The 72,089-nt window shown below is 44.9% G+C and overlaps 1 protein-coding gene across 1 annotated transcript; it reads right to left on the bottom strand.

Moving 5' to 3' along the window:
- Positions 1-16,010: 16,010 nt before the first annotated feature.
- SLC1A2 (solute carrier family 1 member 2) lies at positions 16,011-65,370 on the bottom strand. The gene is made up of 10 exons (XM_049648246.1): positions 65,177-65,370; positions 63,577-63,729; positions 60,872-61,122; positions 55,864-56,032; positions 51,440-51,566; positions 42,840-43,073; positions 37,813-38,007; positions 33,114-33,248; positions 20,111-20,342; positions 16,011-16,146 (listed from the first exon to the last, which is right to left on the bottom strand). The coding sequence occupies exons 1-10, from the start codon at positions 65,304-65,306 to the stop codon at positions 16,075-16,077; spliced, it is 1,698 nt and encodes a 565-aa protein (XP_049504203.1). The 5' UTR covers positions 65,307-65,370; the 3' UTR covers positions 16,011-16,074.
- Between the last annotated feature and the right edge of the window lie 6,719 nt (positions 65,371-72,089).

The following is a 72,089-nucleotide window of genomic DNA, read 5'->3' as shown; positions in this document are numbered from 1 at the left end:
GTCCGATCAATGAGTTGTAAGCTGAGGTGACATTTGACTGCTTGTGTGGAGGACCTCCCTAGAGCTCTCTTTCCCTACGGCATGGCAACCAACCTGTTTAAGGTAGTAGCTGCTTTAGCATCTCGGGTTCCTGGGGAGGTACAATGAGCAGAATGACCACTGCAGACCAGGGGTAGAACTATGCTATAAGCCGACTATGCTATGAGCCACTGAGAGTGCCTCACTCTTGACTGATCAGCCTTGACGCTCGAGATGACACCCATTGTCCTGCTGACTTAGCAAATATTTTAAGGGAGAGAGTAATCTGTTCTGACTAGCTGGGCCAACTATTATAGGTGCATTTTGGGGGCTCCAGGTATCCATGGAGATCTTCTCTTTACCAAACATGGTTTTCATGACTCCGAAGGGCACCTAAGTAGGTGATACAGGACCATATGGGATGACAAGCATGACCAATTTTGATTGAATGCCCTGAAGTCTCATGCATGATTAGGCTTCGGGATTAGACATCAAGGAGTATTATACCAAGCATAAGGGTTCAAATGCCGTTAAACTTTGATAACATAGCAATATATTCTGCTGGGTTATTCGGGAAAACAGAGCCAGTATATTACAAAGACCTCCAGACCAGCTTTTCCTTTGGTGTATGTGTTTCTGAATATGAATTGCATTATCTGCAAAATTAAGGAAGGGGGCGTAGTGGTGATAATACCTACCTCACAGAATTCTCGTGAGTACAATACGACCTCATGTACATAAGAGCCTGCCACATGGTAGGCATGTGTGGAACAAAAGCTTCAGTTGTTGCTGTTGGTTCTTTGCCTAGATCCCCTTCTTGGGTTGGCACATCTATCCCCTAACTGTGCTCTTGACAACTAAGAACTCACAGCTGCCCTCCTTCTCTAGAGAATCGTTCTCGGTAGATGGGAGCTGCCTTATCCTGGAGATTATAACTCTCTCCCGTCAGTAGCCTACAACCAAAGACTGACAGGTGTGGGTGCTCAAAGACAGGTTTCCTTTCTTCAAGGATAACTCACGCTCAGAGTTTCTCTGAGACTACCTTCTTGCTCAGCTTTCTCTTCCCTATCCTCTTTCCCTCAATTCTTTATAAGGTTTTGTAATAAGCACTTCACTCAAAAAAAAAATCATGTGAACTCGGATCCTGTCTCAGGTTCTGCTTCTAGGGATCCCACCTAAGACTGTAGCTACTATTAGTCATAAATAGAAGGCTCCTAAGATTATGGCTATGTCCCAAAGTTGCTGAAAAGTGTAGGAAAAGTGTAGGAGGGCGCCATTTTGAGATGATTCGAGCTCCCGAAACCATGAAGCTCCAAAAAGTTTCTCCCAAGTTCTATTCTTGAAACTGTTGAGGGAGAGAACAAATGTCATTTGTGAAAGAAGACAAGGCAAAGGAGAAAGGGATGATGGGAAGGAAAGCTGCTGAGAATAGACCAGCCAAGGGAGTTCTGTAGGGTTGGGCACATTCCACAGAAATGGCCTTTCTCATGACACTAAGCTCTACTAGTATATGCAATTCTGTGAGCTAGGGACTCCCCAAGGGGCTTCTCCAGTGAAGAAAGAAATGATTTGTTCCTGGATGTCCTGTTTCCCATTTGGAAGAGCCAACTGGGCCTCCCATCCTGGTGAGAGGCCACTTTAGCCAGGCTGAGACTCACTTCCTTTCCCTGAAGAAATCTAGTGTGTTTCCCCATGGCCAAGAATCACAGCTTTGGTAAGTAATAGAAGAAAGTATTAGAGGGCCATCTGGAATGTAAGATAGGACAGGCTCGTGATGTCCACAAAGCTTCTCTAGGAGTAAATAGAGAATAATCTCTTGCATTTGTCAAACAGGGTGCACCAAATATTGGATGAGCAGAGACGTGGACTATGGTAATTTACTAGCACACATGCTTCTGGATCTCGTCCATCCTGAGAAAGGAAGTGGGATTGCATTTCGTTCTCCCTTGAAGCCGCAGGGGGACCACGTGGCTACTTCGGATCAATGAGTTGCAAGCTGAGGTGACATTGGACTGCTGGTGTGGAGGACCTCCCTAGAGCTCTCTTTCCCTCTGGCAGAAAAGGCTGAAGAAAGGAGTAACGGCTGGGGTCAGAGAGGACATGGTCTATGAAAAAAGCTCAGATTTGTGGAAGACCAGCTCTGAGTTCTGGGTTATACGCTTATGTCCATATGATATGGTTGGGAAAGAGGCCAGAGTGGGAAAGAGGAAGCATGAACTTTGAATAGCTTAGTCACTAGGAAGTTGTTATTGATAATGTTAAGGGTGGCCATCCTCATGATGATGATGATGGTGAGTGATAGTGATAGCTTTCATTGACTGAACCCTTACAATCCATTGGTCCATAGCTAGAAGAGATATAGAACCAGGGTTTAACTTCGGTTTGCCATTGTGTTACCCCTAGTTCATTTTCCGTTAGGGTGGCATTTCCCTCATCTGCAAAAAGGCAGGACTATACTTCCAATAGTCCCCCTCCGAGGACCTTTCTGGCCTTATAGTCTGGCACGATCTCTATCCTCTTTGCCAAGATGAGAGGAAGGTTTGGGATGAGCAGAGGAGCAACCGGAGAAGGGACACTGTGTTCCAGCCGAACTTTTCACTCAGATGAAGGCAGTGTGGAAATTCTGGGGCCCCTTCCTCTGTGAGCAGTATGTTACCCAGGCCTGGAACACGTCTGAGAAGTGACAGAGGCCGTTGGAGAATTCCGGGAGAACCAGGTCGTGCAACAAAAAGAGTCTACCACAGACAACTGCAGTTCTGTATTTGCCCTTTTTTCCCTTAACTGGAGGCCCCTAGATTTTTCCAGACAATATTTGGAAGGCTAACATCTGATTACCCCAAGTCACCAACAAAAATAGATTTCAGGGTTTTGTGTATTCATTCTGACCTGATAAAGAGGGAGGGGGGGGGGGGGGGAAGGTCACAATAATGATTTATATGTCTGATTTCTGGAATTCGTAAGCATTTAAAGTCGTTGCTTTTCAATGTTTGAGAGCAAGAACAGTATTCACATTGGATGATTTTCCTCTCTTTATACGGTTTTTGGACAAGTGGTGTGGACCCAACCAATGCTCCTGAATTTAAGGCTGACTCCCAGATTCAGTCTTTCTTACAAGGACACGGGACTTAAATATGGCCTCTCACTGCCTCAGCGGGTGGGCGAATGAACTGAACTTTAAAAACTACCAGGAAGAAAAGTATGAAGCTACAAAATTTGCATTTTTTCCAGGGGCTCCACATTCTTCTATTCTTGCACAGCCCATGTCAAATGTGTGGGCATCTCCACCCATGCCTTCCTGTCCTCATGAAAGCTTCCCTGGAGGTGCTTGAACCCTCTGTCACCTGTGAATCTTTGAAACACAGGGTCCTGGCTTCCTGTTTATGTCTCTGTGCCTGGAAGAAGAGGTGCCCCGGGGGTTCGGTGCCTCAGGTGACGGCCACACAGCTCATCCTTTTCAGAGCCACTGCCCTTTACGGTACTGTAATCCTCCTTTAGTAGCTAAAGGGGCTGCTAGTGGTTCTGGGAGTAGGTGGAGAGTTTTCTTGTGACTTCCTGGAACGTCTTTTGTCAGACAACTGTCCGCATCATAGCACACGGCCTGCTGGGTGGAGGGAGAGGGGCCTAGAGCCTTATGCATCAGGAAGAGACAAGACTCAGTGGGTCCTGTCTGGCTGCCATCGGAGCCGTGTTCAGAGGCCGTGTGGTGTGAGTCTGAGGAAAGAACGCCTCAGCTTTCAATTGAAATTCCCTTCCGAAAAATGCTCCGGTTTCATTTGCCTCAGTCTTCCCGCTAGAGAGATTGGCTTCATTAAACAGCCAGCGGTGTGCGGGTTATCAGGGGTTTCAGTAGTGGTCCACATGAGGGCCCACTGAAGGAGCCATGGACAAAGAAAAGATACGAATAGGTACTTTCCAATCACACGCACACACACACACACACACACACTTTTTTTTTTATTGTATCTAGGAGCATATATGTCAAAATGTCAGGGGTGCCTGGGTGGTTTAGTTGGTTAAACAGCCAACTTCAGCTCAGGTCGTGATCTCACAGTGCGTGGGTTCGAGCCCCGCATCGGGCTCTGTGCTGGCAGCTCAGAGCCTGGAGCCTGCTTCAGATTCTGTGTCTCCCTCTCTCTCTGCTCCTCCCCTGCTCATACTCTGCCTCTCTCTTTCAAAAATAAATAAACGTTAAAAATTTTTTTTAAACGTCAAAGCCTCCTAGGTTATGCACCCAGGAGACATATACAAGAATGTTCATAGCAGCCCTGTTTGACACAGAAACAAAACTGGAAATGAGGCAAATGTCCACTGGCAGGAAAGTGAATAAACCAAAATGTGGCGTATTTTACATACTGTATTGTTCTACAGCAGTGACGATGAATGAACCATTAGAAATACATTAGGTAACAAAGAGACATGTTCAAAAAGCCTACGTGTAGTCCTTTTTATAAAGTTCAAAATAAGCAAAGCTTGCTTAGGCACGCATACCTGTGAGATAAAACCATTTTCTAAAAGCAGGGGAATGATAAACAAAATTCCTAGGAGCATTTCCTCCGGGAAGCAAAGCGGATGACTGGGGTAAGAAGGAGCACCAAGGCCAAGGGCAATTATTGGTGATGTTCTTGCACGGGGTAATGGCTTTGTGTGTTTCGATGCAGGTGGCATTATAACTCCGGTATAAGTTACAAACATGATGACTTACCTGGATGATAGGTAAATTTCAGAGTTCAGAAGTTTAGAAATTGCCTAATCCAACGCCCTAATTTTACATATGCCAAAATTACTTCCAAACTGCAAAGGGACTTGGCCACATCTAATCAACACTTTAGTGACTATATGGAGATCAGAACTCATGTCTTGTAACCCTCAGTCCATAATTCCTCCTTTCATTCTTACCCCTAAAAGAATAATAGCTATTATTATTGTAATTATAATAATGATTAATTATAATTACATATAATATGTGATTTGTACATAATATATGATAATTATATATGGGGTTTTTTTTGTTTTTTGTTTTTTGTTTTTTTTTTTGCCATGGTAAGTAAAAGCAACTGGCTTTCACAATGTCAATGGATGGATTAAACACCTCTGCTCCAGAAGAAAGGGTAAGAAATCAGAACATGGGGATCATACTACCTGAATAAGCAAAGTCAAGTTTCTCTCTGGCTGTGCCCTTTTTTTGAAGGACCAACCGAATTGTATCCATACTAAAGTGTTACGTGTACTTCAGCTGTGTTTTGTGGCTGTTTGCTATCTTACAACAAAATGGCAGCCCAGAAATTTACTGACCAGCATACATTCTGGAAATAAGATTTTAATACAATTTTGAATATGGATGTGATGTGATATATACTTGACTCCCAGGGAAGAAGGAAAAGTGTATGTTGAAATGTCCATTTTTACCAGGTGTTTAAACAAACTGCTGACATTCATAAAAAGAATTGTGGTGTATCAATATCTATTTTACTTATTCAAAATAAAATATTTGCTTCCTTTCATCCCCAAAAAGAATGAGAGAGGGTAATTCATCTAAGCCATTTTATTCAGTATGTGGGTGCCCTGGGGTGTCAAAAGAGAACCTGCCATTCTGTTGGTGGGTCTCCATTCCTGTACACATACCTTTTCCTGGGTGAGAATCTCATCACGCTGAGTGTGATCCTACTTTTGAAGACCATACATTTAATTTCTACAGTCGGACTGTCAAAAGCTTGCTACTTACCTCCATAGCAATGGTTTTTCCAATGCTAGAGAAAAACTTGCAGTGTTGACTTATTGAAAGACTGTATGCTTGTATACTATCCTTTCTGCATGATGTAAGGATTCTTTATGGCTATTCACCAAGCATTTCCAGTTTTCTTCCTGGGCGCCTGGTAAGGCTGCACTTCCCTGCCCCCTTGAAGTTAGGCAGAGCCATATGACTTGCTCGGGCCTTTGAAATATGAACAGAAGTGAGGTACATAACATTTGGGAAGAAGCTTTAAGACTCAGTGTAACATCGGCCATGTTCCCTTTCTCCTGCGTTGGCAACTGCAGAAGCCTGGAGATCAAGTCTTTCTCAGACTCCCTCAGTGAAGATGGTGCACGGCAGAGTCCTCTAGACAACTTGTGATGGGCATTCTACATGACTAAGAAATAAACCTTGTTTTAAGCCCTGAGACGTGGGAAATAGCCCATATTGACTAATTCACTGGGAAAACTTGGATTATATACCATTGCTGTCCAACTCACTACCTCAGGTAAGACGTGACTCCGCTGTATAGCTCGGCTTCCTGGAAAGTATTCATTTGGACACTTTAGTTTTGAATCCACAACTTCTCCAAAAGGAACACTGGAACAATTTCTCCAAAAGGAACCCTTCCTATGTAACCAATACGAGTTTAAAATGGGAAGTGAAGGAGAGGCAACAAGCAAGAGAAATTGGAATCCACATTTATTGATGAGAGATATATACACAAAAGTTAAAACACTTAGTGAAATATTGGATTCACAGATCATTTCCAGTATATAAAGAATATCCAGTTATTTTACACATGAAATGTTACAGTAATCAGTCCACGTTGTAAGAAAGCTTAGAGAGCTAGAGGTGAAAACAAAATATCTCAGCTACCCAAAATGTGCTTTGCCAACAAGGCATCTCCTAGTACCACATTTAAGAAACAACCCCAAAATTAGTTGACATTTTTATCTTTTTTCATTCATTAGTCCTTAAACTCTACGTGCTATTGACGCTCTATGCTACATGACTTTAGACCAATGGGGATTGTGAATGTGAGGGAAACAATTATCTTTCATTCTGGACACACAAGCATCTCCGGAGGAAATCCTGCCTAAAGGCCAGCTTTCCTTCAGCAAGGCTTCCAACCTAAATCTGACGAGGAGTTGAAGAAGCCACATGTTCAAGGAAAAACGTGCCTGTTCCACCATATGTGTGTGTGTGTATATATATATATATGTATATGTATATATATATATACATATATATATGTATATGTATATACATATATATATATGTATATATATATATCTCCCCTTCCTCCAATCATTGGAGAAGCCACTGAAAATTCATGTGCTTGGTGCCCTCCTGGGATTGCTTAGGCTTCACTCCTTTTGTGAAAAGAGAGGGACACCCAGTGTCCCCAACTGCACATGGCCATTTTTCTCTGTCCTTGCAGAGAAGAAAGGGGTTATAGGAACTGTCGACTCCAGAGCATTCCATTTGGTGGTAATTAGACAGAATGTGTGTTTTAGGAGGCAAGTGTATATTTGTATTAGTTAATCTCCATCACTGAAAACATGCACACAGAGCCTATTAGGTAGAGGTCACACTCCCGTCACATATGTGGGATCTGTGCTTCATCAGTTGCCTGTCTGCAACCTCAAAGCTGTGCCCTGACCGCTTCTGTGCCTCTGGCGCTCTTTCAACGGACAACTGTGCAGTTTGCTACCGGGACTGTGCTTTTGTGGGGTTTCACCTGCATGGAAGTTAGCCAGTGAATGCCCTTTCCGTAACCCTGACTCCAGAAACCAAGGGGGACAAGGCTCTCCAGAACCTTTAAGTCATGAGCATCATGATCAGTATTTGGCAACCAGGGAGGCAGACCTTTACCTAAGGACATGACGTTAGCATGCACATACGCAGACTAACCTTTTGTCTCTCTGAGCCCAATCCGCCAAGCAAAGGAGGGCTATAGCTAAGTGTCCTTCTAAACCTACCTAAGCCTAGATAATCCGAAGTTCCACAGCTGCATTCACCATGCATTATACAGAAGTCAGATGACCTTTCACTAAGAATCATGGCACACCTCCAGCCCTCCCTTGCTCCGAATAGCGTATTTACAAAGATGCTGGACCCCCAGACTTTCAAACAATCATTGGTACAAAAGATTCACAGCTAAGCTCTTCACTGATACATATCCCTAAATCACATTTAAAAAGAGGAGAAGTGATTCACTAGGCATCTAAGAAGGAAAAGAAGGGTTTTCAAAACACCAGTCCACATGTCTACTGCATTCAGATGAAGAGCCAAAAATAACATTTACATTAAATTAAAATACATCTATACACCATTTCACTGAAATTACACATGGAGACCTACATTATAGCTACACAAAGTGCAGAGGCACTGATTTTCATGCGCGAACCAAGTGTTACTGTATACACACAAGAACTTCATGCTTTGAATGGCTATCCGTACTTGAAAATCACAGGTACAATCGTTGCCATTTGAGGGCACATCTAATCTGTTTGCTTAATGAGGAACCGTTTTAAATACATACCAGTACACTTTCTATGTAACTATTTTGTTTTTTAAACGTGGCAAAAATACTAGCCCTACAAACGTATCAGAAGGTGTGTTTGGCAGAAGGAAGACCCCCTTGTCTTTGCAGTGGCTACTGATTTGCCTTTTGGGGAAATTACATATTCACCTGAGGACAGAATCTACCTGGGCTGCTTCTCAACAATTTCAGTATGACCCTAAGCCCCCACCTCCAGCCCCAGCGGTAAGAGTTATTATTGCTTTGTAGTTGGTACTGACAACTTTTTTTCTGAAAACGTTGTGCTCAATTCACATAACCATGTGACATTTACTTCCGATTTGCTTGGCAAGAAGGAACTGCAACACATCTCTCTCGATTTGCTTCCGAGCACTTGCCCTCAAGCTCTGCTGTTCGAGGGTTTCCGAAGCCAATGCACATGAATAATTGGGAAGGCAGGGGAGGTTCTGATATAGAAATGGTCCCACTGTTATCGCCTTGTTTTTCATCTTCTTGCTGTTGCAAAATTTGAACGCTTAGCCGGAAAACTGAGGTCTGGTGTCAAAAATGAGTTAGCACCATTCCTCAAGTTAAAAAGACTAATTGTGTGAATGCATATCTTCACCAGCTCACAGACTTAAGTGATTCCCTGTCCTTTACGGTCATTTTGCTCCTCGCATCGCGAAGGATTGGATTCTTAAATTTTTCAAATGCGGCTCTATGCTCAGGAAACAAGCGATAGCTCTAAATTGCTGTAGAAACTTCTTGCGCTCTAATTAGTTATAATTCTACATATGTGGTCATATAGAAAATACCATAAGAAAATATCTGTCTGCAAAATTACAGATACTAAATAGATTAATTCAGTCTACACTGAGTTCTTTACGCTTTATGAAGAGTAGATACAAACCTGTAACATTATGAAAGGCTAAATCAATAGTAAACATATAATATCCAGGTCTATAAATACATTTGCTCATGCTCTTTATAAATAATAACAAAGAAGCCCAGGGATTTGTTTAAAAAAGAATGTGAGATCGGGCTGGAGGAATTTGTGAGTGGGCGGGGGTGGGGGGTGGAATACTGATCAGGGGCAGTGTATTGTCCCTGGTAACATCGATTCTTACCAGGAAGCCAAAATATATCTGCTGGCAGCAAGATCAAATTAGATTCACAGTTTGCCAGCTCTCTCCTTAAGCCGTAGAAAACAAATAGAAAAACAATATACAAAAATCCTCACAAAAGTAGTCTTTTATATACAAATCTCTATAGCGACCAGATAATCTGATCTGTGTTGTGCAACATGGGAATATGCAATGCTGAGGTTTCCCAAAGGGGAGGAAGAAGAGAGGAAGTTAAGGTGATTTGTGGAAGGATCTGGATGCCCAACGTTGAGTTCCTAGTAAGGAAAATTGCTCTCCCGGAGTATTAAGCAACCAGAGTGCCAGCTTTCTGATCACACATCTCAGAGGATTCGCTCCATGGAGGAGAAACCTGAGTTGTGCTAGACCAACTTCCTTGGCTAGTGTGTGCATTTCTCTCCTACCAAAGGCAACAGCCATTTCTAGGCAGGCTGAATGGTTGCCATGGGGAGAAACGGAGCCCCAGAAGGAGCAAGGCTCTGACTTCATCATCCCCGGTCTCCATGGGGAACGATGACAAGGGTAACAGTCAGCTGGTACGCTCCAACACTCACCCAGGGGTTGGGGGTGTCTCTGGAGAAACTGGGGACCTGTCATTACCTATGCTCCAGGCCACGTGTCGACTCTGCAAAGCAGTGGGGTCTGTTTCGGTTATCAGCTTTAGTCTCGGCACAAAAGGGCCCCCGTATAACAATCAGAAGAATAAAACTATAAAAATGGATACTTGGTTTGGAGGTAGGAAGGTGAAGCAAGGCTGGACACAGAAAAAAAAAAAAAAAAAAAAAACCTCATCGGTAATTATTCAGGATATAATTTGAGTGAATGAAAGAAGAACGTGAGGGCTTCTCTCACTTTTCTAGGTTCTTATTTGGGTCAGTTAAGAAATAGCCTTTTCCTGGCTGCTCTCGCAATCCGGTCTTCTGCACGTAAAAAGCAAACCAACACAGAAAACTTAACCCCGTCCTTTCAGCCCCGGTCTTACATCATGGCTCCTCAAATCTAAAGAGCTGAAGTCTTCTCTGGCAATAAAGGTGCTCACAGCACATTCAATACCAAACCTATTCCATATTTAGCAGAAGTCTGGACACAGAGCGAGGATGAAGGTAGCGGCCCATTGCAAGCAGTACCAGAAAGTGCAAGAGGGTGTTGAAAAGGCCACGGCTGGTGGCACGCACCTTGCAGACAGACCATGCATTTTACCTACCTTAGAAATTCCTGAGGTATTGACGAGGGCAATGGTAACCAGCCCAGCTCCACTCTTGTGAGACAGAGCTTCTACGTGGTGCCCACGATAAAAACGAACCAGGGGGACAATTTGAGAGTGAATTCAAATATCCCTGCTCATCTCTCCAGAGAAAGGACTGGGCCCAGGCTCAGCCTGTGCTTGGATGCGCGTGACTGCATACAGGCAGAGAGGGAAGATAGTGACAGATGGTTGCTGTTATTCTGTAAATCTTGCACCAAATTTCATAAAAGTGTTCAAGTTTACTTGCCAAAGCCTCCCCAATTCCCATACTGGGTTGGCAATTAGGACGGTTTGGAGAAAACCGTGTGTTTGGGGTGTTTGGAAGGGGCTCTGTTGCTACAGCAGGAATGATCTAAGGCCTTGAGTGAAGCTATGGACGCACCCTGCCCTTTGGCCAAGCAGCAGTTTCCTCTGAGCTCAATCGCTACTTCTACGAAGACAGTGAGTTAGGCAAAGGGCAGTTTTGTAAAAGGATGTCTGTTGGCATCCCAAAACACAAACTGTGGATTAATATGGCCAGCTTCCAAGCTTGTTGTAAAACATCAAATGAAGAGAGAGGCTTGAGTTTAATATCCCCCCAAGGGGATGAAAAAAGATCCAAAGTGATTATTCACCATCGAGGGCCACTCCGACTTAAATGATACGTAAGTCATATTTTATAATAGTAAGCCTCTAATAAAATAAGAAATTAAAGCAGAGATCATAATATCACGGATTCTCAGGACTGGAAGAGGGTTTTAATCACTTAAGCCAACCCCTTCACTTTACATATGGGAAGGAATGAGGTTTGGGCATAAAGTGACTTGTGTAAGTTATACAGCTACAAACTGGCACCATCCAAGTCAAATGTTTCCTGTACCCAATTGGGTCATTTCTCATCATCCCTATGTCATTACCTGAATTTGTTGTGCTATGCTATGCAATGGGATAGTGTCCAAATAAGATTCCTTGCCATCTTTTCTAAAGCCAACTCTTGCACTGACACATGTGAGCTTCTACTTAATTGTCTCTTAAGCAGCAACGATGGCAGGTGGAATAAGAAAGGAGGAGGAAGGGTGGGGCCTTGGGTTTTCCTTTTGGGAAAACCATAAGCTACTGTTGCATGAGAAGCTTTGGACTTGCTCCACCTAAGGAGAACAGTCTGCCGATAGGGCACCTGCCTGGGGTGGCGCTCAACGGCCCATATCCTAAGTTTTAACCAGAGGGCACCGGAGATACGGAGACCATTGATCTCTGACAACTAGATTTACAAAACTCTCACTTCAGAATTTCTTCAGGCTCTTTGCTTAATCTTTTTATGTTCTCAGAGAGAGTATAATGCTAAGTGAAATAAGTCAGAGACAGACAAATACCACAGGATTTCACTCATATGTCAAATTTAAGAAACAAATGAAGAAAGAAAAGAGAGACAGACAAAAAAAAAAAAACAAAAAACCCCAGAATTTTGAATATAGAGAACAGACTTGTGGTCACTAGAGGGGAGATGGGGTGTGTGTGAAACAGGTGATGGGGGTTAAGAGTATACTTATTGTGACCCAAATATTCCAAGAGCAAGTATTACGACAACTGAAAAAAATCTATCATTGGTCCATTTGCTTGGCTTGGAATGAGTTTATTTGGAGAATAAGAAGAGTAAAACCAACTATATGGCCCTAAGAATTAAAAAGCAGCACAGAAGAGCCACCTCCACTGGGTGTAACTGCTGAGCACTTTTAGCCATAAAGCCAAGCAAGGGCTACAAAGACCTGCTCCTCAAGAGTCTGAACTATGGAAGAATTCTCTCTGAGCATGTGCGTACCTGTTTGGACTTACTGCTGTATTTCCTGGGAAATACAGCACAGACAGAACCCGTAATCCTGACAAAAGTAAAATATTGTACTAAAAACTAAAGGAAGCGGGACAGTTGCAAAAACATGGCAGGATTGGGTTTCTTTTCAGAAACCTGGCAGATGAGTTACTCAACTCCAAAAGGGTTTCTTGATGAGACACACTGCCAAATGACCCACTTCCCCATGCAAGGTTGGAAATAACCCGAGGCCCTCTAATCAACCAGTCATTGGGATTCCTGACATCTCCTACCAGGAATACATCTCCCCACAAATTGAATTTCCCTGAAGCCTTTGTCAGTTTCCACCAGTCTAAATCCAGGAGCTAGGCATTGGGGTACCCTTTCTTTCTGCTGACGAGTAGTTGCAGGGGAGAAGCAAATCAGCTGACCAGCAGTTGCAGGGGAGAAGCACATACTTGTCTTTTACGGACGAGGTAACTTCTGCAGGCAATGAGACCCTAGACTGTGTTTCCACACACAACAGGAAGTGAATAATTCAATCTGACATCTACTTGGTTCAGATCTTATTACTTGAAGTCCATATTGAAGATCTACATAATCTACACGATTGCCTTGGTTCTTTGATACTCTATATGGGAGGCACATCCTCAAAGATCCCACCTTGAGAGATAAGCCATTCTTCTTGCTGACTGGATTTGGCTCTTTGCATTGTAGTTAGTAAGTACATGATGATTCTACTTGGGTTTCCCAGTGGGCAAAAATCGTAAAGGGGAAGATAAAAGTCTGGTTAGTTGGTTTGCTCTCAAAATGACGCGGATTCCTAAGAAGAGTGAATGGGTCTGTAACAAAATGGCGTTGCCGAAGCCCTGACTTACTGACCTCATAGGATGAGCGTGTGGTTCTGGCCTGCTGTGTCTGCATATAGCTTTTATGCATCATCAAATATTAATGGACTGTTATAAGCATTTATATCTGTGTTGAACCTATTAATATAAATCTATGCATATAACTGACAGATTATACAGATCTTATTTAGAAAAAGTGTCTTGGAGGTATACTCTGGATCTGTTCGTTCTGTTCATGGCACACATGATGGGCAAGGAAAGCCCAAATGGGCATGGCATAAGAAGAATGAATGAGACCTAAAAAAATAGAGAACACAGTCATACGTCAGCTCTACATACATCCTGGATTTTCAGCTTAGTCCTGAACTTGACAGATTATTCATTTTTAATGTGATTTGTCGAATTTCCAGATGAATGTGATTTCCTAAGCATATTCTCATGAAATTTGTTACATGTAGTCTAAAACCAGAAAAACCTGCTTTGCTAAGCATACACCTTGTTTCTCCTGAATCATTGTCCCCTTATGTATTCATAGGATAAGTAGGAAAATGCTGACGACAAAGCAAGGCAGGAAGACATTTAGGCAGAGTCTTGGGAAGACAATCCTGAGACCACTCTTTCGGGAAACATGTCAGCGTGTACGAGTGCTAACCTGGCCTTGAACGGCAAAACCCACAAACTCCTCGCTGCCTTGCCTAGATCCTTCTCTTCGCCATAAAAAAGCTCTCGGGAGCACCACTTAAAGACAATCCATAACAGTTTCATAGCTAAATCCAGGAACTGTCCCCTTGACCCACAATATCTGCTCTAAAGGATGCATTTTCCACTACTACATTTCAGCACGTCCTTGGCCACCCAGTCAACTGTCCATCTAATGAAAATGAAGAACCAATGGCAATTTTTTTTTAAAGGCAAAAAGCTGCTTAATACTGCTCAATAGTGATCCTTATCCAAAAATAACAAGGGTTTCAGAGACAAAAGCAATTGGAAGCTCACATCTCTTGTATGTTCCAAAGGTGTCTGGTTTGGAAAAGAAAAGTCATCAGGAATAGGTAATAAAGCGTATGGGATGTCTATCACCCCTTCTCCCCAAAGAATTTGAACTCTACGACTACTCACGTATACCCCAGCACCCATCTGCTGGCCTCTGATGACCACCCGATTCCTACGTGTGGACCCAGCTTCTACACACTCTTCAGAGTTAGTCAAGTGTACTTTACTTCTCAGTGATTCACGTTCAAGTTCCCAGCAGACTCCCAAAGCCAGCAACCTTAGGAAAATACTGTGAGTTATTCAACGGGAAAAGGATAGTAGCGACATCAACAGATTTAGCTTGCACGATCTATCATCTGGAGTCATTGGGTGCCTGTGGCATACAAGGCACTGTGCTAATCCATTTGTATTACTGACTCCCTCAAACTGTGACAGCCTTGAAAAGATTCTGTCTGTGAAGCTGGAAGGAGTCATCATTTGCTCCCATTTCAGGGCTCAAGGCTGCCTTGACTTTGCCACAGGAATGTCACCTTTATAGGGATTTGCCCATGCTTGTTTTCTGTTCCTTGCTACAGAGAAGACTAGGGAAGAAGACGGACCCTGCTTTCAACTGTGCCCTGTACCTGGTTTTATGTGCTTTGAGAGAATAGTACCAAAAGCTTTCTACACATTCGATCAATGACAGTGTTTTGCTTTCATCAAGAGGTGGTGTTAAAAGAGGCATAGCCAACATAACTGTCCTCCATGTGTGAGGAGAGTAAAATGATTAGGTCTTCCAGGTTAATGAGGCTATAACTGAAATAATTTGGGGATTAAAAATGCCTTTTTTTTTTCTTGGTTAGAAACCCAAACAAGTATTTGAGGGCTGAAGCAAAGAAAGGAAAGCATAAATCAAATAATCTCACTTGATTTCACTATGTCCGGTGAATGCAAACCAAACCCAAACAAATTGGATTGTTTGAATCTGGTTCAAGTCTGCGTTGGCTGTGCTCTCTTACTTTTGTCAATATGTACAGCGGCTATGTGCAAATTACATGCTAATCCATTATCAAATTTGGAGCAAATTATGAAACATACTTTGAAATGTCAATAACTATTGCCACAGACTAGGTAAGGGTGGAGCAGAAACTCAGCGGGTTCCGTGATCAATTGTCGCGAGGAGCACAGTGCCCACTAGAATTTTCTTTGAAATACTTCGTTTCAAGACTATATATATATATATATATATAAGCTAGATCATCAGAGTTCCCTAAGGCAGGTATTTGCTTTTAATCAACACATGGGCAAACTCTACAAGACATTTCGAGAGAATTAACTTCTAGAGGCTTCTAACAGAATCTCTTGCGCGTAATGAAGCGGAAGCATGAAAAATACTTGACGGGATCACACGCTGAGTGTCTGCTCGTCATCCCAAATCCCTGGAGTGCACCACATTGCGTTAGTTGTATCCCCCGGGGAAAAGAGCGCCCACGGCTCTGCATTTAGAGAGAAAAGGGAAGCCGGCAAGAATGCGCGTTCAGTTCCAACTGGTTCCTCCAGCAGCATCCATCCAAACAATAATACGGGCGAGAAAACGAGACGGTTACGAAGCATGACTTGGCAAACACACAGCACCGTGCCTATCACTGACTCACAACAGATCCTCGAAGCCTCGGCTAACGGATTAAGTAAACACAGAAATAAATGCATCTTTTTTTCTTTTTAAAGAAAGCTTGTTTTGAACTCTCTTTTACCATAAGATAAGCTGGGGAGTTTATTCAAGAATTTGCTGAGAGTCATATCCTTATTTTTCACGCTTCCAAGGTTCTTCCTCAACACCGCCGTCGGCTGACTTTCCGTTGGCTGCCAGAGTTACCTGAAAATAATCACCATCAACATCCAGCTTACAGGCCACGAACCAGAAAACCACCCCGTGGGTTATGTGGAGAAGCACGAGATCTGAGTTACACTACATGACTTACATGTTGGCTTCAAATGTGGTTCTTTCCAAATTGATTTTGAGCCCGTCTTGCTTTTCGACACTGATTTGTAAATAGTGAAAAGTACATATTTGCCTTGGGGAGTATAGAGGAACTGGAGAGAGTCTGAAATTTGGGACATGAGTTCTACTAATGCTTTCAGGGTGGCGGGGGCGTCTAGCTACACATAGACCCATCAGAGAATAATGCAGCCCTTAACAAACAGTGCCCTTGTGCTACTCCATACAACCAGAGAAAAATCCAGAACTAGACAGCTAGTTCTACTCATGCACAGCTAGTGAAGGGTTCAGTTGCCATGAGGCCAGGTGGAGTTTATACACGTCCAGTTTCGAAATCAGAAATCATGATGGCGTGGATACCAGGTAAGCTGTCCAGGCTTTAAAAATCGAGAAGGAAAGGGGAATTAAAAGCCAGACGTCCAAATTATTTCCAAATTATATCCAAATTATTCCCAGGCAGGCATTTAACAATCAAGTATAACCACCAGAGTGTCTCTATTATGCTTCCCTGGCTCGAAGCGAACTGAACCCTCACACAGCGTGGGAGGTATTCCCCTCCAGTTCTAAATCATTTTCCTAGCTTACCTTCCATCTGTCTGTCCTCAACGTCATGTGCAAACTTAAACCCACGACTGATATTCCACATAATGGAGAGACTGGATTTATGGAAGCATTAGGATATGGAGACATGACAAATGCAGCAATGTTTGAAAGAAATCGGATCTTCTTAACCCGAGAGGCAGCGAAACGCATGCGTTAGGAACACACACTACCATGCTAGGAACAGAACACAAGTGCCCTTCACAAACCGAGCGAATGAAAACAGAGGCCATTCGTTTCTCCAACCCCCACGTGGGCGCCCATAGTTTTCTAGAAAGACCATGCAACAAGCCATGACCACCCCACATGCAGTTATTCTGATGACAATTAAAAAGCTCTCACGTAACTTCCAACTACAAGGGCAAGGCAAGAGTTTGAAAACAGCAGACACCAACATGACGTAGCAACGCTCGAAGTGGTTAACATTTTGACCAGAGCGGCAGCAAATTTGTTTCCCCTTCAGTGAACTCTCAGGAAAGACTGCCAGGAACAAACTGTCTGCCTGGAGAAAGCTGCCTGTTCACTCTGACCTTGAATGTGCCTATTTGGCTTTCCGTGATGAACCAGATCAATAGCTGTACAAAAGTATAAATCATGCTGTGCAGCCTTTGGAACACCAGGCCGCACTTGGGGGTGTGCCCTGCTGTGGCCGTCACTGTTGTTGAATACTGGGGCCTGTGTTTCCAAAGTGGCCGGGACAGCCCCTTTTTTGGCATTTCTTTTTCTGAGCCGGTTCAAGGAAGCCAGGACTCTAACTCCCCGGTCCCTCCCACCCTGCTCTGCTCCAACCACCTGGGTAATAGAAAAGCAGGAAGGGGAGGGGGCTGACAGGAAGCATTGACGTCTCCCATCTTGGTTTTTAAAACAGTGAGATGGAGAATGGACCAGAAGGAAGTTCAAAGGCAGGAATAAATGTGACTCAGATATTCTGGGAAAGTGTGCAAATTCATCTTGATGGCTCTGGCTGCCTCCTCTCGTGCATCAGTGGCAACTCAGTTTCGTTGGTCTAGGTGGGAAGAGGTGTTCGCCTCACCTCGCGAAGGCTGAGGCCAACTAACCTTTGGTGAGCCGAACCCAATGACTTCACTGAAAAATCCAAACGGCCAGACAGTTATTAAACCAACATGGCCATTCGGCATGTCCCTGACCTGCTCAGTGTCCTTTCGACCATGTAAATGCTAATTCACCAAGTTTGCAGGTGGTTGGGTAGGCAGTCAGTTATAGAAACGGACTAAGCCAGTATCTCTACAGAACTGGCCAGCAACAAGGTTGTCTGAAACAAAGCACAGGGTCAAGATGCTAAAAGGATACATACAACAAATATTTATAGAGCGCCTACTGCATGCCAGGTACTGCTTTAGGTGCTGGGATACAGCAGTGATAAATGCGGAAACAGGGTCTCTCCTCATGGGCTTGCTTCCTAGTGATAGGGACAGTTCACAAATCTCTTCCTTTAGGGGGCTTGAGTTGTTTTTGCTCTAAGAACATAGCAAACTTCTCCTAATGTCCTTTAAGAAAAAGAACCCAGGAAGTCTGAAATCTAAATGTATCTCCATATCTATATACGATCTTTTTCAAAACATGTCCTTCTAACACTATTAGGAAGCCTCTTGAGAAGCTCCAAAAGAGCCACACCACAGGCAATTAGTCACTATGATTCTTCTTACATATAATTGCAAAATGTAAAAATGTATGGTGATTTCATTTTATTTCATGCTATTCTTTTTCCTTGTATGGCAGTAACTTGGAATCAACCCTTCTCTTTCCTACAAAATTGTACATTCGCTTTTCTGTCCTCCCATTGCCTATTTCAGGGCTTTGCAGATAACGGGCACTCAATAAATATCTGATGAATGATCAAAATATAGGAGGTCACAGGAATGAGATGCTTAATTAAACCCCACAAGGCACACAATAAATATTGTTAAATAGAGCACAGAGCCATGTCATGAGAATGTGGACCCTTGTTGACCCAAATTTTGACGGGGAATAATCCAGCACATTCATCTAGACGTGGGAAGAGCTAACTTCCTAGGAGAATGGAATATGCGCTTTAGATACATCTGAATTTCGAATAATTTGAATCATTTTCACTGAGTCAATTAGTTTTTGCAGTTGCTCTTGATGGCTAAGTCCTTCCTTAATTTGTACCAGAGCCTTGGTTCACCCACACGTGTACCCGGTAGAGAGGGGGTGAGCAAAAGACTACTGCTGGCCCATTAGACTTCTGGACCTATGTTACAATCCAGTAAAGAGAAGCACTTCTGTGTCACCCTTATTTGCCTGGCAGAGGCCATGTGTATGTTTGGAATGACCCAGAAGTAACCCAGGGAGAAATTAACTATTAAATAAGATCCTGTCAGCAGGAATCAAAAGAATATCAGAAACCTGTACTGGGTGCTGATTGCCTTCAGATGCTACTTGGAACCATTTGGGCAACCCAACTCCCAGAGTTGACTCTGCTCACCTGCCAGGGTTTCTCCAAGTTTGCTTCACTCTGGTCATGACACTCTGTCTTTGACAATGTCAAGTTAGTTACAATGAAGGCTAGACAGAGCCCATCAAGCTTGAAGACTTAGTACCCAGCAGCTTGGAAAAGAGTCCAGAACATCCATGCTTCAAGAAAGATGGTGCCACCACTGTGTGAAATGTAGTGGCTATGGGATAATTGTCCTGAGGGATAGTTATCCTTTACTTGAAACAGCTTCCCCATTCTTGGAGCACAGTGACTGCAAGGTCAAAACTCACCTTCCCACAAAAATAATTAAGAGAAAAATAGTTGCACAAAGTTGTGTGGGCACATTTTTGACCAGCATGTAATATACAGCAAGTAGGAATACTTGTGCTACATATATTGAGTGATTCTGGGTATTTCTCTTAGTGTTTCATTCAAGGAATAGAATATTTGAAATCCAACAAAGCCTTAAGAACCACAAATTCTTCGGCAAAATGTTCAAGAAAACCAATCAAATTTGTGGAGTGGGTGGAAAGGGGGGGGGTGGTCAAAATGATTGTTTTACATCACATGGATGAAACAAGCAACCGATTGGCTCTTTGACTGTTAGATCTGCCACGTTAGACACAGAGTTAGATGATCTGGGACTCATAGAAGCTTGGGTTACATGATTCTTCAGAAAAATAAATGTAACAATAATACATGCAGGACTTTTGGTGCTTGTCTTAGGAAACTGAGCATGCACTATTATATACAGGTCTCAATATCCATGAACGGGAAAGGTACCTTGCACTCATCTACTATGACAGAGTTGTGTGCAGCATAGACACATTGATTAGAGTTGCTTTCCCTATGGTTCTTCATGTCATCATAAATGGACTGAGTCTTGGTCATTTCAATATCTTCATGCACTCGATGCTGGGAGTCAATAGTATCCAGCTCAGACTTGGAGAGGTGATAGACAATCCCAGCCCCAAAGGAGTCACCCACAACATTGACTGAAGTCCTCATCCTGTCCCTGGGAACAAAGAACAAAAATGTTTAGTGAAGAAGCAGTGACATGCTGGTTGAGAGGCCAAGGTCTAGAACCCGGGGTTGAGTTCTGGCTCTACTTTTCCCTTTGCCTGATCTGGGGCAAGTCACTTAATCTTCATGAGCCTTGATTTCCTTGTTGGTCAACCGGAGAGAGCAATCATATCTGTCTCATAAACTTGTGTGACAATCAAATGAGATAATGTACGTAAAGGCCTTAGCAAAACGTCTGATGGATGGTAGAAACCCAATAACAACAGCAAACAGCAAAGAGAACAACAACAGCAAAGAGAAAGGAGAGAAGGAAGAATTGGACGACAATAATTCTCAGATCTCGGAATTAGCACCCAAAGCTCCAGACACTGTTAGCTGTGTCCTCTTGATTTCCACTGTTCTTCAAGGACACCAGATCACATCTGCTTATTTTGCTTATTAATCCTACCTGTGAATTCTCTCATGATAGAAAATTCATCTCTTCGTAAGGATTGAAATTAACATTGCCTTTCCCTCTGCACCTCAGTCTCCCACCGACACATACATATACACAGGCACAGGCACAGCTGATGGGTGAGAAACCCGGCCACAATTTTCTCCCTGACCAATAAGCACAGTGACTCTGTGTCCTGGAAAAACCAAAATACGTTGTCTTGCTCTCTCTGTTAACCAAAAAAAAAAAAAATTAAATCTTCCAGAGTGCCTCTTGAATCAGGAAGTGTTCAGAAAAACCCTCCCTCCAATCTTGTTTCCCAAGTTCTGATTTAAAAAAAAAAAAAAAAAGCAGGATGGCCCAGAACCTTCCCTCTCAGAAAGTCAGCACCAGGAAAACTAAGTTCTTAAGAGTAAGTGGTGTTCTGTCGTCCACTAGTTCAGATTGGTGTGAAAAGTCCTTCTAACCATGTTTATGAGATACTCAAAGTCTGAAAGAGAAGGGTGCTGGAAACTTTTTTTAAAAGAATTTAAGCAAAAATGCTGCTAAAATCTCTGTCCAGGACACTCTAGCCTTTAATTCAAAAAATATACATAAGGACACCAGAATCAGCTCAAGGCAAAGTGAAAGTCTTAATTGGTTCTTAGAACAAAGGCCTAAAATAAATTCCAGTTGCTACCACCCAATCTATTTCTCATTAGAGAAGAAAAATGACGCTGCACCAAGAGGACTGGCTTCCTCGCAAGGAGCTTGTGAGCAGCTATCCTCTGGGTTCAAGTGGGAAGATCCTGCCCATACAAAAGTCAAGATCAGACCCTGACATCAGCTCTCAGGGGCATCTCTCCACCTAAGAACGCTCTTCTCTTCCTTTCCACTTTGGAGAATCTGCCGCAGGGTGGTAAAATCTATACATGAACGAAGACTGGGTCTTTAAGTCATCCACAAAATTAGGCATCTGAGGCAGAGACTGGGTGTGAGAAGGCATACATAATGATGATTAAGAAAAACTATGGGCTCTGGAGACAGCCCGACTTGGATTCAGATGCCACTTTTTTCTTTTACTTGTTGGACAGCCCTGACCCTAGTTAACCTTTGTGACCCTTAGTTGCATTAACTATAAAATGGAAATAATAAAAATATCTACCACCTTGGGTTGAAGATTAAATAAGATAGCAACGTGCTTAGTACAGTTCCAGACATTCAGCAAGGATTCACAAAACATTAGTTATTACATGAGGTGTACTTTAAATATTACCGTTATTCTTATGAAGTTAATTTAAACATATTTTTGGCAACTCCTAGGTAGAACATCCAAACATCCTAGTTAAGCTACTATCTCCCCCGAAAACATCCATAAACATTTGCGGGACATTTCCCGTGGCAGCACTCCCAACCAACCAGCTGAGTTATTTGCCCATCATTTAGCTGTGGCCTACTCTGTTGTTTTTCAACTTTACTTTCAATCCCTCCTGGCGTGTGTTCTGAGTCATGCACCCAACATCCTTGGCCAATGGTTACATTCCAAAGAGCGCTAAAGACGTCAAGAGGAATCCACTGGGTACTCTTTTGTTTCACGGCCCAGGAGAATCTACATCATTTTCAAGTAGAAGGACCAAAGGTGATGGTGGGGTGATGATGATAGTGGCTGATATATTACATTTAATATGTAGAAGGATATGCTTTCCAGATATTACCTTGTTTAATCCTCACTACAATGCTGTAAGAAGTACAGTTATCCACACTGAGGAAATTGAAACACAGGGGTATGGAGAGATTAAATGGCTTCCCAAAGTCACACATCCTAGTGAAGTCATAGAAACGAAAAATTTGAGCACAGGACGTGTGCCTCCAGAATGCACTGTCTGCCACATGCTGCAAAGCACCTGGGAGCCAGAAAGCTCTGAATCTGAACCTAGTTCGGCCACTTACTAGCCGTGTAACCTGGGTGACTTCCTCTACCAGAATTTTTCTCAGGCAGGCAAAATACCTATTTTATAGCATTTCAAGAAGACAAAACCAGTTCCTGATCCACAGTTGATATTCATTAAATTCTGGTTCCTTCCCCTTTAGGGAACAGCCATCACTCATACGCCCATTTTATGGGCAAAAGCACAAGACACTGTCCTCAAGGGCTAATGACTTTTTAAGTTTAATAAATCCATTGCCACTCAAATGGATGATACAAGTTTACAAACTCTTGTTTCTTCAACTCTTGACTTTCTCTGATACCAAATCTCTACTCTCCAAAGAAGCCACTGAACCAAATTTTTTGACTAGGATATCTGTTCCATACTCTCAGATCTCCTTTTTATTTTTTATTTTTTTATGGTTTACTTATTTTTGAGACAGAGACAGAACATGAGTGGGGGAAAGGCAGAGAGAGAGGGAGACACAGAATCTAGAGCAGGCTCCAGCCTCTGAGCTGTCAGCACAGAGCCCAACGCAGGGCTTGAACCCACAAACTGCGAGACCATGACCTGAGCCAAAGTCAGACGCTTATTTGAGCCATACAGGCTCAGGTCTCCTTGAGTTTGAAAATGAACCTGGCCAGAGGAAATAGCTATCAGGCCAGGAATGAATGGAAGACAGAATCGAGCAGAATCAAAGCATACTGATGTTCGACACCAAAATCAAGAAGGAAAGGGCCCCGGACTTAGGGCTGGAAGCTCAACCCAGATCTTCTGACTCTCTTACCTTGAGCAAATCACCTCTCACCTGACCATGAAATATGGAATGGAGCTAATCCAAACCTCACAGAAGATTATGAGGGTTAAATAAAATGAGAGAAATATTTGGAATGCCATAACTACTCATTAAAGACTGGAGGAGCACAAGAGCATCAAAATGGCTACACAGAAATAAGAAGACAACACAGACTCTAATACTTGCTGAGTTCTTTGTTAGCTCATTCATTCATTCATTCATTCAACAGGTGTACAATGAGCATCTTTGTGCAGGGCACTATGTCAAGTGTCCTGGCAACGAAGAACAAGAAATGGCTCTTCCTATGCTCCCTCTTCCTCCAAGAACCCATGCTCTCTTTACGGGCGCTATGGGATTTAGTAGGTAGGACATTTTATCTACACTTGGGCCCCTGCAAAAGCTTGAGTAGAAGCGTGCCAAGTTTGGACCTGCGGACAAGTCTGAGAAAACGAGCTAGAGAGAAGAAATCGATAATGTGAAATCAAGGAGAGAGAAGCACGCAAGGCCACTCAGGAGGCAAATGAATGTAATGAGAGGCAGAAGGGAAGAACTGACCAAATCACGTATGGCCTCATCAGCCAAGTTCAGGAGGTCAGGGCTTTGTCCCAAGTGTCACGAGGAGCCACTGAGGAGCAGCAAGGGCACGCTTGCTCCCGTACGAAGACCGGTCTGAAGAAGGGCAAGGCTGAAAGAGCAAAACCCACTTGGTGAAGATGTGATGGAAGATGATGAGACAGAATTACAGGACTTGAGGACTGATTGGTCATAGAGAATAAACAAGAAAAGAGTCAAGGATTCCTCTCAGGTATCGGGTGTGGGCAGCTGGCGTCGATATGTCTACTGGCAACCAGTAGACCGTACCACCATGTGTAGGGGACATGACGGGTCGGGGTGAGAAAGGTTCTCATGTCAGCTTGAACATACTGGGGCTGAGGGTTGGGACCCAGCAAAGGAGAGATGTGCCATAAGTGGTTGGGAATCTGGACTAAAGATCAGGACCGACAACTGGGCTGCAGGTAGTGAATTAGGAGGCGACACCTAAAGAGGCCATGGGGAGATGCCACAGGCGTTTTGGGTTCATTCTTGGAGAGAATGCAGAGTGGGAAGAAAAAACAGTCTTATCTAGGACCCTGAGAGTGACCAACACTTAAGGAGTGGGCAAAGGAATAAGAGTCCGCAAAGGTGGAAGAAAACTTAGAAGAGTTTGAGGGAAGCATGTTGCAAAAGTAAGGGTGTGATGGACAATTCCAATGACTGCCTGGAGATCAGGTAAGAGAAGAAAAAGAAGCGCCCCTTGGTTTTAGCAACAAAGAGGCCATCGCTGCCAGGGCAGTTGCAAGCCAGAGGCAGAGACAGAAGCCAGCTCGCCATGGGTAGAAAAGTGAATGAGAACTGAGTAAGTAGTGATATTATTTATAATCATCTTATTCAAGACGATTGACTGAGAAGGTAAAGAGAGCGAGGGGAAGATGGTGGGAGACGGGAGATAGGATTTTTTTGGTTTGCCATTGAGGCCACCAGGGGGGATGGCTGACCAACTCTGGGGAAGTCCAAGTGTGGCCAAAAACAGGATATGGGAGTTTATGGTTCACATATAGAAAATTTCTCCACAGGCAAATGCTTTCATTTTGCCTCACAACCAGCCTTGACTGTTCAGGAAACCCTGCTGACCTCAGGAGCTTCAAGGCTACTTGGTAAAAAGAATTTCAGAGGGCCTGATGCTGTCCTTGAGTCTGGACACTCTGTGTCAGACCTGTGAAAAGGGGACAGAGGTGAGATCCAAACTTGCGTTGAATGGGATCCGCTGCGGATGACACAGCTTTGGGGGCCACCAGGAACCAAAGGCAAGAGAGGGGCTTGCCTAAGTTATTCATACTGAGGTACTGGGTCTGGTTTCCTGGGAGAAAAGTAATTGCTAAGGTGCGCTCTCTTTTTTCTATCCCTTGATCTAAATCCTCTGGCAGGAAGGGGCACCTGGGTGGCTCAGTCGGTTGAGCGTCCGACTTCGGCTCAGGTCATGACCTCACAGTCTGTGAGTTCGAGCCCCGCATCGGGCTCTGTGCAGATGGCTCAGAGCCTGGAGCCTGCTTCGGATTCTGTGTCTCCCTCTCTCTCTGCCCCTCCCCTGCTCATGCTCTGTGTCTGTCTCAAAAATAAATAAAAACATTAAGAAAAAAAAATTAAAAAAAAAATAAATCCTCTGGCAGGAAGGTGTTAGAATTGTCTGCAAGTCCTGGTTCTCACAGAATAACAGAGCCAAGGGAGCAGGGTTACTCAGGGTCATCTGGGTCTTTGAATTGGGCTGAACCATATGAAGTTGCCGCTTCTACAAGTTCCCAAAGGTCACATATTGGCAATTTCATGTGACTCAACTTAACATTCACAGGTAACAAACCATCATGTCTGCCTCTCAGAATGCAGGGTGCACAGTAATGGCGGAGGGGCCGCCCGAGGCCCCAGGCCTGAGAAGGCTGGCACAATCCTAAACATCCAAGGGCTAAAGCCACATGGGGTTGAGAAGGGAAGGAGGGCCTGCGGAAGCATTGGTTAAGAGTGTGAACTCTGGATGGGAGCCCTGACTGCAATCCTGGCTCCGGCAGGCCAAGTCACTTAGCTTCTCCTGCTCATTTGTAAAATATGGAAAGTAATCCCTCCTTCCAAGCTTGTGGAGAAGATAGTAACTGTTAATGTGTCCTGAGTGCTTGTCATCAAGAGGACCTCAGCCAAACTCTGCATATAAAAGGTCTGACACCAACCCAGCGCTCAGCTGTTGGCCCATCCCCCTCTTCCTTCTTCCCCTCCTACTCCTCATCTTCTCAGTCCCAGTGAAAAGGGGAGTAGACCACTTCCTCTTTTGTTCTTCCACCAAGTCTTGTGCATTCCTCTTTTTGCACTTAGCACACTCAGGCTGGGATTTTTTTGACCACATCTGTCCCCATTACTAGATGATAAGCTCTTTGAGCGCGGACACTGTGTTGTATCTATTTGTGATATGGGCAGCGTGGGGGAACCTGGTGGGCGGGTGCGTTGAAGGAGGGGTGGGGAGGGGCTGTTAAAGAGAGCAGGTTAACTCTAGAAAGAGGACTGTCTTTTGTTCAGCAAATGTCTGGTTGGGTGTCTTGGAGGTGAAAAGTTAGGGCAAGGGCAAGATGGAGAGGGAGGAGGAGGGAGAGACAGAGCCCAAATTACCTTGCCTACAAAAATAAGACACGTGTCCTGAGCTCCGGGGGCAAACACAGGGAGGCCCAGCAACACAGGGAGAGATTGGGACCAAAGGGAAAAACTGGGCAGGGACAGGTCCCTAGAAGAGGGTGGCAAGCACTAAAAGATTTATTTTTTATTTTTTATTTTTTTAAGTTTATTTACTTTAAGAGGGTTGGAAGGGCACGGAGAGAGGGAGAGAGAGAGAGAGAGAGAGGATCCCAAGAGAATCCTGACACGGGGCTTGAACTCACCAACCGTGAGATCACAACCTGAGCCGAAATCAAGAGTCAGACACTTGACCAACTGAGCCGCCCAAGCGCCCCAAGGATTTATTTTTCAAGGAGAAAAGGTGCCTAACACTCAATTTTTGCTTCCGTGCTCCCTGAAATTATTCACACTGATTATTACTTCAAGGAAACAAAACTCAAGATTCAATTGCAAATATAGGGAGATTTTGTCTGTTTCATCTTATAACTCTCCTGAGCTCTGCCCCTCCCCTTTGTTTTTCCATGAACACATATTTCTTTTGTGATGCATTGAAGAATGATTCTGCTGCGCAGAACTGTAGCCCCACCCCCACCCCACCCCCAAACTGCAATCTCGCTGCTTCCAGTCAGGGACGCGTTGGCAGGGGAGGGAAGGACTCAGGGGGAAAGAGTGACATCCCAGCTGGCGTTGACATCACTGGAGGTCAGGAAAGTTGTAGAAAAGAACTCTGGTGGGAGCAGGGAGTCACGGCACAAGACTTCAACAATAAACTCCCAGCATCTTCAGAGATGTGATAGATGGAGGGATTGGTCTTCTCTTCCACCAGATATGGAGTGGGGTTTCGATCACACATAGCGGCACAAGTGTGTCTTAAATAAGAGAACGAGACCCCAGATTGGCGGGCCTGGACCCCCAAGGGACAGCCAGATCACCTGGGTTTGAATCCTAGTTCAGTCACTCGATATCCACTACATTGGGATAAATTACTTTTCTCTGAGCCTCAGTCTCCTCAACTGTAAAATGGGGATAATACTATGAACCGGTCTCATCATTGGGGGCACCTTTGAAACAGGTCCCTGTAAAGTGCTTAGAACACTGCCTGATATTTCAGGAGCACTTGAGCTATGAGTATCCCGAGTCCTTTCCATCTGTTCTCGTCGGCTGGATGCGTGAACTGTCAACTGGTATTCAAAAACCGTAGCGGTGCTTAGATACCCACAATCAGGGACTCCTACTCCCCCTTCCGCGTCTCCAGTCTCTGGTTTCTGGAAGTGAGGTCCCTGGCCTGCATCACCTGGGAACTTGTTGGCAATGTCAATTCTTGGTCCCCACCCCAGACCTCCTGAATCTCCAGGACGTTTGGGTGTGTGCTCAGGTTTGAGAATCCCTGCTCTATTCCCTCCAGGGAGGGATGTTAACAGGGAGCCTCAGAGAGCACCCCCCCACACACCCCCGCCAAAGGGTGGAGGCCCTTAAGGTCTTCCTAGTAAGTTCACCTCTATCCCCCAGCTAGTAAATGTGTCCCCAGAAAAGACCTCCCCAGCAGTCTCATGTGATAAATGAGCCGCAGATCCACTCGGGTTTTCACTTTATTTTGGCTTCCCTTTGGCCACCTGTGGCCAGACCCGGTTATTTACGACCTCTTCCTGGGACTGGCTCCCAGTTTTCACTCCATCCTGCTTCCTTCAGAGAGAGAGGGGTGTCAGCGAGGTCTCTTACAAATATCAGTGGAGGATTCCCGACACAAAGGGCTTCTTGGCCCCAGGGGAAGGTTCTGGTTTTACCAGCCCCGCCCATCCGGTGTTTGAGGACTCCCGGCATTTTTCAGGGCCCAGAATCTTGGTTTTCACCATGACATTTACAGAGCAGCTAAGCCTGCCCACTGAAAAGCATCCAGGGCTTGGCGGGCAGTAAGGAGGCTGGCAGATCTCCAGCAGCTGGCAAACACTGTCGCACATTAAATGTCACTGCGGGCTTTGTTTGGTTTTAAATTGAAAAATTGCTAGAGTTATGAGAGCTTACGAGCTTTGCCCAGAGAGAATAATAAATCCCCTCACCTTTTCCTTTTCTCTGCTTTTCCCCCCCACACTATTGTACTAGGGAACGGCCAGCCTCCCCCACACCTCTGTCTCAACCCTCCCCCCCTACCCCATTCACACTGTAATGGGCCCCCAACAGCCACGGAGCCCATGACCAAGAGCATGTTTCCAGAACTCCACTTGCTGGCGAGAAAGAATGTACCACCATTACTAATTCAAAGCAGATCTGACCTAGCTACAGACCCCTACGCACATTTTCCCAGGATCCTCTATCCTCCGTTTTTCTTCTCTTCTTAAAAGGAACGTTCAGGCTTATTTGTGTACAAACATCCATCACCAGCAGAATCCTAGTCCGGGTCTTAAAACCAGAAGGGCACTCAAGGGCATTGGGTCTAGACTCCGCTTTTAAGCCAACAAGTTCCCATTCCCATTGTACACATGACACAGGGGAAGTCCAGAGAGTAGCTTGTGCGAAGTCCTCCAGAGAATAAGCACAGAGCTCAGATCCAGGGCTCCTGCCCCTTTGCTTTCCTTTCTCCAGTTACATGCCCCTCGCACCCCCCACCCCCACCCCCTGCACCTGAGATCAGACCCCAGAACCAGAGAACAGCTCTTCATTTCTTCCTTCCTTTCCACTGCCAGCCTGGGATCGAGTTTTCTCATATACGGTTTCATCAATATAGGTAAACCAAATGTATCATCATTCTTGGGTTCGGCCAACTCCCTTCAGCTGACATGATTCCACCATGGAGTTAGGACGCCCTGCTCTCCGTGCAAGTACGCACATGAGCGCACTAGTGTGGGGTGATGGGGGAGGACCCAGCCCTCCGATTCCATTCGCTGGCATTTAGGTCAGAAGTGGGCAGGGTCTTGGATGTTTCATGAAAGGACTCTCATCCAACAGGCTTGGAAGCAAACGACTGCCAAGAAGACCAGGGTCCACAATGGTCTCAGAGTAGCTGAGACCTTGATTGTACCCCATTTGTCCCCACTTAGGCTTTTTCTGCTCTTTTGTTCTAATCTTGAGAGGAGGAAAAAACAGGTCAAATGGAAAATTCCCTTTTATTATGTAAAATCAGAGGTGACCCTAATAGGTCTGTCTTCCCTAACCTTTCCTTGGGACTCTTTGCTTCTGCCCATTGCTAGATCTCCTTGGTTCTAAGTATGAAGTTGTGTCAGGTGGGACGTAGCTCTCCAGTGCTGTAGGCAAGACACTTAACCCTTTCTGATTCCTGGTTTACTCATCTGTGAAACAGCCCTTAGGGCTCTTTAGGAATTAATCGCCAACAGATGCAAAGAACATGGCGGTCTCCGCCAAGTATCATCTCCTTTTCTTCATCTCCTGATGATATTACTGCATTTGTTTTTCACTCAAAATAAGGAATTTACATTAGAATTAGGGGAGGCAGCCTCTATAATGACAATTTTTTGAAAAGATAAACCTCTAATGGTGGAATCCAAGCCTCCGAAACAAACCCAAGAAGAGGCTAGGCAACGTAGTCACAGCAGGTAAGGTAGCCCGATGATACACGGGTTCAGGAGGTTCAAGGAACAAAGGGTCAGAGGACCTAGTAAGCAAAAGTCACAGGGGAAGCAGATTTAATTTTAATAGCTTCCTCTGTCTTTCTTCCTGTGTGGAAAGGCCCCTACACGCAGCAAGTCTGTGGTTAAACTGAGCACACATTTATTGAGCTCCTACTGACCCTAAACTATTGAAAATGCCTTCATTTCCCCCTTGTCCTCCCCCACTGAAGCCTACCCCACTCCTTCGCCTCCTTCATCCCATCCCCTCCCAATGCTTCCACCCACACACCACCACTGAGTCGCAGCGGCCATGACTGTGTGGTCTGAACTGACGTCCTGAGAAAGACTCCCCTTGGGGCCTTCACAGGCGCAGAGAATAACCAAGCTAGAGGGGACGACCCCACCCCACCCCCTAAGAGACACTGGCAGAGACAGAAACGAGGCTATTTCGCTTACTCGTCACCTTCCCACTAAAGATATTTCCAGAGCATATCTCCGGTGATGAAAGAGCCAGTCAGGAAGATCCATGACCTTCCTCGCAGCCCTCCCTGAGGTGAAGAGATCACCTCCAGGGAGCCACTTCTCCATTCTCGCCCAAACCTTAACAGCAGACAAGTTCTATGGAGAGGCCAGTCTCCCTCCTAGCTTCCCAGACGTCCTTCCTTTCAGCCACGTGCACATTTTTCTCTTTGGAAGGGTGAATGAAGGGGGAAGGAACTGTGGTTTTAGCACGTGGGAAACTCGAGTCCATTAAAGATGGCTCCTGGCTCCTAAAATCTATGCTGACAGATGTCAGAAACATTGTCACTGCCATGTGGAACAGTTTTTAAAAGTGTGTGGGCACTTTGGCCTTGGACCTCTGCATCAGCACTTGTCACTCTGCTCTGACACCGAACCCAACAGCATTCCCCAGTCCCTGTCCCTTAGCTCCAAGACTGGACATGAGGCATCAGTGTGTACTCCACAGAACATTGAGAGGCTGAGTGGGCTCTTAGCAAGATCAACTCCCATCTCCCTACTGGGGACCTTCTGGCCAGACATCCCCACCTTTGTCAATGGGCAGTGAGTGTCCTACATTTGGAAAATGCCCTTCACTGATAAACACACTGGGAAAGGTAGCTAGGCCACGCGTACACAGTCAAGTTCAAATTTCTCTGCATGGCCATACATGGTATCCATTTTTTGCCCCAGTGTTCACCAATCCCTGCCTCCCACTCTGTGCTCCATCAATGCCACATCACTCCTAGGTCCCCACACTGCTGGCTGCCTCAGTGCCTTTGCACATGGCCTTGATTGGAAGGTCCTGTTTCCTTCTCTACCTACATCTCCCTACCAGTTATGATTCAGCTCAGCTATCACTGCCTTTGGAAGCTTGACTAGAGCCATGATGACGAATGTGGTGGCCTCCCAAACCCAGCCAACCTAGAGTCAAATCTCTGTTCACTCTCAAGTCACCTTACCTCCCCACACCTCAGTTTCCTCATCTATACAACAAGAGTGATAATACCAAAACTTCAGGGTTAGAGAGCATAAGATATAAAGTGCCTGGTGAAGTGGCTGACATACAGTACCCATGCAAATTCAGTTGCCATTTTCATTATTTCCTGATTCGTCCACTCTAGACTAGGATGGGTGCCTCTTTCTATCACTAGCCTTTCATTTTATTTTTTAATATTTATTTTTTATATTAAATATAATTTATTGTCAAATTGCTTTCCATACAACACCCAGTGCTCAGCCCAACAGGTGCCCTCCTCCATGCCCATCACCCCCTTTCCCTTCTCCCCCACCCCCCATCAACCCTCAGTTCGTTCTCAGTATTTAAGCGTCTCTTATGGTTTGCCTCCCTCCTTCTTGGTAATTTTTCCCCCTCCCCTCCCCCATGGTCTTCTGTTAAGTTTCTCAGGATCCACGTATGAGTGAAAACATATGATATCTGTCTTTCTCTGCCTGACTTATCTCACTTAGCATAATACCCTCCAGCTCCATCCACATTGCTGCAAATGGCCAGATTTCACTCTTCCTCACTGCCAACTAATATTCCATTGTATATATAAACCACATCTTCTTTATCCATTCGTCAGTTGATGGACATTTAGGCTCGTTTCATAATTTGGCTTATCTCTACGAGTAGGGTAATAAAATAACCAAGGTCACAACAACAGAGAGCAAGTAACAATCTCTGAAAGAACACCTCCCGAAGGGCCAGGCCCTGGACAATGTATGACCCTCCTTTAATATAGCAGTGCTCACAGGTGCAGAGCACACATCACTATCCTTTTATATCTGTGTGCTATTTTTTTATCTATTTTATTGAAGTATAATTAACATACAATAAAATGTATCCATTTTAAGTGCATGGTTTGATGAGTTTTGACAAATGTAGACACCTGTGCATACCAGTGCCTACGGAACATTTCTACCACCCCTCATGATTTCCCTGTGCCCCTTCCCAGTTAGTCTCTTCACCCCCTCCAGGCCTAGGCAACGACTAAGCTCTTTCTATCGCTAGAGATTATACTGTCTTTCCTAGGGCTTCATATAAACGGGATCATACAGCATACACTCCCTCGTGTTTCTTCACTCGACATCATGGATTGAGACCCTCCGCAGGCATCAGTAGTGGGTTCCTTACTGTGATGCTTTAAACTTTGTATTATAATTTATGTGATTCCTCCACTGGACTGTGAGGCCCTCAAGGATTCCTTCTTCCTCTTTGGTTCCCAGTCAGGCTCTCCATAAATGTTAGAGGGAAGAAGGGAGGAAAGGAGAGAGGGAGTTGTCACGGGGATTGGCTAAGACCTTGGCTGAAACCTTGCCTCCGGGAGGCAGTACTCACATCCCCAGCAGAGCCCCATCCACCAGCACTTACAGCAGCCAGTCCACAGCCACCAGCAGGCTGATGTCCTCCGTTGGCAGGCCCACAGCCGTCAGGATGAGAAGCATGGTGACGAGGCCCGCGCTGGGGATACTGGCCGCACCGACGCTCGCCAGCGTGGCCGTGAGGCTGAGAGAACAGAGAAGACCAGGTCACAGGAGAAAGAGGACTTGGAAAAACCATCCCTGGCAGGCAACGTGAAGCTCCAATTTTCCCGGCAGTCATAAAGGTTCTTTTCTTTCTCAAGGAATAGAGAAATCTAGAGTACTGAGACCCAGGAATTAGGGTCTATTGGATTCTACTCAACTGTGATGGAAATTTGTAAACCCATGGATCGGAGCCTTATCCTCAGCATGATAGCCAACTAGCCTAATATATCACAGGGCTCAACTAAGGTAAGCGGGGCTCTGAAGCAGGCAAGGAAATAATAAAGGAGGAAAACAAATTGCCCTTAATCCTCCCATGGGAACATCACTGCATTCATTTCTGCTTACGCCTTTACCTCTCCGTCAGCCCCAGAGACATCTGGACTCTGAGGCAAGAGTCTGAGGAGACCACTGCCAATGTTAACATGAGAACTCACAATAGCAAATATCCAGACCCAACTGAGTGGACATGAGGGAAACAAATCAACAGATTCCAAATGACATTAAGTTTGAGATGCCTGGACATTTCACCATGGACTGGAAAATACATTATTCAAAACGAGGGCGCCAAGAAAAGATAATGAAATAACAGGAGGCTTTCTTTCTGAAGCATCTCACCACTTGCAATGCCAAGGGCACACCCAGCACCATTTTGAAGTTGTCTCTGGAGGAGGGTTTCATCTAGGGCTCGAGTGCCCTGTCTAGACACCAGGGGGGTCTCTGTGGTCCAGCAAAGGGCAATAACCTGTCTCCCTTTTCTCTGGATGCCATTTACAAAAGTCATCATTTCTAAATGGAAAGATGCTTCTGAAAATATAGACTCCCAACTTGCTTTTGTGGGTGCTGTAAAGAAAAGGAGGGGCTTTATTTGCAGTTAGATCATTCTAGACTTTCTAGAGTAGGCCAGCTAGCTCCAAACTAAGAGTTGGGCTCCCAAATCGGTTTGAAAGAGCCCAGACCATTGTTGTGACCAAGCACAGAATCCTTACAGGACTTATAGTGGGGAGGGACCTGAATTTACCTAATCTTACATATGAGGAAAGGAAGGCCCTAGGAGGTTTCGTAGTACACTGGTTTTCCATAGTGCCATCCTTCCAGATTTAGACCTGTCACCATAGAGACACCTCCCCTAGGTGGGGTCTACAGAACCCATCTGTGCTATTCCCCTGCCCCTTCATTGCGGAGCGGGTGTTAAGGCTTCAAGAACTCCGTATTCCTGGGATCCTTCTGGATCATAGGAGGTAGTAATATTAGTGGTTATCAATGAGGATTATGGGATTAAACAACCTGGATTCAAACCCCAGCTCTTCCAATGATTAACCGCATGACTTTGAGCAACTTAACCTCTTTGCGCCTTGACTTCCTTATCTGCAGCAAAGGAGATAATAATGGTGTCTCACTCATGGGGTATCAGGAGCTAATAAATAAAAAGCACTTAGAAGAGGCCCGGCACATTGCCACCGCCCAGTAAATGTGAATTATCTTATCAGGAAATCTGGGCAGGGTGAGGTCACTTTGCAATAAAAACTTCTCTAAAGCCCCAAGAGTTACAAGGTGGGAATTCTCAGCCATTTCCCTGACAAGGACAACAACACTAGGAAAGGGGTACTTCCCAAATCCCAACAGTCGTGGCCTCAGCCGTTTTATTTACAACATCAGTTGCTTCTGTTATGAGTCACTCTGACACATCCCTTTGCACTTTGGCCACACGGTCTGCCTGGTCCCTCTGGGTTGTGTGAGACGAAATCCTATAAAGAGAATTCTTCCTGGCAGTCGGTTCCCCCACACAGTCCCTCTATCCCAATTAATACCCTCATCCTACCATGGGCAGAGTGTCTGGGTGATTCTAAGTCCTGCAACCGCTTCTTGGGGCCGTGATCTCCTCTCCATCTCTCTATCCCTTTCTGCTTTTCCTGTCGTGCCACTCACTAGCCCACTTCTCTGAGGCTGGTTCTTGGATTCTGTGCAAGGTATGACACACACATTGTCACAGCAGAACTGCACAGTAACCCTGCAAAGTACATATGGTAGCATCTGCGTTCCATCTGGGCAAACCACAAATTGGATGGATGGAGAAACTTAGGGTCAAACAGGTTGACCATGGTCTGCTGGGATTGGAACACTTATCTACTGGATTGCAAGGCCATGCCGGCCCCTGAGACCCCCCTCCCCCCCCACCCATCCCTTCCAACACCGAAAACTCTGAATTAATCCCGATCATTGGTCACTGGTCCATTCTTCCATCTCTTAATTTTTCATCTAACAGTGTGAACTTGATGGGCCAAGAATTCAGGGACCAGAATTCATCTTGTTTGGCTTCAAAAGAAGGGCTTTGTTAGGAAGCCCTGTTTGTCTCTGAGTTTTAAAGCAAGAGAGGTTGGTGGTCTCACGTGCAATCTGTGAGAACATGATTGAGAAGCCGTGACACCCGGATGTGAAGCATGTTTTCCACTGAGTAACAACATCATGGTACTCACTACATCACTGTCACATTGTTTTTTCGTATTCCAGAAGAACTGTATTTTATTGAGCATCAGTAATAATGATAATAGTAGCTAACATTTATTGATAGGTGACTGTGTTCCAGGCACAACGCTCACTCCCCCCTGGTGTGATGGGATTATTGTCCCCATCACACCAGTGAGGAAACTGAGGCTCCCGTACAGTACTGCTGTGGACTGATTGGTGTTCCCCCACCACCAAATTCGTTTGTTGAAGCCCTAATCTCCAGTGTGATGGTGTCTGAAGACACGGCCTTTGCGGGTAAGTAGATCATGAGGGCTTAGTGCTCTGATCAGAGAGACGTAAGAGAGCTTGCTCTCTCTCCATGCACCAAGGAAAGGCCAGGCAAGCAAACAGCTTGCAGTCATGCACAAGCCAAGAAGAGAGAGTCACCGGGAACTGAATTTGCCAGCACCTTCACTTTGGATTTCCCAGCCTCCAGAACTGTGAGAAATAAATATGTATCGTTTGATGGTCTATGGTCTTGCGTTATAGCCGTCTGAGCTAAGACAAGTATGGACCTTGAGGGTGGTTGTAAGGATTAGACAAATTAATATATGCACAGAGGTGTGACTTTAAGTTTATGGAGAAGCAACGTGGTTGATTGATTGATTCATTCATTCTAGACAGAGAGAAAATTAGAGTTGGGGAGAGAGGTGGCGGGGGGGAGAGAAAGAGAGACAGGGAGAGAGAGAGAGGAAGAGAGAGAATCCCAAGCAGACTCCACGCTTAGTGTGGAGCCTGACGTGGTGCTTGATCCCATGACCCTGCGATCATGACCTGAGCTGAAATCAAGAGTCAGACGCTCAACCACCTGAGTCGCCCAGGTGCCCCAGAAGCTATGTGTTGTTTTTTTAAATTTATACCCAAGTTAGTTAGCATATAGTGCAATATGATTTCAGGAGTAGAATCCAGTGATTCATCCCCTACGTATAACACGCGGTGCTCATCCCAACGAGTGTCCTCCTTAACACCCATCACCCATTTAGCCCATTCCCCCAGCCATGACCCCTCCAGCAACCCTCAGTTTGTTCTCGACATTTAAGAGTCTCTTGTGTTTTGTCCCCCTCCCTGTTTTTGCTTCCCTTCCCTTACGTTCATCTGTTTTGTACCTTAAATCCCACGGACGAGCGAAGTCACAGGATAATCGTCTTTCTCTAACTTCACTTAGCATAATATACTCTAGTTCTATCCATGTTGTTGTAAATGGCAAGATTTCATTCTTTTTGATAAAAGCACTGTGTTTTTAATGTCCTCTTGGGAAGGTGTTCTTCCCGAATTTCTTTTTTTCTTTTTTAAATGTTTATGTATTGATTTTGAGAGAGCATGAGCTGAGAAGGGGCAGAGAGAGAGGGAGACTGAGAATCCCAGGCAGGCTCCATCCCAGCATGAGACCATGACCTGAGCTGAAATCAAGAGCTGGACGCTTAACCAACTAAGTCACCCAGGTGCCCCTCTTCCTAAATGTCTTAAACAATGAATACATAGGGTAAAAAACAGATTTAGTATACTTGTTAGCTGTTTGTAACAAAATGGTTTATACTCTATTGAGGAATCTCTTCCTTCCAGTATTTCATCATTTCTGCCATCACCCTCTGAAATGCTGAAGGGAACATATTTTAACGAAAGGAAAACTGGATCCAGAGTCAGCTGATATCGGCCCCAGTGACGGCCCTCCCGGCTCATTGACGGGGCAGCTTTGGACAAACCGCCATGCTCCTTGAAGCCTGTGCTTCCTCATCTATTAAACAGACAGAGAAATAAACTGCCTTGCAACATCACAGGACCGTGAAAAATCAAGTAATATCAAATTTCCAAAGCAATTTCACATGCACAGTACAAACAGAGGGCATGAGTATGAGCCTGCTTCTTTCCTGTCACAATATTTTCCCTTTGAGACAGCCAATAATTCCTCTTCTGTGTTATTTCCTTCATTATTCTTCCACCAGGAGAACTGAAATCCAAGTGGCCCTGTCAAATGGAGTTAGTGGGGAAGGGACGAAGGTTAAATGTTGTTTCAGTGCTTCCCCACCTGCACCCCTCACCTCACAGTCACAATCTGGCCTCCATCCAAGATAACACCATTCATTTGGGCAATAAAGATGGCGGCCACTGCTTCATAAAGGGCTGTACCGTCCATGTTGATGGTTGCTCCAACTGGGAGGACAAATCTGGTTACACGCTTATCAATCCCCAGGTTTTCTTCCAAGCAACGGAAGGTAACAGGCAAAGTTCCCGCACTGAGGAACAAAGACAGAAAGAGAGAGACAAGAGTTTATGTCCACTTTAGAGAAACAGGACAAAACTCAAACTGGAATGCCAACCACAAAGTTTTTGTTCGTTTGTTCCAATCAGGCCATGTGACATGCAGAAAGCAGTGTTTGGAGGCAACTTAAAGACCAACTGTCTGGAGGTTCAAATTCAATCTTATTACGATGCTCATAGGCAGCAAGCTCTTTTTGTTGCTTCTGGTTTTCAAGATCTACTTAGAGGTTCACATTCTTTTTCCTTTGATCAGTGTTTCCCTCTTGGATGAAATATTAAAGGCCATCTGACTGCCCACATTAATTGAGCTGCTAAAAAAAAATGTGTCAGGAACCAATCAGCTGTCAACAGTGAAATGGAATGAGGAATTTTTGAATGACCCATAATTTCATGCTAGAAACGCTGTTTCCAACGATGCATGGACTGCATCCAGCCTCTGGGAATTGCCCTGAGCTAATTTTGACAATGCTGGATAAACATGTTAAGTACCATTTAGCCTGAACCTGAGCTTCTAGCAATTCACTGGGGACCCCTATACACAATCCAACTCCCTAATACATGGTCATTGGCCAACTGTACAGTCTTTCCAACAACATAGGGCAGAAAAGCATATGCTCTGTAGCTAATCAAAGACCCAATATGGAATGACTCCACCCCCACTCCGCCCTGGAAATTCCTGTCCGGAACTCACCACCGCATGACCCAGCCTCAAGGGCCAGAACCCCTGACATGTTCGTGTGTCTTCTAAATTAGGAGACCTGTAAGGATAAGGGTTGCTGACGGCCAAAATATTATTTCCATGTGGAGGGAGGTACATGGGAGGGTAGGTGGATTTGCTTCCAAGTTTAAGTAATATGGAAAGAAATGCAGAACGCCCATACTGCTGCCATGCGAGTTCTTTGCGGTCCTTTCTCTTTTGGGGTTTTTTTGGTTTGGGGTTTTTCTGTTTGGTTCTTTTGATTTTGTTTCTGGTTTTTTTGCTTTTTTGCTTTTTTTTTTTTTTTCTATTCAAAGCTTAGTAAAGTGAACTGGGGAACCTCCAATGCAGACACACTTATTTCTAGCACACACAGACAGCCTCATAGCTTCCTCCTTCTACTGGTCAGAACCAGGGCTCCCGCCAAGTTTGACATAGACCCTTGCCAGAGGTCTCAGTTTCTCAGAGAGTAGTAGAGAGCCACCAGCTTCAGAAAAGCTAAAGAGAATGCAGATTCCAGGGCCTACTCAGAAACAGGAAGCAGAAGCTCTAAAATTAGAGTCGCCTAAATCTGCATCTTATTAAACCACTGATAAACAAGCTCCTAGTAACAATCTTAGGGACGTCAGAGTCATCTTATGGCAATATTCTTTGTGATTTCAAGTCAGAGGTCTGTCTTACGCCTCCTCCTTGCTCTTAGGGAGAAGAAATGAATGTTTGGAGACCTCTCATTACTAACACCTTATAAACCCAGGGAGAAAAGTTGAGGTCATTGTATTTGGTTAGCTGCTCCATTTTAATGAGACATTAGTGTCCCTTTATTCCTCCCACCCCCAGGCCCTCCCCACCCCACCCTTTCTTAGGACCCCTTTGAAGGTTTCTAGGACACCATGACTAGTCTGAAATGGCAGCTGTGGTTGGTGGCTGGGATTTTCAACGATATGAATCTAAGCAAACTTCTGGGCGGACGAGAATATAATAATGTTTATTATGGTATTCATTTTCCCAAAATGTCATCAAGAGGTCTTTGGACAATTAAATAGATTAGGGAAAGTAATTGACAAGGTATGAAAATATTCTCGATTTCTTTACTGCATGGGCTTTGTGTCTTAAAAGTCTATACCCAACCAATTCAAAATGGGACTTGGGAGTTTTAACTCTTTCCTGTCCTTCCAACATTCTGACGTGGATGTCTTCATGTGTTGCTAATAATAAGTCTTCAAATGTTGCTAATAATAACTATCAGTTACTTGACCGTCTTTTTTTTTCTAGAGTAGTTTTAATAGCATGCACTGATGTCAGGAGGATGCAGAGACATGTGTCCCAGGGCACCCCCTCTGTTAGTCCTCCCTGACATCAGCCTGTTGAGAAAAGGGGGTGACCCCTTCCCCTTCTCCATCAGTCCAAGGTCCAAGGAGGTAGAAAGAAATTTAGCTGACTGTACTGGGGTTTTGTTTTTTTTCCCTGTGGTCATAATGGCTGAGATAGTTCTTAGTACGTGATTCATGCCACAGTTTTTTCTTTAAGTGTATTTTCTTCTAAAAAATGAAATTCTGCATCCAGGAAAGAGCCACATTTTAAACAAAGATTAAAGTCACTTGAAAGACAGGGTAAGGAGAAGGGTCTAGCATCTGTGGCCTTGGCCAGATAACCCAAGCGTTTGGCTGATTTAAATATGAACTCGGGCTACCCATATGCTTTTAAGATTTACTTTGTCTTGTAAAGGTACTAGGGATAACTAGTCGTTCAAAGGGAAGATAATAATATTTTTAAAGATCAAAACCGCAAAGGTACTGGAAGAAAATATGAAGTAATGTTTCATAATTTTTAGTAGAGATGTTCCTGAGAAAATTGAAATTCTAAACACTAAATGAAAATAGTAACAACTTCAACAACACACAAATTAAAAACTTCCAGGGGCAAAAAGCCCTGTAAATTTACAAAACAAATGTCAGGTAGAGAGGAACATCATTTGTGACATGTGACACTTGAGTTAATATTTTTATATGTGAAGAGAGTGAAACAGCCAATCAGGAAAGGAATAATACCCCAACAGGAAATGACCATCACAAATAATTCACAGGGTTGGGGAGGGGAGAGGAGGATGGTCTGTAAGAACACAAAGAGATGCTTGCCTTCACTGGTAATCAAAGAAATGCAGAATCGATGAGATCATGTTTCACCAATAACATTGGAAAGTATTAAAGGGACTGATAATATCCAGTGCTCGTAAGTAGGTGGGGAAAAGCATACTCTCACACCCAGTTCATGGGGGCATAAACTAACATACTTTTCTGAGCGGCAAACTGGGGATATGTTTTACAACAGCCGGTGTGCTTACCATTGGACTCAGAAATTCCACTTCTATAAATTTACCCTGAGGGGATCATCAGACAAGCTTGCAGGGATGTATTTATAAGGATGCCTGTTCAATAGACATGCCTTAAATGTACATCCCAAGGTGGAGACAAGGGTGTATTGTAGCACCTACAGTGTATTATTATGCCATTTTAAAATAGTAGGAAGATGTATGTTGATAGAAATTTTATAATAGGTTGATCAGTAAAAAATGCAGTTTGCAATATCTTATATATAGTAAAACCTGGAAAAAATATATGACTGTTAAGATGAACTAAAAGGTTACTATCAATTATCACTGGGTAACAGAATAACTGGTGATGTTCATTTTCTCCTTCAAAACTTTATTCACTGTCTGAACTTTTTCCCAATGAGCAAACACCACTCTCATAACCAGAAAACAAATATCAAACTAAAAATGATTGGTTTTGGGAAAAAAAAAAAAAGATTTACTTTTTTTCCAAAGAGAGGGGATCTTTGTGGATAGAGATACTTAGCCATAGGGAGTTTATAAGACCAAGTAGGAAAAAGAAATTTCGGGATGTTTCCCTTCATCTTGGGAAACCAAATGCAGAATGTAGATCCCGAGGATTATATGTATTTTTAGCATCTTCTGAACCCCCACATTCTACAAGTACCAAAATCTCATTGATTTGCAAGATGGAAACACAATTTGGCTCCTCGGGTAGTCACCACTACTGGCCTGTCGGGTCACTTACGGAAAACCCGACTGCTTGCTCAGTAGCCTCGGAACAGCAGTCACTCTGTGTCACAGGGTGACGATCTCACTGGCAATGCATGGTCATGGGATCAACAAGAACTGGCTGACAGGTGACTCCAGAGATCACGCTGAGCTAGGGGCTGCAGCCTGCTTGCCCCCACCCCCATGCCCCCACCACCTGCTTCATGACCTCTGTCTCCGTTTTGTGACCCTTAGTTTTGTAAAGAAATACTAACAACTAGTGCAGTCTGAAACAATAAAACTCTTTAGTCTTTGAAATTCTAAATTGATAGGTGTTTCTAACGTATTTGTTCCTGTTTGTTTGTTCTTGTTAAATTCAGTCCAAGAAGACATCAAAAAATTTTTTTTTTTTTCTCTGCATATCTCTGGAGTCCTCACTGGCTTTAGATGCCCTGGAACTTACTTAATGAAGAAGGAACGGACTCTCAGTCAATGTCAAGTTGAATCAATGCCAACCTGATTTTCTCAAAATCAATGGGGCAGAAGGGTCCCTTAGAGGTTCATGCAGGAGTCACAGGCTTCATTGACTTCTGGTTTGTTTTTTAAAAATCTCATCTAACATGTTTACCATGCAAAAGCTCATTTTTCCAGTTTTGAACCATAACTCCAATAGAGTGATATTTTCTGATAGCATTTTTCAAATCACAGGTGGGAGAATTTCTTAAATAGCACAATACGCTGTTACATCCTTCTGGAAAACATTTGGAACTAAACCAATGCTAGATGTGGCAACTTAGGCATGCATACTAATAGCATGTATTCATCTGGGAAGTTTAACATGAGATCATATTTCCAGGACAGTTGCATATCAGCAAAAATGTTCATCAGAAAGTTCCTAAGTTCCTGGGAGCCAAAAATACAAAGCATTTATCTTTTCCAGGAATATTTTAATAATACATGAAACATGTTCTCATTGAACTGTGTGATGAAAGGGTTTTGAAAAGAGGAAGTGGCAGAGAGGGGAAAGGAATGAGCAGAAAGAAAGAAAGGTGATTTCTTGTATTCTCTACCTGGAGGCAGTACCCAGGGCAGTGATCCAGGCTTGGAAAATGCCGGCAAAAAAGGAGAAAGGGTTTTTCCTGGTGACTAGAAAGTAAATCAAGGGGAGAAAGATGCCCCCATGGATGATGAGGCCCACTATCACCGTGACCATGTACATCCCCAGTTGCCTAGCAACCACTTCTAAGTCCTTGATTGCAATGATCTTTCCACAAATGAGGCAGGCGATACCCAGGGGAGAGTACCTGAAAAACATAAAAGGAAAAAAAAAAAAAGCATTGAAGACAGCCTTATGGGATCCAGAACCTAGATCTGGGCCCTTACATGTACTGCACTCTGAGGAAAACCCTTTGCATTTCGGTACAAAGAGTTTTGCTGGACGACGTCCATGAGATTCAACCGTTGCTGCATTTTACTTCGGACTAACTGTACCACCTGAAATCTGTGCCATGGATCTGGGGGGATCCCTGCTCTGATGAGAATTCCAAAGGTGAACTCTGTTGCTCAGGTGATTTTTAGGAATAACAGAGTCTAGCTTTACCATCTCCTGGGTAAGCACCGAGCTTGAGAGACACACAGGCTGTGTCTTTGAGAATCTTGTTTGGTTTCCCTGATCCCCCAACTCTTTCCTTGAAAACTGGGAATCCATTTTGAGCTTCCCAGGAAGCCCATTAGAGTTTCACCAAACTATACGCCGGTGTTTGCAAATTTGCTTTGTTTCTGCCTTGGAAGATGGGAAATTTATTAAAAAATGAGAGAGAGAGAGAGAGAGAGAGAGACCTGCCAAATCAAGAAAACCATCTGAGCCAGAGAGTACATTTAGAGAAATGCAGTTTTATTACTTACTTCTAAGTCTGAAAGTATTTCTCTCCATCCTTACTCTACCAGCAATCCCGACCACCATACATCGCGTCTCAAGCGGTACAGTAAGAGCACTACACGCATCACCTCATTTAATTCTTACCACAACCCTGAAATCAAGGTATCATTACTCTTGGCAAACGAGGAAATCGACATTCAGAAAAGTTAAATAACCAGCCCACGACCACAAAACCAGGAAGTAGGAGGAGAACAATTCAGGTCCTGTGAAACTCCAAGGGTATTTTTCCCCTCACCAAGCCAAACCACTTCCCTTTAACTGGCAGTTGTAGCTCATTGTAGCTAAGCCAACAGTTTACCATACACCGATTTATTCTCTATAACCTTATTTTATATTTCCATCTTACTATTGTTTGATAGGGAGCTTAGAAACCATTGGCTGTTGTCCTCACTCTTGAGTAAGCTCATCACGTGCTCTCTCATCTTGAGTGTATTTTTCCAATGTTGGGCAACATACTTTCTCTGTTGCCCAATCTGGTGGACCTGGAGCACAGACTTGGTCAGCCTGCGACACCTGACTGAAATGAAACTGTTTGTGGGAAAGTTGATACCTTGGTAAGAATTATGAACGTATTTGAGAAAAAGACTGTGGGGGAAATGAAGTCCCAGGATAAGGCCATCAACAGGGGTAAAGGAGTCAGGAAAGGAAGACAGACACCCAAGCCAGATGTGATCTTTTTTTTTTTTTTTTTTTGTAATTGTGCCTGAAGCAAACCCTTTCCTGGGTAAAGAAAAGATGTGAGGAATAGATGAGAGTTATATACACATTTACATAAGACACGGAGCTTGTCCAGCCACTTACCAGCTACATGACCCTGGTTAGAGACTTATTCCCATTTTACAGGCATGCAAGTCAAGGCTTAGGCTAACTCCAGCCTCGTGGGATTGCTGCAAGGCTTACATTTTTGAAATGTAAATCCTGCACCCCTCCCTGTCAGCACCATTCATCTCCAACTGCTGACCAAGGAATCCTTTGTATGTTCTGTTTTTACACGGATTACGCACACCATGTCCTTTCCCCCACCATGCTTAATGAGTCAAGTCTGAGTTAATGCTGCTTTCTAAAACATCTCAGTCTACTGCCACCCAATGGTGGATGTTTTATAAGCAAAATATTTTGTCAAGGGGAACCTTCTTCTGAAAGAGCTGATTTGTAACTGACGATACGATACGTAGTAATAACATTAGAATAGCTGCTCCCTTCCTTGATGAATTTCCAGGCTGTAGCCTCCACGTGTTTCCCTGGGGTAAAGACTGATGATATTTGAGAACTGTTTCCGCAGGCATTAGGGAGCTATGTTGTTAAACCCTTGGCTTTCCCACCATTTTACACTCTCCTGGTGTGCCCATAGTCACAACATCTCCCAGATCAGCTGGGTAGTCTCAGAGGCCAACTCTTTGTTCCAGGGGATTGTAGGTAACTGAGCAGAATGCACCAATAAATGGCTTCCAATAAAGCCAACAAGCATTTATCTTCATAAACCAAGAGATCAATTATTTCCCAAGCACCAATCACCCTTTTGTGTACAGAAAAACACAAATATGAGCTATTCTGGGTACCACTCAATTTTCCTGCTTTTCTGGGACAAGCCATTTGCAGAATGGAGAGAAAGTGTTTCCAAGGCTCTTTGCCAAGCAAGACAGCTATAGAATCCCCCTGGAGAACACATTTGAGCCAGAGCCAAATGGATTAGAGAGAGGGAACAGGTTACCTCCAGAGCACTCAGCTCGCTGGGAGAAACATGAGTTTCCCACTACAAATGGAGAGCGTTATTCAAAGGCCAGAAGGTAGAGTGTTAGGTAAATAAATATGGCAAGCAGGGGCCCTAGTTAACCCAAACACCTGGGTCTCCAGAACCAGAATGAGCATCAATTAGGACAAGGAAAGAGCCTTTAGCGCTATGGTGTCCTTTAAGGCCATTACTTCCCTGCACCTGTTTTCAAAACAAGTGGCTTAAGCTTCCACTCAGGAGCTAGAGCTTCTGAGTTCCTGGGTCACCGTATAATTCTCTCACTGGAAATGGCACTCCGTGGAAAAGAGAGGGCAAATGACCAGGATTCAAGGTCACCACTCAAAGCTTCTGAAATGAAGCAAACAATCAAAGCCATAAACTAAAGTGCATAAAGAGGCTGAGGGCTCCAGTAAGCTTCTGAAGCCAAAGGGTGCCCAGTAATTGTTGGGCCAGTTTCTAAATTAGAAGGACATCACTGCAGAGCAGGGAGACAGAATGCCTCCCACCATGCCCTTAGACTGGTTGTACCTGCAGCTCTGGGCACTGTTTTCAAAGGCACTGATTCATCTAGGACTGGCCTGTCAAGCCTTTTTCTTACTATCACATCATCCATCCTTGCCTCCGTCCGCTTTGTACCTCAGTCCTTGTCATTTTAAGGTCTTTACCAAGTTGCCTTTCCCAAGACTGCGTTCGACTCCACAAACACAAACTCATACACAGAATTTAACATGCCCAGACCTCAGTGTGTCTGTGCATTCACAGACACCGGCTTCACACTCACCTGACCTGCCTGGTAACAACACGGATTCCCTGGGCTCACCACATACCTATTGAGTGAGAATCTCCTGGAGCTAACCTGGGTCATTTGTATTTTAAACAAGTTCCCCTAGGTAATTCTGACGTATTCTCGGAAACCAATGTTTCAAGGAATAAAATCTGTTCCACAACAGGATGAAATGCAGAAGTTACTTGGTTACCCTTTGGAAACCATTTGCATTAGCTCCAATTTATTCAAGACCTTTGGTCTTAACCCATTAAAGTAGTTAATTCAGGACTTTTAGTCACAGGACAGATGGTGGATCAGACAGTTAGATGGTTAGTGGAGAGACTTTCTCGGTCTTGCCATAAAGTCACTCTGGCTTTGCCCCGCACTGCTATTGGTTTTCAATAGCAACACCAGTCTCCCAGTTTGGGACAGATCCCAAGAGAAGCAAAAAAGGGAAGAGTCTGTCAACAAAGAGCCAAACACACATTCTAAGAGTTACCTAAATGTGTTGTCTGCTCTCAGGCTCAAAAAGTAACACAAATCTCCATTTTACCCAGTCCGCTTAGAGACTGGTGTTCCGGCTATCCAAGCAGTGACTGCTGACAGTTTCTCTGTGTGGACTAGAACTTTGGATGAGGGTAGAGGGAAAATCAGTACGCAGAGCCTCCAGGCTTGTAGTCTCCCCTCCTCCCTCCCCCACACCTCCCCAGGGACTTCCTTTTGCAAGTAAATAGACCCCAACTTGTCAAGGTAGCCTGCAAGGCCTTATGGCATCTGTCTCCTGCCCACCTCTCCAATTTCACTGCCTTCCACGCCCCCTCACCAACCAACCACATTGCAGGTACTCCGGACCTTCGTCTGACCCTTAAAAAGTTTCACTTGCTGTTTCCTCCCACTGAAAAATTCTAATATGGGTTCTTCGCAGAGCTGCCTCTTCCCATTCTTCAGATCTCCATCAAAAGCCACTTCCCCAGGCAGCCCTCCTGGACCCCCAGGATACAGTCCAAGCCATACTTCCACCCCCCGTCACTCTCTGTCCCACTCTCCTGGTTACTAACTTTGTAGCACTGACTGCTGTCTGAATTCTTATTTGCTTCCTTTTACTCTTTTTCTTTCCTTTCAGTAGAATGTAGGCCCTGTGAGGGCCAGAATATTTCTCTGTCTTCTTCACCATTACACTAGCTAAAATTGTTATTGGCATAGAAGAGGGGCTCAAAAACATTCATGGAGTGACAGAATGGATGGATAGCTGGATGGCTGGATGGCTGGATGGATGGAAGGGATGGATGGATGGAAGGGATGGATGGATGGATGGATGGAAGGGATAGATGGACAGTGGCAGTGGGTTAAAAAGGAGGGAGAATTGAGAGTGGACAGAGATCTCACTTCTCACTTTGTGTTTCTAGAGTGGTGAGATTATGAAAAGTTTTACTTTCTGTTTAAGGTTATCATATTTTCAAAAAAAATGTTTTAAAGAAATTTGCAAAAAAATGAGGATATTAAAATCATACTGAAATTAAGGGTTTTTCTTTTTTTGATGAATCAGAGAGCCTTTTAGGCTTCTTAAAGGATCCATGAACACACAGAAACAGAGGATACGGATTGAATTGATAATAGTAATGATAATCACAAAATAACAACAATGATAACACTGTTCATAGAAAGTGTTTAGACAGGACCCAGCATATGAGAAATGCTTTGTAACTGTTGATCACAATTTCACTCAATTCTCACGGCAACCCTAAGACACTGATTCTATGCTCAATCCATTCAGATCATGGGGTTTAGAATGTGTCTAATTCGCCTAAAGTCACACAGTTAGTACTAGGAGGATGCCGGATTCACTCCAATCTGAAGTCAGACAGAAGTTGAATTAGGCACCACTCCCACACAACTCCCACTCTCCCACTACTTAGGCTGTGCGACACTGGGCAAGTTAACTTCTGTGCTTAGTTTTTACAACTGGAAAATGGGGCTAACAAAAGTCCCTATTTCTGCTAGGTATTATGGAGACCAATAAATGAATTAATGTATGGAAAATAATTGGAATAGTACTAAGCATATAGCAGGAAGCTGGCAAGTCTTAGCTATGATTTAATAATTATGATAATAATAATTAGCTCCCCAATAATAAATAGATACAATACAATCACTGAGGTAGTGCTGAGCATATAGCAAGAATTTAATAACTATAAGTTATAATTTAGTAATAATTGTTACCAGAATAATAGGGATCTCTGCAACATTATATTTTGCTATTATACTGTTCTTATTACCACACAGAGAAGAATACAAAAGAACTCTGATCATTTAAGCTTTGAGAGGGTCCGTTGAAGAGTAATTGACTGTCCTACCCCAAACCGTCTCACACACATTGTTATCAAACGCTGACGAGGCAGCTCAGGAATGAAAGAAATGTGTAGAATCGGCATCTCCTACCACGTCACACCCTCCTGACTGTTTGCCTAGATGAGGTAACTGAACAGCTGTCAGAAGTCATTGCATACACCTTGCTCCTGACTCACAATTGCTCGGCATCTCCTGGGTTTTGATGCTAAATCTTTAGGAGTTTTGGTTTCATTGAATAGGAAACCTTAATCCACACCCCTCTTCCTTGGGGAGAAGTGAGCGCACACACTTTATCCCATGATTCATCTCCCACATTTCCTCTCCTTCAAGGGCTCAGTGCAAATATTGCCCACATCACTGGCATCGTAGTACAGAAATCTGAACTGTAGTTTTAGAGCGAGGATGTTCATTCTGCTAAGAATTCCAGGGGACCAGTGCAGATCCTAATGTTTACTACCAAGAGGCATATTCTGCTTCATTATTTACTAAGTCCTCAGCAAGCTCAGGCAGATTTGTAAAAAAGACTCGAAACATATTTTTAGACCGTCACATTGTGGGTGACTTTAAATTTTCATACAAAAGAAGTATTCAGAAATCTAGGGTTGCCTGAGCAGTTGAAGAATCGATACAATAAAAACAAAAACAAAATCACATTATTTTACCAGCATCCTGTCCATGTTTTCAAAGTACAATAAAGCGATCCGAACAAGCCAGGCCTGGTAAATATGGTTCATGAAATCATAAGGAACATCTTTTTTTCTTTTCCTGCTTATTTACTCATTTATTCATTCAATAAATACTTATTTTTTTTTCCGTGAAGTGTATTCTCTTTTTTTTTTTTTTTTTTTTTTTTTTTTTTAATGTCAAGTTGGCTAACATACAGTGTATACAGTGTGCTCTTGGTTTTGGGGGTAGATTCCCATGTTAACAATGGCCAAATGATGGAAAGAGCCTAAATGTCCATCAACTGACAAATGGATAAAGAAGATGTGGTTTATATATACAATGGAATACTACTTGGCAGTGAGAAAGAATGAAATCTGGCCTTTTGCAGCAATGTGGATGGAACCGGAGTGTGGATGGAACGCTGAGTGAGATAAGTCAGGCAGAGAAAGACACGTATCATATGTTTTCACTCATATGAGGAACATCTTCTGGATCTGAGACCCTGGGGCCTTCAGCTAGTCCACTCACTCTTGAGGTTTTAGTAAGAATTACTACCAGCACATCACAAGGTTGGGTTCTGTGGGGATAAAAAATAAGCCAGGAGCAGATTCTTGTTCTTGGAAAGGGGGAGGAGGAGCCGAGGAAAGGAAGAAGAGAAAAAGAAGGTAGAATTTTAGTGGGAGGCACCATGCAGAAATGAAGGAAGCCCAGAGGAGGAGGAGGGTTGGGGAAGGTGAGTAGGCTGAGAACAAGCAGAGACGGAGAATTGGCAATCCTGAATTCCTGTGACAGGACACAGGGGTCGTTTGGTCTCATAATGGTTTTGGTTTTTTTCTAGACAGGCATATCAGACCATCAAAGAGGTCCGGAACAAATGCACGTAAAAATCTTTCATCCGAGAGAGAGTGGACGCTAGAGGTCTGAAGGTGGTACCGTTTCCTTTACAGAAGACTGGGCACTCATACCCTCCTGGGCTGCCCTAGATTTCAGAACCGCTGACCACAAAGACACACGCAATAAAGCAGAGACAGTATTGCTTAGATAATTCAAAGAAAAAAGTCACCCACTTAGGCATCAAGGATTATGAAATCCACAGGCACTCCAGCTCTTCGCCCCACTAGCTATGTCATCTTAAGCAAAATTAATTCACCTCAATACACCTCAGTTGCCTTTTCTGTAAAATGGGAGTCATGGTGCCATCTTTGCGGGGCTTACTGGGATTACATTTGATAGGCACTAAGCACTTATCCTGGCTCTTGGCAGATACAAGGAAATCAATAGCTGGTAACTTTTATGATTATAATGATCAGGACGATGTTAAGGAATCAAGATTTGGTGACTCTGGATGTATCATATGATACAGTTTTCTCTTCCATAAAACTAGAGGGTGGAACAAGATTTCCAAGAGCACTTACAACTCTAATATTGCCTCTGTGATTTCACTGTTTGCATGGCCTGAGAACTGCCTCTTTTTCCTGCTGCACGAGTCATAAAACTACAATATCTTGCTTTTGGACACCAGAATATTAGTGTAGTGGTCCTGCCACACACCCTCAGTCATGCTGTATCATCCTGGGTATCTTGGACTTATCTTAGCGTTTCCTCACAGTGCTCAGGTTCAGGGTTACTAATCGGTTTTTCCAGCTTGTCTATCTTTTCTTGCTTTTCGTTGTTGTTTTTGTTTTCCCACAGGCAGGAATAGGCAAACTTTATGTGAAGGGCCAAAGAGTAAAGACTTCAGTTTTTTCAGGCTACACAATCTTGGTCTGAACTGCCCAACTCTGCCATTTGGCACAAAGCAACCCTAGACAATATGTGGACGAATGGGCATAGCTGTGTGCCAATAAGACTTTATTTATGGGTCCTGAAGGTGAATTTCATATAATTTTCATATGTTGTGGAACACTATTACTCTTTCGATTTTTTTTTTTCCGGCAACATGAAAACATAAAACCCATTCCTAACTTGTAGGCCACACTAAACGCATAGCAAGCAGATAGGATCTGGCCCAAGGATGGGCCATGGTTTTCCAACCCATTTTCCAGGGGCAGCTCCCCCCAGAGAAGATTTTCATCCTTTTCTCAAAGTTTTTTTTCCAGAGAGCCCTTTGCTTGCTCCATGCCTACTCTCTCCTGCTGGGAGGGCTCTGTTATCTTTCAAGGATCCCAAGACCTTCAGACACCCTCCCCCAACACTGAGTAAGAACAAGCCCACTTACCACATGATCATGATCACTAACTTCATTACAATCTCATTCAAAATGTTGAAGAATTCCACCATCAGCTTGGCCTGCTCTCCCATCTTCCCCATGGCGATGCCAAAAGCAATGAAAAACCCGATCAGACCTGTTGAGTGAATCACATCGCGCAGAAGGACAAGTTACAAAGTGTGTGTTTCTTCTCCCTCCTTCACCATTCCCGACACAGGGAGCCACCTTCTCACCTGCCCGTTACCCCGCAAATGAGGCATTAGGGTTCACACTGAAAATACCTTTCCCTTGGATAATTATGGCATCCCTTAACATTTCCCACAAGAGCGAGTTGAACTGTCAGCGGTATCAGTTCCTTGAAAAAAATGAATTCCATTTCATTCCAAACTCAAAAGCACTCTCTTCTCTCTCCTCCTCCCTTACCATGGGTAAGCAGATTCCAGAGTACACAGATTAACAAAGGAAGGCTTGTTGTGGCTTGGGGATTATCATGCAAACTTTGGGGCCCACATTAGAACTGCAGAGACCAATTAGCCAATAAAGTCTCTGCCAGAGTTATGTCTACATTGGCTTAGGGCTAGTGCAAATTCATGTGTGGCTGGTATGTTCTGCTGCAGAAAAATCCTAAGTATAAAAGTATCTTTCTACTGCTACATGCCTAATACGAGAAGGAGGAAGAATGTCGAAAAGTCAAATGGAAAGCAGTGAGAAATCCAAAATAGTTGGGAAACCCCAACTGACCCAGTTCGTTTGTATTTAACCTGTGATTTATTAACTCCTCAACATTCTTTTCATGGTCAAAATGGTTAGAATGCTTCCCCTTTTTTTTTCAACTGTATTTTTTATCAGTATCATAAAGGCAGAACATAGACTTTGAAACTCGCTAGCCCCTCAGTCCCCTTCTCACTTCACTTGGCATGGCTTGACTTCTATCTAAATCTAGCCCCACCCCAGCCTCTAGGGTCAATCCTAACCCCAGGCTGGAAGGACGAGAGGAGCTCTGTCCCCATCAAAGGCACTAGGTCCTGGACCAGCTTCAACACCCAGCCTTGAGTCTTATCTCTGTGTTGTCTTTGCCTCTTTCCCCACACCAGAGTATGTTGGCATATGTGCTAGGAAGCTGCCATATACTTTGGTTCCTCCAAGCTTGGCCTGGCTTTTCTCCTCCCAGAAGTTTCTCTTCCCCTACCGCTCCTTCCCATCCTTTTCCTCAGAGTTTCACCCCCTGCCTAGTCTCACCCAGGCCCACCCAGGGACTGGGCCACTTTATGGCTAACAGATATCCCCATGATTGTCTGGGGGCTGTCTGGATTTCTGATTACTAGCCACTCTGTGCCCCCTTCCCACTCTGACCCATTGTGGCCAATCCTGGGGCTCCAATTCTGACTACTGGCATGGACTACCAACCAATGTTGCTGTCCCCATAGCTGCAGGCCCTTGCTTGCCCATCTGACATTTCTTCTGAACGGTAGTATGGCCAATATTCTAGGCCCTCTCTTTCCTTCCTCTTCCCTATGACTGCCGTGTCCCAGTTTGGCAGGTCTAATTTACAACCCTCCCTATTATATCGTTTCCTAATGTATCCAGTTATGCCTGGAGTCTTGAGTTACACTGGGTAAATTATATCATTATAATCTGATTCTCTTAGGGAAGAATTCTTTCTTTCTGAATCTCCGACTTCACCTTTTTCCTAGCCCCCCAGAGACACTCACCTCCCCACACTATGCACGTAACAACCCAGATTGTTCAACTATCCTTCACTGGACCCTCTCTCTCTTTAGCAAAAAGAACTCAGCACCTGCACTCAGGATTGTTAATCCCTGGTAACGAATATTTCCCCTTTTCAGTTCTTAGCTAGAAAGACTGGCAAGTGATTTACAAGTGAGTTATTGGCCATAAAGACAGAGGCTTTGTGAGAAGCAGTGACCAGGGGAGTGTGGTCTCACTCTGCAGTAACGTATGGAACCAAATTCAGACTATTCCCAAGCCTTCTCTCAAGCCCACGGAGAGGAGTCTGTTGGGTGTGCGGTGAGACATAATCTGTGAACATTCTGGCTGAGAAGACCTAGTATTACCCAGTTAATTCCATTTGGAGATTTTAAGAGAAACTCCTCAAGGTCTCAAAGTCACAAAATGCTGGCATAAAAGGGCTACCCTTGCAGAGCCAGCAGAAATTGAGCCACATCTATGACTATGAGAGAGAGACGTTGGAAGGAGCAAAATCTCCCAGGAGTTGACTTAATGGATGGGGTTAGAGTGGAGCTCAGAAGTGGTCTGGAGGTTTTGGCGGAGAAAGGAGTCCTTCAAGAAGTAGGAGGCCAGAGTCAGGGTTTTGTCTTCACTTACTGCAATGTTCAATCATTGGGACTTTCCAAAGCCAAAAAAAAAAAAAAAAAAAAAGCCACCTTCTCCACCCTCAGAAGACCAAGGGAAGAATCTTGTTTTAGCCATGACTTGTAAATGAGATGTTTCCCAACGGTCTAACTTCCCTTGGCTTTCCAGGACCTCACTCTGCACTTGGACACTCACGTCCAGCTTCCATGTCATTTCCCTCTGTCAACACAGCTTCACTGAACTCACTTACTGGAACTGGGGCGTTTCACTTGAACAAAGCCCTTTTAGACTTGGTCACTGGGGCTGAGAGAGTAGTGAGTTGTGTTGAAACTCCCTAGGGCAGCTCAAGGTCAACGTGACTTCCCAGAATCCACTGAGAATCTGGAAACGACCGTGTAAGTCTTCTGAATGATTCACCCCAAAGTTCGGCCTCATTACTCATGGCCTTAACCTCCTCCAGAGTATGTAGAAGACTGTGGGACCACTTTGACTATGGGGTTTGGGGGAACAGAGCAGGGCTGGGAAGGTCCTGAAAGGCTCACAGACATCTGGGCAGTGGAGGAGAAGGGCTTGATCAGGGGTGGAGGCTGAAGGTATTTGCAAGCTCTCCTCAGAGGAACTCACCCACTTTCTCCTCTCTCTTTCCTCCTGTCACCTCTCACTGATGGTCAACAACGTTTACTGATCTTCCATTGCCTGCCAACCTATTCAGTGTATCTCCTCTCACACTGTCATTGACTCAACCTGTTTCCTTCGAGAACAAACCGAGATGATCCCTCACTGAAGCTTCTGCTTTTCAGTGCCTGGGCAATCCTTCTCTTCTATATCCTTCTCTCAACCATTCTGGGTTAGTTACTCATAAAATTATCAAATTTAGAATAAACAAACAAAACAGACAACCAGGATATCCAGTCAAAATGTGAATTGCAGATAAACAATGAATATATTTTATTTTGGTATAAGTATGTCTCGTGCAGTATTTGGGACATACTCTACACTAACAAATCATTTGTTGTTCATCTGAAATTCACCCTTAACTCGGCATCCAATACTTTACCTACAACCCTCCTAAAGAGACAAGGGTATTTGATCTCCTAGATGGCAAAGCGGAAGGACCACGGAGCTGATCCATTTCTAACCAGCTGTCCCTCAAACCCTTAGAAGTCTTGCTTGCACAGATTAACGTACTTTTTCCACCCAGCTTCCCCATTTCTTCCAGCTTAGGGCCAAATGTCCCTCTTTCTTGTTCATGGGACACCACTCTAACAGTGGGTGGGGGTTATGGTGGGGAGTGGTCCCAGGGGGTGGGTAGGGAGTAAACTGAGCAAAGGGGAGTCACTCCCATGATGGGGAATCTTCATCCTCTGTGGGGGCGTTTTCTTATGGTGCCCCTCAGCTCTCCACTCACCTTGGATAATGACAGTAGCTCAGAAGAGAGCACACACTATATACTACTGTGCTCCACAAGCACAATCTCATTTAATGCTCATAATGATCTGCAAGAGAAACGCAATCTCGTCCCGTTTCAAATGAATCTCGAGAAGTGAAGCAACTTGGCCATGGTCAGGTCACCAGTGAGTGGTCCATAAGGGATCTGAACCCAGCCTGTCTACCTGCAGAGCTGAAGAACCAAGTAATGGCGTGCTATGAAGGCTCCAGGCTAGGGGAAAGGGCTCACTGGAATCCCAGAGAGTTAAACAAGATAATCTTTTGATAAGCTCCTCTGAGCACCAACACCAACACTTCACACTCCTGATAGCACTGTGTTGTTTTAAAGGCTGTGAAAGCTGGGGTGGGCTATCCCTGTGCCTAGTGCAGCACTAGCATGCAGGGCAGTTCAAAAAAAAAAAAAAATGCTGAAAAAAATGGAAGAATTGGATGCGTAACTTCCTGCAATGGACAGTCAGAGAAAGTTACTTGCCAACATCACGTTAGTCCCCTCTCTCTTCCCATAACTGACCTCTAGCTGCCATGTCCCCTCGCGGTCCTGCTTGCCTCTCTCCCTCTTCCTTAATCTTTCAACGAGGGATGCCGAGGTGCTGAGATGCAGGAAAGGTTGGCCATCGTCTCCCCCCAGAGGTGAACACCACGATGCCTACCTAAGACGTTCATGCCATCCTTGAACTCCAGGCCCTTCTTGATAACCACCTTCGCTTCCTCAGGCACCTCCGTCACGGTCTCGTTCAATAATGAGATGACAGCGTTGGTGGCATTGCCCTCCTCATCTGATGGAGGCGCTACCAGGACTTTCTTGGTCACCGTTTGAATCTAATGGAGTGGGAGGAGGAAGGGGGGAATATAAAGATAAGGCGTTTGACCACCAAAAGCCTAGGCACTTAGACGTTTTTAAAATCCCTAGGATGTTAAAAAATTAATTAAGAAATATCAAAACAAGGTTATGAAAGTTGGGCAATAGTTCAATGTTCGTGTTTAACGAAGTGATATTTTATTATACACATACAGTAGGAAACGATTGTCCTCATCACTTGATAATTATAGAACTGACAGCACTCATTTGTAATGTAGTGTGATCCAGTAATGGGACACAAGCTTCGAGTTGGGGGACAGTCCCATGATTGTAGCCCTTGACTGTAGCCTCTTTCAGTCCCATGATTGTAGCCCTGCATCTCAGAGACAACATCCAGCATCGATCACCGAAGCTCTTCATAATTGTGAACCCCAGTTGGATGGCCCTTTTTGCCTCTTGGGAGGGGCCCTGGATCTGGCCAAGAGTCGGAAAGTGAGGGTCTTCGCAGGGAACAGGTCCACCTGTTTTGTTCCTTCCTGCCTGGGACCTGTCTGGCGGTCTTCACAGACGAAGCCTCATTCGGGCTCCTTCCAGAGTCATGGTCTGCTGGGCAGCTCCATCTGGGCACCAGATGCTGGGTACTCGCAGCTGCCAGCAGCTGCCATGACAGGATTGTTGGCTTATATTTCAGACCAAAAATGTAAGATGGGAAGACACCCACTCCTTCTGGGCAGTGATGCCAAGGTTTGCTCAATGTTTGCCAAGCATCTCTGTGCAAGTGGCCCCCTGAGAACCTCTCATGCTATTCCTCGACATCTGTGGCATCCATTCTAATTTTAAAGGTGCCAGGCACCCTGCATGCAGAGTGCTGTAAAACACACTTCCGAGCCCCGAGAAACAATACCTCCAAGGGCATTAAAATAGAACTCCTGCAGAATCCTAGAATGTCAGTGCTGGTACATAGTAGGCAACAGATGGCTAAACCCTGAATAGCTATGGGAGAGGAGGCAAGAAGAACTCAGATGACCTGTCAGATGGCACAGAGTTCTTGGCAGAACTGGGACTTGAACTCCAAGGGCCACCACCAAGTTCTTCCACTCCCTGTGCTACCGAGACCCAGTCCTACGGCAGCTAGGCCTAACAGTGAACAGCGCCGAGCTGACCAGCTCTCCAAAGTGGGAGAGAAGCACGATGTGGCTCTGTTCTAGCCTGGCCACGTGTGCTTGTGCAGTGAGGAAGGAAGCCCAGGCTGAGTGTGCAAGGGGAGGACAGACAGCTCATGGGCTCCTGGGTCTGGGCAACGTTGGCAAGAAGAAAGAATGCAGGCATGATCAGAAGAGTCATACTCCCAGGAAAAATGGAGGGCCAGAAGCCAACATTCTCTGTCCTGAGAATGCTATAGAAGCCAAGTCTTGAGTTCAAAGGACGAACGGCCATGGTCGTAAACAAATGGTGGCTCTCAGGAACAGGTGGCAGCAGGTGTTGAATGTTTGACACACATTATCTCTTATGTCAACAGTAGCCCCTCAAGGCTCAGGGGGCTCGCTAACTGCAGGGCAGAAAGCTAGCTAGTTGCTGAAGCAGGATTCAAAATGAGTTACGTTTGACTCCCAAATCAGCTTCCAAATAGCATGGGCCAGTGGCTCAGGTTGAAGGCGAGGAGATAGGGATACTGGAACACAGGCCTGGTCTCTGCCTCAGTTCACGAGCCGAGCCTGTCTGGGTTGGACAACCCCATCTGGATGCCAACTCCAGTCTACCCGAGTCCAAGCCACCAGGGTCTGTCACCTTAAAACAGGTTGGTTCTGGACTGTGTCCCCCAACGCCCGAACATAAGTAAGTTCCATTGGGCGGGGACCCTGGCTGTCTCATTGCGTGTGGCATCTTGTGCACAGTGGAGAGCCAGCACCCAGGAAGTGCTCTCAAATATCAGATGGATGAGCAAACACACATCACTGGATTCCCCGCAAGAGAAGACCCATGCGGTCCCTGTGGCTAGCCTTGACTGAATGTGGTCAGACCGCACCTGACATTCTGCTGCTGTCCTGGAAAGCTCACGCTGGTTCAGCCCCAAGCAGCAAGCAGGAGGCCCCGCTGCTCTCTAAGACACAGGGCCTGCCACCTTGAGCAAGGCAGCCTCTGCTCCGGGGACAGTGCGCCTGCCTCTTTCCATCTCTGTGTCTAACTGTGGCAGTGAAGCCCTCCACACCCAAGGCAAGCTTTTTGTAGTCACTTCCAGCTGTATCCCGAGGACACAGAAAGCACTTGCCTGGCATCCCTTCTCTCTGGTAACGGGATGTCACCCTACAACGGTTCCCTTTCGCTGAACCCTCTTCAAGGGCCCCCTGGGCCCATGGATTGCTCCTAGTTTAAGACCCCCTTCTTCTGGGCTGCCTGAGATGTACATGCTCCCTTGCCCTGAGGTAAATAAAAGAGTCTACACATTTTTTCCTCTGATTGTCCCAACTCAAAGGGGCAGTGACCCTGGACTGAGCTGGGGGGTGGCGGGGGGGGGGGGGGCTAAGGGCTCATTCCCTCATACGAATATTGCCAGTGGAGGGGTGGGTCCAGGGCAGGGACGGGGCAGGGAATGGCTCAGCCCTCTATTCTAGTGTGCACAGTAGCCCTGCCGTGGGCAGCTTCATACGGAGATCGCCCACTGACTGGACAGGTCACCGAGTGAGCGTGGCTAACACCACTAAAGCTCACCCAAGATCAGAGCAACGGCTCCTGGTGCCTGTCTGCCTCAGTCCTGCTTTGCCAAGACGAAGGGGTCGCCTCTCATGGAGCATGGTCACGACGGGGCCCAGGAAGGAGGCCCCAGTCCGTGCCTCCGTCGTGCCTCTTGTGCCACCCCTTCCCCCCGGTCCCAGAGTGCTTTCATCTAAGTAGGTTCCTTCTACAGAGGGAGCGCCAGGAAGCACCCCTCCCTTCCCTTCCCACCCTACCTCCCCAGCTGAAATGGTTTCTTTCATTTTTTTTATTATGTGCTAATGGAGGCTTTTTGATTTGTCCTTTGTGGTTGTTCTCGAATTTTATTTCATTTTTCCTTTTGATTGAAGTAGAGTGGACACACGATATATTTCGTTAGCTTCAGCTGTACCACACAGTGATTTGACAAGTCTACACATCACGCCTTGCTCACCCCAAGTGTAGTTACCGTCTGTCCCCTCACAACACCGTTACAGTATCATTGGCTGCAGTCCCTGTGCTGTGCCTTTCACCCCCACGACTTCTTCCTTCTATAACAGGAAGCCTATGCCTCCCCCTCTCCTTCACCCACTCTGCCCATCCCCCACTTCCTTCCCTCTGACGACCATCGGTTTATTCTCTGAAAGTAGAAGAAGGCTGTTGCTGCTTTTTACATGTTTGTGTATTCATTTGTCTTGGCTTTTGTTGTTGTTGTCGTTTTTTTTTTTTTTTAGTTTGTACATATAAGTGAAATCACGTGGTATCTGTCTTTCCCTGACTTATTTCACTTAGCACCATGCCCTCCGGGTCCATCCACGTTGTCGCAAATGGCAAAAATCTCATTCTTTTTCACGGCTGAGTGCTATTCCATCGTGTATATGTATATACGCCACATCTTCTTTATCCATGAGATGGTTTCCTTTAACGTAGCCCTCTGCCCTAAGTGCCACCAACGCAGCACTGGAAATCAGAGAACACATCTTAACCCAGAGTAAGCGGGGCCCAGCCGTGGTTGACAATAGGATTTGGGGGACAGCTGGGAAAGCAAACTTTTCCTCTAGGCAGCCTGTCTCCGAAGTTCATTCTTCTGTGGTTCCCTGGAAATGGCTGGAGGAGATTCCTGGGTTCTGGTTGAACCTTGGTGCTAGCTCTCTCTCCCTCCATGGGCTAATGGGAACTGATGCGAATTCTCACCTAACCTGACCTTGGGGGCTAGACAACAGGCTGGGGAGCGAGGCCTCAGTCTCTCTCTCTCTCTCCGTGGTTCCACCGAGCAGAATCCTCCATTTTCTTAAATTTGAAGCTTTAAAAAACTCGATCTGCCCGTACGCAGTCGGCAGGAGCATACATCACTACAAACCTTTGTAGAGCCGTTTTGCAACATCCAGCAAATTTGAAATCTAGAACTCCTGGGCAGGACATGAGCTCCCAAGAATTTATTTTTCAGAAATAACTACACAATCGTGAGGAGAGAGAGAGAGATGATGGTAAGGCACTGTTAAATAAAAGAGTACGGCACAGCACAGCATATACAATGCAGTTACCACTTGGGTTGAATTTTTTCTAAAGATTATGCACACAGGCAAAAAATATATATGGAAGGAAACAAAATTCCCAGCATGAGTAGTTCTAGGGAAGGGAAGTACATCTACACCGTTTAAACTTTTTACAGCCCTCATGTATTACTTCCACAATTTGAAAACACCCAATCCCCGGGCCTACACTACAGATTCTGACTCTGTAAGGCATGTGTCTTTTTTAAATGCATCACATGTGGTGTTGCTATCCTACCAACATAGAGACCCACTGGGCACTCTAGAGGGTTGAAGGCAAGGGCGATTTTCAAACGTGTGCCCTTGGACAGCCCACCCATGGAAACCAAAAAACAAGGGAAAAAGTAACGGGGTGGGGGAAAAAAAGGAAGAAGGGGAATCCCAGAGCAAAGAGATGTGAAGTGAGCTGGAAAAAAAGGAAGGTTAATAAAATAAAGCAAAATACGACTTTAATTCCAAAATCCTGCTCCAAATCACCTCCTACAATCCCTAGACAGAGGTAATTAAATATAGGAAAATTGCTCCCCAGGGCTGGTTCACCGAAACACTCCCTAAGTTATTATCTTGATAACTGAAGGAGGCTAGAGAGGCAAGAACATCAGAACTCTGGGTTACCTGCTGAAAACAGGCTTGGACAAGGTTTTCAGGGAAGAGATTTCGGATGAGGTCCAGGAAGGCATCCAGGCTGGACACTTCATCATTTTTCTTCCCGGGTCCCAGCTGCTTCTTGAGTTTGGGGTTCCCTGGGTGGATGGCCAAGACCAAGATGACCCCCAGCACTGCGGCAATGACGGTTGTGGACATGTAATACACCATGGCTCTCGTGCCCAAGCGTCCACTGGCTTTAGCATCCAGGCCTGACAAACCTGGATTGAAATGATATGGGAAGGATTAATCCTACGATGCCCATCTCTGCATACCTAGAACGTGGCTTCATATTACTCAAATGCATGAATGGTTAATTAAACCTCCTCCTACTGAATGTTTGGTCCTACAAATCCTATAGTTTACAGTTCTTTTGTCTATTATTATTTTATTTAAAAAATTTTTTTTAATGTTTATTTTATTTTTGAGACAGAGAGAGACAGAGTATGAACGGGGGAGGGTCAGAGAAAGAGGGAGACACAGAATCTGAAACAGGCTCCAGGCTCTGAACTGTCAGCACAGAGCCCGATGCGGGGCTCGAACTCACGGACCGTGAGATCATGACCTGAGCCGAAGTTGGACGCTTAACCGACTGAGCCACCCAGGTGCCCCATATTATTACTTTATTTTAGAGAGAGAGAGCGTGCACATGCACACGAGAAGAGGAGAGGGGCAGGGGAAGAAAGAGAGAATCCTAAGCAGGCTCCATGCTCAGCACGGAGCCTGACACGGGGCTTGATCCCATGACCCTGGGATCATGACCCGAGCCAAATCAAGAGTCCAACGCTCAACGGACTGAGCCACGTAGGTGCCCCCTACAGTTTACCGTTCTGTTCTCCCAGGACATTTTTGAGATTCTAGAGAACCAGAGTTGAAGATTTCTGGTTCGGAGTTTATAAAATGATCAATGACTACTTTCTGTCAGTCTGCAATAGTGAGTTCAAGTTGAATGTATTCCATTTTTTAATTCTGAGAGCATGTCCTTCCCACCTATTTGGTATTAAGATATCCTTTCTTTATGAGGTGATGGTGCTAGAACGTTTTCTTTTAATGTCCTCACTTAAAAGACAAAAACAAAAACAAAACAAAACAAAAACAAAACAAAAAATCTGGCAGTCCTGGTGATTAATATCAAGCATCTAGCATAGCGATCTAGCACAGCCCTCCCTCCTCCAAGGCGAAGCATGACAGAGACCCACATTTTCCAACCCAGTGCAGGGATTAGAGAACACAAAGGTGGGTGCTCTGTCTACACTGTGGGAGGTTCTGTGATTGTTAGAGGAAATTCCAAGCAAGTCACAAAAACTCCTGCCTTCACTAGGTTTTTTCCCAGTTGTATGTTCAATTTTTCTACTTCCTGGTTTCAGTTTCTGCTTTTACTAGACAGAGAGATTGTAGCCCTTGCTGTGCGGGAGGAAGTCACTGGTGCAAAGTTTTCTGAATTAAGCTGACTTATCTACAAGCCACTTCTCCTTACAACCTAAAGTCGGATTCTGGCCAACAGACACTAAGTTTCCTTGCCAGGTTGACCAGTATATGGTCTGTTAAACAGGCATGGAGAATACTTTCTCTGGTTTGAAAAGGAGCCTTTAAGGTTAAAGCACAATTTCACTCAGTCTGGGGCTGATTGATGAGACCTTGCATTCACTGGGCTCGCTGGTTGACCCGAGATGAGACTATAGAACAACGTGGCTTAGCGTCTGAATCTCTTGATGTTTCGAGAGCCTCACTTCCTTCATAAGGTGGACAGCTTTCTCAAGGTCACCTAGATGGCACCAAGTATCAATCAAAGCCTAGCTTTCAGCCTTAAATCAGAGCCCAGTCTTTAAACTACATCAGTTTAATGGGGTGCCTGGCTGGCTCAGTCGGTTAAGCATCCAACTTTGACTCAGGTCGTGATCTCGCGGTTTGTGAGCTCAAGCCCCGTGTCAGGGCCTGTGCTGACAGCTTAGAGTGTGCAGCCTGCTTTGGATTCTGTGTCTCCCTCTCTCAGCCTCTTGCCTGCTCACACACACTCTCTCTCTCTCTCTCTCTCTCTCTCTCTCTCTCTCTCTCTCAAAAAGTAAATAAATATTTAAAAAATTAAAAAAAATAAACTACATCAATTTGTACCCTATTTGAGCAGTGTTATTTAGTAAAGAGAAAACTACCAGCATAAGCCCAGAGAGGTGAAAACATTCTTTGCAATAAAGGACTTCTTTCAGCCCCAAAGAGTTGAACCTGATTTACACTTTAAGGGTAACTTTCTTCTTAAAAACTTGAAGGGTTTCACATCTAGTATTTAATTTATTTTTAATACCCACTTCCTTCTACACCCAGTTAAATAGTAAAGAGAAAATGTCCTTTTCTATTTATTACTTTTATCAGAATCTGAGCGAAATATAATTTGGCAAATGAGAAAAGTATACATTCAAAATTGAAATCACTATAGCTATTAACCCTTGCAACATGTGGCAGTTTCCTTTTCATCTTTTATTGCTAGACAGAAGGGCTGACCAACAGATGAGAAATTCGTTTTGGGTTGATAGTCCCCATTTTAGGGACAGGAAAACCAAGGCTCTGAAATAAAATGACACAGACAATCACATTCATTCATTCATCCATTCATTCAATCAAATTGAGATTCGATGGTCATTCCACAAACCGGATGGGAGTACGATCCCCTGTGGCCTTACCTGTGATTAAGCTGGAGATGATGAGAGGCAGAATAAGCATTTTTAGCATCCTCATGAGTATATCCCCTGGGAAGGCTATTAACATAACCACGTCAGGGTGGAGAGGAGAGGCCAAGCGGAGAAGCCCTCCACATACTGCCCCCAGGATGACACCTATAAGGGAGAGGGGGAGATATCTGAATTTATTTTGGGCCCAATAAAGTGACTAACTCTAGGGAGTCTGCAACGTTGACCTTTTTCCTACTTCTCCATTATCGGATAATGAATAGCACATAATGAAAATACCATTAGATCATGAAGTCGACTTTGACAACTAGTGAGAGAATACTGTGTACCTCCAACTATTCTAAACGGCAGTACTGACAGGGTCAAGGAGAGCCCTCTCAAGGCTTTGTGAGAAGGAGGATAAGGTAACTTGACTAACTTCTTTGAAGATACTGTCCCCTGGTAGAGTCAGAAATATAGTCAGAAATAATCCATAGTGCCAGCTACTGCTTCCCAGGCCCTCCAAGCCTAGGCCTGGCCATTGGTATGGTGTTTAACATATTCCTTCCCTTTCTGACTGGATACCAGATAAAAGGAACATTTGATTTACCAAGCCGGTGTGAGTTTTCTTTTTCCTTCTATTTTCTTTGGCTCCCAACAATTTCCCCATGGCTCACTCTCAAGAAGTTTTGTCCTTGACTTCTATGTTCTCTTACATAATCTTTAGACTTGCTGATTTTATGGCAGATTGCAGGGAGGGGGGGGTCTCTAAAAGTGTATAATTTGGGAAGAAACAATTTAGGCAGAGTTGCTGGCAGGAGCCTTTCACTTTGCATACTTGGGGATTCCACGAGACAAACTTTGGATCTCTGCAGACAGGAGGCCGACATAAAAGATCCTTGTAGAAACCACAAATCAGGTCATAGCACCACTGGCTAGGAGGGAGGGAGGAAGTTCCTACATCCGTGGGCTATGATGTTAACTGCAGGGATGGGAGGGGAGTGATGTGTCCAAAAGCCTGATGGTTTTTACTTTTACAGGTAAAAAATATACTTCTTTAGAATCTACGATGAGTAAAATTTCTTCATGTGGAAGGTAACCTTTGGAAACCCTACCACACCTCTGTCTTCTTTCATTAAGTAAACTGAGCTGTGGCAAGCCCCCAGTCCAGACCCTGGTCCACGGACATCCAAGATGACTGAGCCCTCTTCGTGGGGTTTTCAGCAACTGCTGCCTTTATCGCCATGCAGGTATTTCTCTAAGTGTGGTATGCTGACCATCTGTCTTGGAACCACCTAGAAGATTTGTTAAGATGGAGATTCGAAGGCCTCACTGCAGATGGGCCACAGTCTCCGCGTGTAGGGCCGGGGAATCTGTGTGTTCACACACTCACAAGAGGTGGTGAGGACCACTAGAATCCCAAAGGAGAAAACAGATAGCCAGGGCAGGTGGATGGGAGACTGCATCGTCAAGGCAGCCGTGCCTGGGCAAAGGAGGCCTTAGGCTCCTTTACAGGGGGAGGGGCTTCCTTTACAGGGGGAGGGCGGCCGTGGGAGCCAGCTTCCGCACAGAGCCCGGAGGCAGCCAGAGAAGACAGGCAGGCCCTGTCACTTACCAAACACGGTCAGTGTGAGCAGGAGATTCTTCCCCAGCTTGTCGCACAGGCGCAGGCCCAGAGGCCGGTGCTTCGGCTCCTCTGAGCTGAGATGGCTGTCGTGCATCCGTACTTCCACCTGCTTGGGCATGTTGTTGGCACTGCAAGAAGAGCAAAGGTAGTGGTGAGGGCCTGCCGGGTGCCCCCCTTGTGCAGTCTGCGGGGCTCAGGTAACAGCAGGTCAAACAGGCCTCCCGCCAGGCACGGTGGGGTATCTAGAACCACTGGCAGGAAAATAAAAACCAGAGCAGCTCAGGGGACTCTGAACTGCAGTTACCTGTAAGCAGGACGCCAGGACACATGGAACCTCTACACGCCAGGCACTTTTATCCCTGCCATCTTGGATCATCATGGTAAAGAAAAGGCATACCACAAGGCGGGGTGAGGTTCTTCCAAGAGTTGCCCACCATGGCAACTCTGAGAGGCAAGTATTTCAGCCCCGTTTTCCAGAGAGTAACTTGCTCAGGGTCACAAGGCTAAAAGAAATGGAGATACAGGGGCGCCTGGGTGGCTCAGTCCCTTAAGCGTCTGACTCTGGCTCAGGTCATGATCTCACAGCTCGTGGGTTCTAGCCCTGCGTCGGGCTCTGTGCTGACAGCTCAGAGCCTGCAGCCTGTTTGGGATTCTGTGTCTCCCTCTCTCCCTGCCCCTCCCCGACTAGTGCTCTGTCTCTCTCTCTCTCTCTCTCTTTCAAAAATAAACATTATAACATTTTTTTTAAAAAAATAAAAGAAATGGAGATATCAACCCAGCTATATCTGCCTCCAAAACCTGAGCTCTTTCATTCTTGTATCAATAGCCCAAAGTGACCTTTGGATTATCTCAGGTCAGAAGGGTCATGACCTAAGTCACGCTAAATTCAAACGCCTCTGAGCTCAAGCCTTCCCAATCCTGGTCATGGAAAAGTCATAAATGTGGGTGGTCCAAGTTTTGCCTCTCTTTTGGAAAGCATGGTCTATCTAGTTTTTTAAAAATTCAATCAACTGTGGTTTTTAAAAGGTCATCTGCATTATCAGGGCTTTGCTAAGCTGCCCAAGAGTCATGCTACTCAGCGTCAAAGACGTGTGGCTTTAAGAAGCACGTGATCCCCTTCAGCCCTCAGTGCAGCCCAGCCCTTTCCCAGATAAGCCCCATGCTGTGATGAGAGTCTTACAGGGGTGGTTGCGGGTAATGAGTACACTGCCTCTTTTTCCAGCTTGGTCATTGGCAGGCCAGTAAGATTTCAAATTTAGGCTTGGAGATTCACATCGGGAGGCCAATTTTTTTTACTTTGCCAACTTAAGACCCTTTTGTTAGTTGCCATTTACAATCACCATCGCGTGATTCAAAAAATCCCTTAAGTCTTCAACACCGAGAAAGACAGGTCACGGTCTCGAATAAATGGCAATGCCTTCGAAGATGGGAGGGAGCTAGCCTTACCCAGATATTGTCTCCAGAGATTGGGAAAGGCTTCCTTTGGAACCAGTAGCAATCGGCGGACCAGGGGTTTGAAATCACTGGTTATAATGGAAATCGTGTGGGTTTTGGAGACAGGGAACCTGGGATTTAAATCATGCCTCCATCACTTGCTAACTGTGTGGTGTGTAGAAAGAAGGCCTTGGGGCGCCTGGGTGGCTCAGTCGGTTAAGCGTCCAACTTCGGCTCAGGTCATGATCTCACGGTCCATGAGTTCGAGCCCCGCCTTGGGCTCTGTGCTGACAGCTCAGAGCCTGAAGCCTCTTCAGATTCTGTGTCTTTCTCTCTCTCTCTGCCCCTCCCCCACTCACACTCTGTCTCTCTCTCTCTCTCAAAAATAAATAAACATTAAAAAAAAAAAAAAGAAAGAAAGAAGGCCTCGATGCCTACCTTGTGGACATTAAACATGGTAAGATAGGTTAGGGGCCTCGCATGACACCTGGCATGGGTTGTGACTTTCTCCAGGCAGCACGGAAACATACGGTATTCATCAAGTTCATTACAAGGGTGACGTTTGCTCCACCATTCCAACAAGACACCAAGCTTAGCTTCCAGAGTCTCAGATTTAAGACCAGGGACCCAAATACAACTACGTACTCTTTCCTAACAGGCTCCTTAATATACTCGCTACCAAAATGTTTTGAAATTAGGAATGATGTCTCATGATCTGGTTAGAATACCCAAATGAAAATATTAGTCAAAATATCAGCATCTCGGTGTCCCCTTCGTGGCCTAATTATCCACTCATCTAGTTAGTTTTGGGGCAGCCTCTGACTAGCTGTCATGTGTGTGCTAATGATCACTCAGACTGTCTGAAAAGAAAGTAGGGCATGACTGCTCGCAGCAAGCACATGAGGGCCAATCTGGTCAGCAAGCAAGAAACACCACTTCCTCTAATCTCCACAGGAAACAGACAGAAAGGCTCTTTTTACAACACAGCAGGGGAAAATGATCAAAACGGTCTTTTTTAACATGGGTAGACCATATGTTTCCATTGGGATCTTTTGATAGTTTTAAGCATTTCTCCAGTCAGTAATCTAAAGCTCCAAACCAGGAAGCGGCCAACAAAGAACGGAGGCCGTGTGTGTTCTGAAATGGCGAGTGCATCCGTCAGCCAGCCTTTGGCATCACTCTAGGTCCCCTTGAGATTGTAAACCCCTCTGCCTCCTGCTTCGTTTGAATCCCTTTCGCCACTGAAGTTAGACTCAGGCGCACTATTGGTATTTAAGTGAGACTAGCAAGCATTTCAACCAAATGCTCTGGCAAGATCCAAAGGATATAATGAAAGTGTTAGGCACCAAAACAGCCACGTCAGAGTGAAGACACGCCAGTGTTAGGTAAACGCACGCACGCAGTCCAGCAGTGTGGCTGAGTGTCTGATGCGCACAATGCTTAGTTGTACGCACCTGCTGTATGTTTAATGGTTTGTTTCTCAGGCCATGACAAAATGTCCCCGAAACCCTGAATCAAAACAGCCACATCAAAGTGGCAGCATCAAAATGCCACGAACCCACATGTATTTATTGAGAGGATCCCTGTGACTTCCTCAGCTCCCTTGAAATTAACCAAATGCTCATAGGCTCAGAGGAGGTTCTGACATCGGCTCGTAGAGAATGATTTGCGACGTACATCAGGAACCCAGCTTGCATCTAGGAACACAAAGTCCCCTAAAAACTCTTGGTAGCAATTCTATACCAGCCTACATGATCACCACATCACCAGAACACAGGAGAGCCTGAAGTGGAGAATATTATAGAACACAGCATCACATCATACTGTACAACAGTGCAGAGCTGTTTGTAAGACTTATACATACATGGCATATGAATGCTGGTTACTGAATGCACATAATAACAGTGGCAGTAACAAGGATACCTGGTATTTACCAAGTATTCTATATGTCAAATGCTATCCTCAGGAGAGAGTAAGGTGTAATCCCTGCTCTTAAAGAGCTTGTCAAGGGAATCTGCTTTACATGTGGGCCGTGGTCAAGCTCTGCAGTGGGTAGCTGGGGAAATGGGAAAAATGGTACCCAACGTAGCTTTGGGGAAGAACAGTGTTCAAGAACAGCTCCCAGGAGGGCTGACACCAGAGTTCTATCTTAAAGAATGGATCTAATTCAAACGTCTATATCCGTCACCAGTCCGTGAACCCTGGGAGAGCAGGGCTGGATCTTTCACACCTGGTACCAAGGGCTTGATGACTATTTGCTCGAAGAAATTATAAATTGGAAAGCAACTACAAAGGGCAGGCACCTTCCTTTCTCCTGGGAATGAGGCCCTTTTACGGACAGAGTGGCAGCATATCGCTTCTGCAAGCCTCTTTCCAGTCTTGCGTTTATTCCACAGATTTCTACTGGACACATATGACAGGTCCCATGCTGTTCTGGATGCTAAAGATATCACAATAAACGAAGCAAGCAGAACCCTTGCTCTCATGCAGTGAACATTTTAGCGGAACAACAAATAAATGGACAAACATATTTCACGTGGAAATACGTGCTGGGAGGAAAATGACACGTGGAGAGGAGGCGTGCTATATTTTGCATCAGGTGGCTGGGGAAGGCTTCTGTGATAAGGGGGCCTTAAAAGCAAAACCTGCAGGGAATGAGGGCTCTCTTACATGAATCAGGCAATTTATCCAGAGCTTAGGAAATAAACGGAATGTACACCGTTTAGAAACCTGTATTTCCACACTGGAGCCCGAAGCTCCCACCAGATGTAATTCCGGGTGTCCACATGCTGGTTTCTTAGCACAGGCACTGATTCAAATGAATGTTGAACCAGTAACGCCGCGCTCTATTACCATCATGCATATGATGGGAGTTTCGGCTGTCCCAGCTCCCAGCAAGGGGAATGATACCAGGGAGAGGTGAGCTGGACACCAAAGGAAGGCTAAGGTCACAACAGCCTGCACATTTGCTTCCCTGGCAATGAACAGAAAGGGCAAGACCTGATATGGGCAAGCTCACCGGAGAAACACAGTAAGTTAATTCGAGTGTGTGCACTTACCCCCTTATCATTCCTCCCTTCCTACAACCTGTAGGAAGTGTACACAGAACCTGTGCCTGTGTACACAGAAAAGCAATGAGGAGTTTAGAAGCTCAGGTGTGGCTTGGTGAGATCAAGTCCATCCAGCCTGATGCTGTCCAACCCCGCTGACCACCTCTGTTTCCACTTGAGTGACTTCTGGATGGAACATTTAGCAATGCAATTCCTTAACACTGGAAGTTGTGCATGCCAATTCCGCTGGATCGCTCTCTATTGGCCCACAAAGGAAGGCCATGTGATGGGACATCTGTTTGGATAATTGAAAACTTCAAGAATGAGCCTATAATTTCCTTCAGCCATAACGTCTCCGCTGAATTAGTTAAACGGCTGTTAATTTCGCAGTCGCTGCCCTGTCCCTTCTCACGCAAATCCACGAGTACTGTTTCAGCTTCTCGCGCAAGACTTCCTCTGGGCTCGAAAGGGAACATGTAATGGGGCCGGCTGGTGCTGAGTTTTAAACTATTCTGAGAACCTGCTTTTCATTAGCATTCGATTTCCCTTGCTCTGTCAAGAGCCTCTAAGAATAGGCTCGTTAGATGTGGGCTCTGATTCAGATTTCCTGCCAGCACACTTCAGTGTTGCCTTATCTGGCACCATAGTCTTTCTTCCTCTTCCACTGGCTCAGTGAGGTGGCAACAGAACATTCCCCAGGGAACCTAAAAGCAACTGATGTGTTTCTGCCTGGAGGATGTGAGATCTCCAAGGAGCATCACCATCCAGCCCTCTGCTGTGCAAGTCCAAGAGCCTGAGGAGACAATGCCCAGGAATTGCCCTAAGGGGGACTCCTAGGTCAGACCCTCAAAAACAAAAATAGAGCCTGCTGAGGGCCTTTCCTCTTGGGTGGTTGGCGTGTTTGGAAAACAACGCTGGAAATGCCAGTGCTGTCACAAACCGGTGACTATAGCTGTGACTGCCCCACATCTGGGATTTCCCCAGCTCCCTAAAGAATGCCACCTTTGCTGTGAAAGGGACTGGAACTCTAAGACAGCGGGGCATTCCCAGCCCACCAGTCCCTCCACCCTCGCTAGGTCCTGTGAGACCTGGTTGAATGGTGTCATGACTCTCCCTCTGACAGCCACTGGGTCTTCAAGGACCCTGTGAATGAAATCTAAATGTTTGCAACCTCCAAATCTCCCTCCGGTCCCTTCTTCTGTTCATCTTTGGCTGCTATGTCCCCGTCTCGAATCACAGACATGCTTTCTAGAAAGGCCCTGCCAGTGGGCCACTCTAGACTTCACAAACGATACTCCTTTTCTATGGCTTTTTCCTGAGCATCCAAAGGTCTGGTTCAAGAGCACAGTTTAGAGTTTTCCCAAATCATGACAGGATCGGACCTGGGAACAAAATGAAACTGGAAGTCAGGAGGCCTGGGTTCTAATTCCAGGCCTGCTGCTACCTGGTAGCGTTGGGAATAGCATGGGGATAAAACGGATGTAAGGCTACTTGCCCATGACCAACAAACAGGGAACAAAGTAGTATGAAATGAGAAAAACAAACTCAACGGAAGATACCAATAGGGTTTAGGTGTCATTTTTGGCCGATTTTTATTTTTTAGGTTCCAGGCTCTTCATCTGTAAAATAAGGGGGGTGAATTAGACATTCTTTACCGTTCTAAGATTCTGTGATTCTCTGGGGGTGGGGGGAGGATATTCACAACCCTTGGTAGCTTTCATTTTAGTTACTCAAGACTGAATAAGCTTACAATGTACCATGAGATGAATCATTTCATCAACCATGAGGGGCAGCCTGCTCACTGCATGTCAGTCCCCACAGGGAGAGGCACATGGGTGACTTAGAGACAAGAGACAAACCAATAATAAAAATAAGCACCGTTTCTTTATGCCCTTACCTCCATGTTTCCCTCACCTCTCCGATCTCTGCTGCAAAAGCATATTTTTGTAGCATTACTAATGCTGAGTTAGGGGTCAAAGTTGTTACACAATTCAGACACGGGCATCTTCTTAATCCCCCATCCACCCTTGACCAATTCTCAGTCTAGATTTCTAAGATAGGCAGGTCAATGCCACAGGAACAGACTCAAACAGGTGAACCAGCACTGGGAGCCAGCCAATTGCCAGATTCATCCCTGAATCACCACCCATATCACTCCCAGTCAGCTCTCATGGAATTGGAGAGGTGGCATTCACAGAAACATTCCAGATGAAAAACTGAGGGAAAGGAGTCTTTTCTTCATAACATTTCCCAAACCATGGGGCCCAAACTGGCTAACGACATGAATGGTAAATATGGAGCTAACCAGGGCTGGAAGAAATTACAGGAGACAGAATCCTGAAGAGATAAATAAAAATAATACTCATTTGGCCCAGAAACAGAAGTTAAAACACCAGCCACCAATTGATTAGCAGCTG

The sequence above is a fragment of the Panthera uncia genome, chromosome D1 (genome assembly GCF_023721935.1).
Source record: "Panthera uncia isolate 11264 chromosome D1, Puncia_PCG_1.0, whole genome shotgun sequence".
Lineage (NCBI taxonomy): Eukaryota > Metazoa > Chordata > Mammalia > Carnivora > Felidae > Panthera > Panthera uncia.
Note: the sequence above shows the minus strand (reverse complement) of the source record. Positions and strands in the feature narration are given on the sequence as shown.

What these genes read in the sequence shown, in the direction of transcription:
- SLC1A2 (XM_049648246.1), bottom strand. Translation starts at nt 65,306, where the DNA reads ATGCCCAAGCAGGTGGAAGTACGGATGCACGACAGCCATCTCAGCTCA. An exon ending in CATCTCCAGCTTAATCACAG is followed by an intron (nt 61,123 to 63,576) that starts GTAAGGCCACAG and finishes ATTTCAATCCAG; the next exon opens with GTTTGTCAGGCCTGGATGCT. An exon ending in TTAGTGATCATGATCATGTG is followed by an intron (nt 43,074 to 51,439) that starts GTAAGTGGGCTT and finishes TATGTTTTTCAG; the next exon opens with GTACTCTCCCCTGGGTATCG.